The following is a 71,833-nucleotide window of genomic DNA, read 5'->3' on the forward strand; positions in this document are numbered from 1 at the left end:
TTTTTCTTATTTTGATAATTAATTAATTCGGGTTATCGGTATTAGGCGGGAGCAGGTGATATATCCGATCCGGTATGACGAGCAAAACACTTGGGTTCTCTGCATAAACAAAATTGTAGAGTCCAAATTAATTAGAGCCTTAGAATAATAATAATAATAATAATAATAATAATAATAATAATAATTTGAAGAAGCATAAAGAAAATTAAAGCATTTCACAATTTAATACTATAATTGAAGCAACCCTTATATATATATATATAATCATAACTTAATTGTCAAAAAATAATTTTATCCTTTTTCTTTTTCTGTTTGTTGTTCGTTTATAGAGTTATTAGGTTCGAATCCTCGCTCTATCGAGGAATANATATATATATTTCATAAGTTAATTGTCAAAAAATAATTTTATCCTTTAAACTTTTTTGCAGATAAATGTCCATGTTTTGCATCTTCTAGCAAGATGTAGAATTGTAGCATTTCGTTATCAATATATTTCTGTGTGTAAGAAAATTAAAGTTTCAAGTTTAAGAATTTTTATGAAAAGTAAAAGGTACAAAAAAATGAAAATAAACTATCAAAGAAAATTCTTAATCATTTTTTTTTTGCTTTTTTTAGTATAGAAAGGTAACAAATTATATGATTCATTCATTAAGTGTAATAAACTTAGTTACGTAAGTGAGGCATCGATTATAACCTCAAGAAAATTCAGAATATTTAAATGAAACAGAAGTTGATTTAAAAAAATAAAGAAGAAAAAAAAAGGTACAAAAATAAAAATTGGAGGGACTAGCACTTACTTTTTAATTCATTGATTTGCTTCTTTGTGAGACTTACACCAATACCACCCAATTCTAAGTAATGGTAGGTAATAGCCTTTTCTGCTGCCTCTTTACTGCACAAAATAAATAAATAAATTATAAATAAATAAAATAAAGGCCAAATTAAAAAGTTAAAATTTCAAAAGAAAAAAAAAAGCAAATTTTACATACAAGAAAAAGGAAAAAAATTAAGAAAGGGCCATTTTATAATAATCAAAAGATAAATATACCTGGAATTTACTTACAAACCTATTTTTAAAGGACCATCTTATCGCTAAAAGTTTTAATTTTATCAGCTACGATAGTTTATTTGATTTGAGTCATTTAATAACTCTCTTTTTTTTACAAAATTCAAGTCGAGCCGACTATTTTAACAAATTTGTTATTTAATGACTCTTTTTTTTTACAAAATTTAAATGGAACCGACTATTTTAACCAATTTGTAATCTACGTGACTACATTTCTTTTAAAAGAACTAAGTCTCTTATGAAGGTAGGAGATAGTCGTATCAAATAAACCGTAATTTAGGTAAGTTTTATATATTTTTATCTCATTATGTAGCAATGGAACCGACCTATGAACGACAGAATAGACGAGGTCGATGTCGAACTTCACGGGGTTGACATTTTGGGGTCGCGAGATGAACACGAAGTACTTGGAGGGCTTATCGTCGTCTGTGCTCGCATCGATGAGAGAGAGGGAGAAGAGAGAGAGGAAAAGGATGATGAGAGAGGTGATGGGGAAAGAGGAAGACCCCTCCATGGTTAGAGAGAGTAGTAGTAGTAGTAGTAGTAGTAAGAATAATAGTGTGAAGGGTGCAAAAGGAGGTAGCTAGGGTTTTATAAGGGAGTGTTAAGGCATGCATTTACAGCTTGATTTTAATAAGTTAAGTTACATTTCAAATATGTTAATATTATTTCATGAGTGAAACTGAAGAGTTAAATGAAACATGTTACAAGTATTTCTTGATTTAATAAATCAAATTAATTAGGCATAAATGTAACTTATTGTCTGTTTAAATTTCTATTCAAATTACAACTTAGGTTATGCATCTCTCTCTCTCTCTCTCTCTCTCTCTCTCTCTAACTCTCTTAAGTAATCTTCTCTTTAATTAATATATACACCAATAAGTAACCTCATCAATTAAGGCTTAACTCCATTAATAATAGAAGAGTAGCAAATTTATGCCTGGTTTTAGGATGGAAAATTCAAATTATTTAGAACAGTTGTTAAGATTGGTTATGCTTGGTTAAATTTTGTGCTGCTAATTTTTTATGGGATAATTTTTTTTTTAACTTAAATTTTCTGTGATTAGATGTTGAAGTACATGGAAATACTCTTCAAGTTATTAAATAGCTTCTCTTATTAGGGAAGTGCTTTGGATTCCAAAAACAAAAGAAGTTTATTACAGATTAATAATATTTTGATACATACCATGAACGACAAGCACGAACGAATCAAAATCAATCTTTCACATTATGTATGCTAACACACATCAACAACAGTGTTTTAGTGGAGCACGTATAGTAAATTTGCGGTTCTCCTAATATAAATAATCAGACTTATTATTATGTTATTAACTAATGATACATCTTAGTTATATGTTTCAGATTGTATAATGAATACTTTCCGAAATTTGATGATTAATATGTGATAAGGTAAGTTATTTTACTAAAGGTTGGTACTTGGACTAGTACCCATTTAAACTTAGTTACCAGGGCCTTGGGCTTTATAATGATAATGTAGTCACTAATTAAGCCCAAACTAATTCAAAATTTACCAAATGGTCCAGCTAAAAAACAAAAGGGCTATCATTATAGTTCTATTTGGGATAGCGGGGAGATTGCGGTATGTACGGTGGAAAAGTACAAAGAAAAAAAAAATCATCATTGTTTCTGTATGTAATATCATGTTTCACGTATCGCAATGAATTGAATGCGTTGTATTTTCTACAGTTATATATTTTCATCTTAATTCTATTTTACTTCTTAGTGTCAGATGAGTCTCAATACCAGAAAAACTCTTTTAAGTTAAGAAATTCTCATTTTGGAAATTTCAAAAGTTGAGATGTATAAAAAATCATGTATGTCGAATTTTGTCCATAACTTAGCATGTACTCAAGTGAAGGAGTTTTGCCTTTTCTAACAGTAAACTAATTTTACCAATCACCGCTAGCTCAGTTGGATAGGTATGCTCTATATGAGCTCACAGCTGCAGAATTAATAAATTAAAAAAGAAGAAATTATGCTGGTAATTAACAAGCAAAATTCCATTTCTCTTCTGCAACATCCAATGGTCCAAAGACAAGTTTCCCAATCACTTCCCACAAAAAAAAAAAAAAAAAAAAAAAAAAAAAAATGATGGTGACACATAATAGAAAAGGACAACAAATAAGACACATCCNTTTTTTTTTTTTTTTTTTGTCTTTATTTTTTTTTTTTTGGAGGCGCAAAAATATAGATAAACCATCTCAATCGGGTACTTATATGACGATTTGTTCATTAATCACGCATTTTAATAATATAAAAATCTACAAATTACCCTGTAATGATTTGAGGGGTTATTTGCATGTTTTTGAATGAACTACGGAGTGATAAAGTGAAAATCGTTATAATAAATATCCAACCGTGGACGGTTTTGTGTTCTCTTTTAGCAAATTAGTCCGTGTATCACGCGTTTAAACGTTGAGTGTGACGCCGCTGGGCACGGCATTGGCGGTCGCATTGTTGTTGTTGTTGTTGTTGTTGTTGCGGTGGTGGTGCGTCGTGTCGTCGTAGTACCACCCGTGCCTGGTCGAGTCGTACTTCTCGCCGTCGCCCCAGAGGGCGTAGGCCTCCTCGCCGTGCACGGCGTCGTCGCCGATGGTGAGCTCGTCCTCGGGCATGCGGAGCGGGAGGAGCAGGCGGACGACGAGGCAGATGACGGTCGTCACGACGACGTTCCAGCCGACGATGAACAGCGCGCCCGCGACCTGCTTGAGGAACTGCACGCCGCCGACGCCGCCGTAGAAGGCGCCGCGGGAGTTGGTCACGGGGAGGAAGAGGTTGCAGAGGACGGGCTCGGCGAAGAGGCCCGTGGTGGCGCCGCCGAGGAAGCCGGCCACGGCGTGGGTGTGGAAGACGCCGAGCGTGTCGTCCACCTGCTGCAGCAGACGGCTGCGCTTGTGGACGACCATCATCGTGAACCACGGGATGCTGCCCGACAGCACGCCCATCACGATCGCCGCCCACCCTTGCACCAGACCTGATATATATTTAACACGCATTTACTAGTTATGAATGCACGTGCGATGCACGCATGAAAATAAAGAGGTGCAAAATGCTTGATTATTTTTGCACCCGACTTTTGGTATAAAATTTGTTTGAGTTGTTGACCATTTTGATTCCGCTATTCCATCTTTCAAAATTTTGACTTTTCATATCTAATTTTTCAATTTATTTGATTTAAATAAGGTAAGAAAAAAAAAAGCAGAAGTTATCTGAACAATCGATTATTTTGAAACGGCCAAGCAAATTTCAAAAATTTGATTTTACTCTACTACCTTTTGATTTGTTTGATTGAGGCAGCTAACGACACTTTGACTTCAAAATTTAAACTACTTGCTTATTTTAATAAATTTATAGTTACGAAAAATGCATGAAATATACTAAATTAACTAAACTTGCAAAGATAAAAAATATATTCAAATTTTAAAGTTAAAATATTGTAAACTAACTAAAATCAAGTAAATTGAAAGGTTGGGTGGCAAAATAAAATTTTGAAGGATTGCATAGTCAAATTAAAATAGTTCATATTTCCAGCAATTTCTGCACGTTTTTATCTTTAAATAATTTGATGACTCTTCGAATATAAAATTTAAACTAATCGCTTACTTTAATAAATATATTTTTTAGAATTGACTCTCAAATCAAAAACATCTTAACAGGTGTTTGGTTCCTCAGAAAAGGATAGAAAACTATTTTCTGGAAGAAAATTTTTTTATAGAAAACATCCTTATTTATAAATTTAGTTATTTGGATAAAAATTTGAAAAACATTTCCTTTCCATAAAATTTGGAAAAATAGAAATTCTAAGAAAATTACATTTCGTAGGAACAAAACAGACAGAAAATATTTTTCTAACCAGAAAATTATTTTTTAGAATATTTTTTCAAAAACCAAACACACCCAAGTTAAAATAATGCTTAAAAAAATAATAATAAAGTGTGGACTCTCTTAGTCAATTGCCTACTACAAATATGGACAATATTATTTTCTTTATTTCCTTTTCAAAAGTTGGTGGTTTCTAATTTTTTACCTTATCTTATTAAAGTGGTAAAGTTAAAAATTAACTATGCTTGTAAAAGATATATATTTTCACAATTTTATATTTGGGTTTCTAAAATTAATTTTATGTTTTCAAAGTTTAAATCGAAAAGAAATAGCTTGTTTAAGCATATTTTCTGTTTAGGCATCAATCAGGTTTTTTACTCAGTTTAATTTGAATTTTTTTTAAAACAAAACTCATAACTCAAAATTCTTAAAAAAAAAAAAACCATATCTCTCCCACCCAATAAACTTACAAATAAAAAAAAAATCGAATCTATTGAAATCCTGTTCTATTTGATTTTAAGAAACTTTTTCAATATTTTTTTAAAAAAAGTCAAAAGAAACTGCTTCAATATTGGTGACAAAAGTACACAGCACTTCATATAAAATTTAATTTAAGAAAAGATTCATATAGTTAATTGTTGCTTCTAGTGAAAGTGACTAGTTAATGTAACCCATACAATTAATGTAACAATAAATTATTGTAAAATAATATCGAAACATATATATCTAGTAAACAAAAAAAAAAAAAAACTATGTCCGCTNCCACGTATCAAGTTCATTTAAAACATATAAAAATAAAATAAATATTAATACCATTGTATCTCCTAAAATTAACCTTAAATTAAATATTTATTTTACTATTATTAATATCCTATTATCTATCATTCTTGATTATTTTGTTTTTTTTTACGATGTATTTTGAATCAACTATATACCCAATTTTTTAAAATTTTGAATTTTCTATTCAATCTTTTACATTATTTGATTTTAGTCTGTCAACGATACTTTCACTTCAAAATTTAAACTAATTACTTATTTTAATAAATTACAGTTGCAGTAATTACGTAAATATATATTAACTAAACATATAAAAATAAACGACGCATCCAAATTTAAAGTCAAAGTACCGGCTGACTAACTCAAATCAAACAAACTGAAAAGTTAGATAATTTTTACCTATAAATAATTATAATAAAATATATAAGTGAGTATACATTATTCCTACATGGCTATACTATTTTAGTGGGTAGGAAAACCCTAATACTATGATTTTGGCATGAATATGAAATATGAAAGAGCTAGGAAGCATCTTTTTTTCTTTTTCTTTTTCTTTTTCTTTTTTCTATAATCATGTATTTAATAGTCAAAAGTTTGCTCCATTGAGTAACCAATAATGTATGAACACAAGATAGAGGAATCACATGAAAAGATTCCTAAAATTGATTGTGCCAAGATTTTTGGACCAGGTGCATCTTCTAGAAACAAGTCACATTCTTCTTATGATTCTTTTTTTTTCTTTTTACAGCTTATGCATGACTCATAAATCTTTTATGAGCATCCATTTATTTTGAATATAATATAATTGTATACCTTGTTTTATTTTATTTTGTTAAGTTTTATTTATCACATATATTATATAGCCAGTATTTAGTCCAGTGATTGTTATTCTTGATGGCTATCTAAAAGTTAATAAGGGTTTAATTCTGAATTGTGCATTTAAAAAATAGTGGGTGAATCCTCAGCTTCTTAGATAATAAAATAAAATAGCAATGTTACATGTAGGGTTTAGAAATCTTATTTGCAAAATAATAATAATAATAATAATAAAATAAAAGTGAAAATATAATAAAATATTAATCTATTTGCATAATAAAGTATAATGATTCAATGAAAAAAAAGGGCAATGACAAAAAAGAAAAAATAAACTAAACTCAATACTACTTAAATATCATTTTTTTTCTTTTTGAAAAGACAATAGCTATAAGAAATGGAGTATAGTGAGGAAAAAAAAAATCTTATACATGTGAGTTTCATTAAATTAGAATCGAAAGTTACTAAATTGTCTAATTTGATTTTTCTCTATTTTATATTTTACTTTTACTTATTATTATTATTTTTTTATTGAATAAGATGGTAAACTCCACTTTAAGAATCCTTACAAATTTATTATGTATTTTTATCTTAAAAAGCGAAGGACTAATTCATGATCCCCTGGCGCACGACAATTGAATACAATTCAATTGCATTAAGCAGTGGTGGTATTTTTATTCTATATAAACACGGCACTTTTATTTCTATTATTGGACACATCTTTTTTTGGCCACTAAATAATTAAAAATACTAAAAAAAATGCCAGTTGTCACAAAGTCACCAAAAGTCAACAAGTCAAAATCATTTAAGATGGTCGGCTCCACACTAAATTACCCTCCTCCTCGGTCTCATGTTTGAATTAATCAAACATTTCCTTGTGGAAGAGGGCAATTTACCATTTTACCCTCACATTTCGTGGTCAAAAATAACGGGCGTAATAGTACGACTATTGCAACCATATATATATATATATAGAGAGAGAGAGAGAGAGAGAGTAAGGCTACTATGCTTCTGGAAGCACGGAGCCTTTCGTGCTTTCAGGTCATTTTCGATGTTGCGACTCTTGAATCGTCGATCGGCTCCGTAAAATTTGATCTAGAGTATTTGAAATACTTAGAAAATAAATTTTATCGATATCATTTGTCTAGTGATCAAAGGGGCTCAAAATCAATAATTTTAAATAAATACCCTCACATTTTGTGGTCAAAAATAACGGGCGTAATAGTACGACTATTGCAACCATAGCGGTGTGTGTGTATATATATATATATATATAAAATAAAAAAATATACTGCTAGGATGATGTAAATCTTTTAGGATTGAGTAAGTTATTAATTTAATAGTATAATCTAACGGATTAAAATAATTAAAAAATTAAATCTGATGGCGAAAAATTGGATAGCACCGAACGCTTGGTGCTATCTATAATATCCTAGTTGGACTATATATATATATATATATATATAGTAGGGCTACTATACTCTTATGAGTAGTAGGCCCTTCGTACTCATAAGTTGTTTTCGATGATGGGGCTTCCGAATCGACGATCCACTCCGTTAAATATGATCTAGAGTATTTGAAACTTCTAAAAAATAAATTTCGTAATTTTTCGAAATCATAATAAAGTCCATCAAGCGGGCATAAAATGAACGGTCGAAATCGAACGACATCCTAAAAATGGATGATCAGATCTTTTAATTTAAGATCGGAGTTATTGATCTTTATCTATGTAGTGAATAGAATTTTCTATCAAAAATTCAACCGATTTTGATTCTTTTACACCGTTAAACTAACAAGTACCCTATACCAGCCGTTAAAAATTGTCAATTTTGTGAGCTTTTGATCGTAAGGTAAATGATGTCAAAAAATTATGAAATTTGATTTCTAGAAGTTTTAAATACTTTAGATAATGTTTAACGGTATGGATCGTCGATTCGGAAGCTCTATCATCGAAAACAATTTATGAGTATGAGGGCGATCGTACTCATAAGAGTATAGTAGCCAAACTATATATATATATATCTATACTATATATAAAAGCGTATAGGAATTCCGACAATGACAGACGGAATCCAAAATATGTATATATATATACACCTTTAAAATGTGAAGGATTAATGATGGCCACGTGTAACCCTCCAGGATAGGGCTTTTATTTCTGCTTTTGCTCTAAGGTGCAGGGTAAGTACTAGATGCACTTGAGCTTACTTCGAGCTCCAAAAACAAAAGCCCACAATAGATTTCGAAACCTGTTGTTTCACTGTGTTACCGAGCTCATGTCCCCACTCAGAAATAATTATCCAAAAATCACTACAATCCTATTTAGCTCTCGCTCATACTGTTATTTAATGCAGTGTCATACGAAAAGTATTTTCAGGATAAACACTAGTTTTTTAAAAAATTTCTTCTATGCAGCCGAAACAAAAATGTCAAGTTATGAGACTAGAAAATCTTTATTTTAACTTTCTGCCACGAAAGTAATACTAGATTTTATAATTTGTTATAGGTATGAGAGATATTCAACTGAAAAATCGTAGGAAGAAGCAGAAATGGGATCAAACAGAAGCAGTGAATTTACTTTCGTACCCTCGTGGTAGAGGAACTAGAAAAAGAGAAAGGGGGGGCTAACCGGCGCCGGGGGTGATGCAGACGAGGCCGGTGATCATGCCCTGGACGGCGCCGATGACGGAGGGCTTGTGGAAGAAGGCGACGTCGAGGCAGGTCCAGACGAGGAGCGACGTGGCTGCACAGATGTTCGTGTTGAGCACCGCCATCGTCAGCATCAGCAGCACGTTGTTCGGCGGGAACCGCTCCCGGTCCTTCGTCGACCGCGGCCCCACCTGTAAACAATTCAATTCACACCATATCATATTATATATATATATACACTTTTTCGAAATAGTTATCTAAACTTTCAAAATTTTAATTATTATATTTTTATTATTATTATATAATCGCGCATCATTATATAATAATTTCATGGCGACACGCTTATCGAAATAGATATATGAGCTTTAAAATTTTTATAACCGTGTAATTTTTTTTTAAAAAAAAAAAGAAGATAAGAAGATACGGACCCAGTACGCGGCGGTGAATCCGGCGACGCCGGAGGAGAGGTGGATGACGTAGCCGCCGGAGTAGTCGATGACCCCCCACTGGAAGAGGAACCCTCCGCCCCACAAGGAGAAGGCGCCGACGGTGTAGGAGAAGGTGAGCCAGAGCGGCACGAAGACCATCCAGGCCCGGAAGTTCATCCGGCCCAGCAACGATCCCGCGAGTAGTATCAGAGTGATCGCCGCGAACACGCACTGGAAGTACACCATCGACGCCATCGGGTAGTACGGCTGCACCATCGCTGTCTCCACTGTGCCTGTACAGGCATATTAATTTGTCAATAGTTCACCATACAAACAAACAACCGCTCGGCCAAACCGTCAGATCGTTGGCGCTAGCCATTAATCTCAAAAATTCGAGCTGTTATTCACTTAAAGCGTGCAGACACGGCGCCTACGGATCTCGACTGTGACTCTGCCCAATTCAGTCTCTCACCATTTCGAACATGACTTGGCTCAATCTAATCTTCCGTCACAGGGCATGATGCTGGTCTATTTAAGCGAATATGTATGAACAGCTAGCTAGGAAGGAGAGAAGAGGTTGCGGTGTGGTGCGTACCGTCCTTGTGGTAGTGGGTGGAGGCGGGGAGGGCGGCCTGCTGGGTGAGGAACTTCTGGCCGAGGGCGGGCTTGGCCTTGCCCCAGAAGGGGAGGAGCTTGTCGCCGAAGGACATGTTGTAGGCCCAGATGACCCAGCAGAGCCAGACGGCGGCGAAGGCGTAGAGGGCCATGAAGGCGGAGTTGACGGCCCACTTCTTCTTGACGATGCTGCCGTACAGGATCACCAGCCCCGGCACCGACTGCAGCCCCACCAGCGTCGCCGACACCATCTGCCATGCGTTGTCCCCCTTGTTCAGCCAGTCGGACACCGCCAACGACGTGTTCCCCATGTACGCCGTCGGGACCGACATTTTTTTTTCCGGGAAATCTCTTGCACTTCTTCTTCTCACAAAAGAGGAGGAGAGGGAGAGGGAGATCCAGGGGGTGCACAAGAGAGGAGGAGAGGGGAGAGGGGAGAGGGGAGGTTTTATATACAGAGAGAATTGTCGGGGCTTTCGAAAATATGAATGGTTCGAACGTTGTCATCACAAAAAGTTTGGAGGGAGAAGATTCCGAGCTGGGGCTTTGGAATTTGGGACGGTTTTAATTTGTTTTATTATCGTTATTATTATTTTATTTTAGGAAGAATGATTTATTATTTTCTCACTTTAGAACTTTATATACTTAATAATTGTATCATTTAAATATTCGTATGGTGAATCATTACTTTTTTTTCACCATTAAGAACTCACCAATAATGATAAGGATTACGCCCTACTAAGGAGTCGCATGTCTTAATTTATCGATCTTTATTGATTTTTTTTTTAGATTAAAAAAAAAAAAAAAACAGTTAGCGGATGATGTAAGGAAAAATAAAAATAGAAATTATGATACTTAAAAAATATAATTAAAACTAGATATCACAAAATTAGAAAGAAAATAAACCATATGAGGTGTATGCGAAGTTTTCCTCTTTTTTAATGTGTATGCTGATCTTTCTCAAAAAAAAAAAATGTGTATGCTGATGTATGATGCGTTACTGCTCTTCTATTTGAGTCCATTTCATTTTTAACGTATTACTTTATTTTCTTAGTGGGTACTACTTTGGTAACATATAATATTGTGTGACTGGAACAGAATAGAAAAAGAATTGACCTGATTTTTCTAAGAAATAATGTAATATATATATATATATATTAAAAATAATTTTGATTGAAAATATATAACAAAAATAACAAAACCTTAAAAACTTACCAATACATAAAAATTATTAAGTTGAAGAACCTTTTTCACCAAAAACAATTTCGAAAGTATAATATTTTTCGAAAATATTAATAAAAAAATTTATGCGTATACTCCTGTATTAGCCGCATAAAAAAGATGATATTCCACGAGATTCACCATATTCGGTATCTCCATCTATATGTAATTACGAAATTGCCCTTCAAAGTGTTGAATCGTAGCCTCAGGAGTGTATTGTGAAAACTTTAATGCCCAACATATCGACGGCTCCTCTAGCGGTTGTTGACGTTTCAAAAGTCAATTACACGAACAACGGTGTGAAAAGTACTTAGAGAGTTTGGAACAGCTCATCAAAGGCCAATTGATTGGTACTGCATCAATAAATGCTCAAGAGTCGATCTCAAAAAATAAATAAATAAATAAAAATTAAGTGCATTTTTTTGTTTTTTTTCTCCTTATTTCTCTGTTTAAGAATTCTTTTTTGTGATTGAATCAACAGAAGAACTCAAAGTATTGTCACTAGCTATTAATTTGTTTGATATATATATATATCAAACAAATTAAACTTTTATTTAGAGATTGTGCTTTTGCATCTTTTAGAAAGTCCAAGCAAATTTTGAGTTTAAAATAAAACTTCTAGTGTACGTTTGGTGAGACACTGCTTCTGCAAAGTTTTGAATTAAATTTCACGCCAAAAAATGAGAAGAAATGCACAATAAAAATACATGAAAGCTTATAATTAGCCACCTCCATAAAATTATTTTAACATAATAGACAAAAGCTAGGGTTTTGATTAACTAAACACATGATCCAAAATGAGTGGGGGAAATACTAATATGCTAATGAGGTATGAAACCAGAAAATTATAATCATGGCACAAGTCAAAGGCAATTAGAAGTGTCATTATCACTAGTGACTGCAAAAGCTGCCATATTTGACTACAGTCAGAAGGTAACAAAGTTGAAATAATGGAGGACTATGAAAAACTTATATTCAAAACCATTAATTTGTTGGATTCATAAAATATAGAACAAACTAAATTCTCCCAAATTTATTGAACAAAACTAAATTCTCCTGGTTTTCTCCTAAACTTGACATGAAATTTTTAATTCAACAAGGGACTACTCTTAACCATTAACTTATTTGATTCATAAACATAGAGTAAGCTCTTAAATTCTCCTAGTTTAGAATCAACTTTACCTACATGAACTTGTCGATAATGTCACCTTAATCAAACAACTCTTCATAAAGAGTGTGATGCTGATTGAAGCTTTGACTTGAAAAAGAGAATACTAATAAAGAGAAAGATAGTCAAACACAATTTCCTAAACATTTAAAGAGATCTGTGTACTGTTGGGTGATCATTCTTATTAATGTTTTGGAAACAGCATGCTACATACCACAAGTTCTCTATTGTATGCAGATCATGGAATATTCTTTGAATATCAAACATAGTTTATGCATTAATAACAGAAAACTCTCCTCTCTGCCTACCTCATTAGTACTACCATCACTATCATCATCAGTATCTCCTATTCTTTCTCTTAAGTAGGAGTGTCAACGCGATGAACTTACGGTGACCGTTTCCAATTGAAACCTCTAATTCCCATCCTCAATGTTTCTGGAATGTCCCTAACCCAGCTTCTTCCTATCATAGCTAATAGATCTATGTTCAACTATTACTATTGTAGTTTCTTAAATCACCTAAATGCTCATAGATATTTAGAATTTTGATATATACAGTAATGCAGGATGTTAGACTATTTGGAAACACAAAGAATCTCGTTCAGCATCTCTCTTTTGATTACTCACCAGACATAAAACAATCGGTTGATACAAAGAATGAAAGATGCCCACAACCTAGTGATATACAATGTCTTATGAAATCATCTAATAGGCATAATACATTAATCCTTTAAAAAATCATGATTATGAGGATCTTGCATTGAACTAAAACTCTAAGGTAGCAATCACGAAAAAGATATTTCTATACCGCATAAGTTATAACCGAACAATACTTCCCCAAAATGAAGTTCTAAAGAGTCTAAATTGTCACAGAACTTCAATTTAACTTTGTCTCGCATCCCTCCCACTGCCAAATCAAGAAACTGCAACCATTGACAGCACGAACTATCACTACTACTTTGACTTTTGACTTAGGAAACTTGTAAATTTCAAAAAATAATTGATTGGCAGTGGATTTTATTTGCTAGTAAATTAACAGATAATGAAAACGATGGGCATAGTTACCTTGAAACCACAACTCAACTGCATTTATTTATTTCTTAAGGCCTCTAAATTCCCCCAGGTAAAGGTATAGGACTATCAAATCATTTATTGAATAAATATATAAAGAAACGCAATGCATAACTATGAGGAATATTTTTGCAGAGTTGCATGTGCATGAAACACATGATCATATATACTTTCCCTAGGGAGGAGGTCCTAGTAGTATGTCAAATGACAGGTGTTGAGCTGTTGAAAAGGCACATCATAGTTAGAACTAGCGAAGGTCTCTAGTATGCAGCAGCCATAAACTTTTAAGTTGTGAATAAAAACAGATGACACCAAAAAATAAAAAATAACCATAAAAGGTGTTACCTAAATTATTTATCTAATAAAAAAATAAACTAAGAATAGACTTAACATCCCATGCACCGACTGAACTCATCGCACAAACAAAGAGGTAAAAGCGAGTAAATAAAGGCTTCATACATTACGATTTAGGATTTTATGTTTTATAAATTATGCAGCAGATGTAAGGAATTATTAAAGCATGAACCTTCTACAAGATTCCACAATATCCTTGTTTGGTGGCTACTTGGATTTGTTTTTGTGACTTCAGAGAAAGGGACAACATAGTGATTCTACCAACAAAACCAGCATCTCCCATGGTCTCATCTCCATATAGATTTAGGCTAGGACCACCACATCAGGATCTAAATACTTAAACATTCAAACAAATGCACAAAATTTTCAAGCAAGGATCAGAAATTTTGTGTATTGTGATCTTGACTTTTTCACTTAAAATGATTACTAGAAATACAAAATGCTATAGACCAGTAACATGCCAATAATCTTTTTCTAGTTGGATTGGACAGAAAATGGTAATCTCCACAAAAAAAAAAAAAAAGGGTACAAAAAAACTTTAAAAAAATTTGTGATTAAAGCTCTAGATGGTTGGGTTACGATACAAATGGACACGCATCTTTAATTGTAGGATCATCAAATTTCTTTTCACAAACTCAAACCCAAAGCTTATTAAAGAATCTCATAGTTGAATTATGATATATTTAAGTCCTAACCAAGATGCACCGTAAATATCACATTTAGACAGAATTGTTAACAATTTTATATTTGTTTGATGTCTCCAAGATTGCCATAAAAAAGAAAAGGAAATCTCTAAGAGGCTTACAAATGCTTCCAATTGTTGGCTCACAGGTTTCTCTACAAAATCCAGTGACACAAACAAGAGAAGCTCTTTGAGTTTTCCAACCAATAAGACAACAAGGAAGCAATAAATTACTACATAAATTCATGTTTTATATTTGTTATACATAAATGAACAAAATACAACAAATGCTTACTCTACAAATCCATTATCATCACAAACTAGGAACGCCTTGATTCCCTATGGCCAGTTATTAATTCAACCTATCCCAAATCAATTTCTGCACTAGATAAAAGACAAGGTAACAAATGCGCTTACACGGTCATGCTCATCACAGCCATAAACAAGGAAAAACTAGAGATATCTTCGGGTTTATCAACCAATATGATAGTAGCAGTTACTATGTCAAAAATCGATAGTGTGTTGGGTATAAGACAACAAACAAGTGATTACTCTATATTATCATAATCAACAAGAAAATCTGGAATTTTCCAACTACAAAAAACAATTAAAAGTTACAAAGAGAACAACACATAAAGTCAAGAAACATGCATGTAAATAGGACAAAAGGCAACATGTTCAAACAGCCAAGATGATAATACTTCAAATGGCCCCAGTGATGTAACAAAGCAAACGATTAGCTAGCTTATATCAGTTGCATAATCGAGTCCAAAGGGAGTATAAAAATTGCAATTCTATCAAGATTCAGATCTGGAGACATCTGAGTTTCAGGGATCTTAATACAAATCCAAGCTGCATTTATTGAGTGGAATCCAAATGATCTAGAAACTTAATGTTCAAATTAATAGCTCTGCAGATATGCACAGTGTCTTTTACTTCTTCTTGGTCCCACATTCTATTTTAGTATTAAGTTGCAAACAAAGGATGCCATTTATAGACAGCAACAGCCAACTTGTAGTTCATAAACTAATATAAACTACCATGACATCACTGTGAAGCTGTTGCATTTTTACACATACGTGCTTGTATTCAAGTGGTGAACTTGGTCTGTTAAGTGTTTTCAACAGCTAGATGGCTATGTAGAGTGGCTTGAAGTAAATGGTGTCAAATAGGAGAGACGCAAGTGTCACGTTCTTTGTTTATGTTTTCTGGAAACATAAATTTAGAGCTACATATTTGAAGTTTGATGTGACAAAAATGTTATGAAGCTAGGACAGAAATTAATATACATTACGTTCCAGAAACGGAGCAAAATTTTCTTTCTGAATCAAAAATACATAAACGGTTAGAATCACTACTACTTTAATATCTCCTTTGATTGGATGAATATCTTATTCTTGGGCTATTCAAATGCCAAGATTCTTTTTCAGGCAAGTTTTTGTACCCATAGAAAAGTTCAATGACCACCAAAACATCGCCTTTCAGAAGAGTCCACTTCCTCTATGAGTTGAGTGAAATGATCTTTAGCTTTATTTATGTGTAAAATGGTGTCTACATCTAGGGTGAGCATTATTCAGTTCAAACCAAACTACCGAGCCGACCGACCAAAATCAATCGATTCGGTTCAATTTTACATATAATTCGGTTCAGTTCGGTTCTGTTCTAAAAGTTAAAAACCAGAAAAATTGAATAAACTGAAATTTTAGTAATTCAATATATATTAGGCTTAATTAAAAATAAATTATATACTAATTTTAAATAATAAACAAATAGTTAGATATATTAATTATCATTATCTTAGATTAATGATTTTTAACATAAAATTAATCATGATTATATCTCACTTGTAATAGTTTAAAAAGATTTAAACTAAATAAAAATATTTCACTAAAACTAAATAAACCAAACTGAACCAACCAAATTATTTTGGTCCGATTCGGTTTGTTTCAGTTCATAGCTCTAATTCGGTTTGGTTAGGATTTTTTTAAAAAACTGCAAAAAATGAACCGAACCGACTATTTCTTACGGTATCAACTCCTTATATCTCTGATTTTGCCTGCTCTACATTGATGAGTCAGTTTTAGTTCAAACAAAGGTAAAAGTTGCTGCCACTTTTCTCTGTTTAGTTGTTTTCTCTTCTAACTTGGCTAACATTTCAGATAGGCAAGGCCTATGAGCTGAGGTCCGAAGTTCTAGAGCCAAGCCAATCTGAGCCCTGAGCCTTACACACAAAATATTAGAAGAACCTTACCCTACTTAAAAATTTTGTTAACCTCACGAGGTCCACTTGAAGGCCCAAACAGAATTTAGCATTGTCAAGGCCCAGCTAACTGAAAAGATCCAGATAGATGAAGTGGAGATCTCCAATTGCCGATCCAAAATATAGTTACTTTTTTTTTTTGAGAGAGAGAGAGAGAGAGGGACAAAATATAGTGAATTTTATAATCTAAAAATAGTAAGCGTACAATAAGCAAAATATTTATCAGCCTTAGCCAAAAAAAAGGATGGAAAATTTAAATAAGATCATCATAGTAATAAAAATATTTGCATAACTACTGATTATCGTTATTTTAAAGAGTTTTATAGCTAGTGTTCAATGCCCTTTTCAGTCAAAAAAATATGAATACAATTTTTGATTCTATGGATATAGTTTATGATTGTATGAGTAGTCAGTCATGATATGCCTTAGGCAAGGAGGAAGATAATTATATTCAGATAAAAAAGACCTAGAGAAAGGGATATCAACCTTCAATTTATGCTGTTGCTAAGTTTCCTATGTTATCTGAACAAGCCCACCTAGACAATTGTTGTCTCAGGCACTTTGAACTTCTATAAACATACGCCTTAAAAGCGCATCAATGTGAGTAAAACTCACTCTGGATCCATCAGCAAAAACATCATACAAATAAGGCAACAAGGCACATATATATACAATCAAACAAACAATGGATGTACATTTAATACTCTGTTAAAACTAATAATAATTATATGATATGCTAACCTGGCCAATTGAAAAATCTGGAAGCAAATCATTGCATTTAATCACAGCTTCTAGAATAGATTCATGGTATCACAACAATACCATCCTGAAAATTGAGAAATATATGAGATTAGGAAGATAATAATGATATATACACTAGAGAAAAATAAATGGCTGTGTCCCAGAGTGAATGATTAGAGGGAACAAGAACCTACATCCCTCACAGTAAATTTGTCCTTTATATTTAGTGGAGGCTGCACCCATTCAGATATATATACTGAAAGTTGTTTATTTTCCACCTCAGAAGTAAATCCCTCTGTATGCACAGTAATAAAGCAATAGCTTTGTTACTCTATACAAGAAATAATACCAGGATCTAACTGTCAAGGTAAGGATTAAATTTAGATTTGCGAACCTGAAACTTGCAATTGTACCCTGTGTGTAACAAATGACTGCAAAACAAGATGAAACATCAGAAAATTGTTGTTTCTTTTAGAAAGCATTAAGGAGGCCAAAGTTTCCAACCTAGGACAGTTCTTGCAAGATAAAAAGGCGGCTAGAGGCATAAAAAATAAAACAGTTAAGCATCATAATCCTTGCCTGCCACACCAAAGGCATGTATTCATGAAATGGGAGGTTTCTTCTGCCGTCCCAATTTGAAGTTCTGAAATCTGTGGCTTCTACCGAATGCCACTTTCCAGAAGTCCTATAACATCAATTAATAAGATCGTATCAAGATACCTACTAATTAATACTGATCACAGATAAATACTGGAGAGGTTCTTTTCGGGGGAGAAAACATGGGCTTTTTGAAAATGAGCGGAAAAGATGCACCAGGTTTTCATTCAATAATTTTTTAGCTCCTGAACACGTTTGAGGGATACCAAACTTGTTAAATTTAACAAATTAACATTATATTTCATACACCACAGAGAATAATTGAGAAAATACTCTCTGATCTAAGTGGTATATTGGACTAGGAAGGACACTGACAGAATGTGTAAAGTGGCATTCTTTTAACCACTAATTATGCAATAATTTTTTCCTGATTTACTTATTAGATGCAGACTTATATAGAAATATGTACTCATCATTAAAGTTGCTAAAGATATTCTGCATTTTTAAAAATTACTTTTCTACATAAGAAAAAGTTTGAGCTGAGTCTCCTAACTGCCAATGCCATTTGGTCTATAATTTGTTCCATTCTAGTAAAATAAAACTGTCAAATTAATGTTCATGTTGAATGACTCTAATCCATAAAACTTGACCAAATGTGCGTATAATCTGCAATATTCTCAAAAAACAAACAGCTGTAACTCAACAACTGAAATATTTACACAGTTTGGCGCCATGGATAACCTTTGTGTGGCATTTGTTAAGCTTCCAGCTCCAAAAAGTGTTGTTTTTGACGCTAGTACCAACATAGGTTGCAGCTCTAAGAGCTTACGGATCTCTTGGACAATGGATTCTGCCAAAGTTTGAGGCGATAAGTTCTTCCTGCTTACAGTAGGGCAACTTGTTAGTGCAAGAAGTTGAAAAAATAGAAATGTTGCTAAAGGAACTGAAGAACATGTATGAAGAAAAAAAGGATGGCATCATCTCCTCGTAATTTATCGAAAAAGCATCCAGCGATAAGTGAAACTCTATAAAGAAAACCACCTTTTATTGTCTCCGAGTGGTAGGGGTTGACAAGTTCGATCTATCCAATAGAATGCACCAATGCTGGAGTGAGAGAAAAGAAGCAATAAACAATCTAACAGACCCCAATCAGCTACTTCAATAGGCTACAGTGCTTCCGAATTGGAGGAAAAAAAAAATGCTGGCATATAGTATAACAAATTCAAAAAACATAAACCTAAACCCCATAAGATCATAAGTTTTGGTAACCCTGAACACTTAACTGATGTAATTAAACTCTAAGGATTGCTAAATACTGCAAAGATATGGACAAAGACCTGTCTATCATAAGGAAATAGATACCACTACCAAGAGCATCACTCTTCCTCTCAGACTGGCCATGCAATGTCTGTAAAATCAACAAGTAATTACAGGAAGAAACTGAGTCAATAGCATTTCGTATTTGATAAAAGAACCGGTGTTAAAATAATCTAGGACAAAAAAACAAGAACATAGACTAGTAGTGCATCCAAAATGTAGGACTTAAAAGCAGTTGGAGGCACCTTGAGAGCAGCCAAAAAATCAGAGCTGCTATAACAACGAATATACAGGAAACGCCTCATGCAAGAAAGAAGTAGTTCTTCATCAAATTCACAAGTCCATGCAACCTTGGTGTCATTCTTCTGACAACCTTCATTCATTTGCCAATCAGTATGATGAGTTGAACCTGCAACAAGATATATCAGATTTGATTTACTAGCAAGATTTAAAGTTTAACAGTTATAAATCCAAAACCAAGAGTATAAAAACTTATTTAGTATATAGTGATCATCATAACGTAACTTGTATGAGATTATAATTACACTAGCACTCAATTGTAGCTTTGGAAGGAGAGGTAGGCGGAAGAAATGGCCTAAAAATGTAATTTTTTAGCATCTAATATGTGTTTCTACTGTAATTCCAGCATTACTTCCACTTGGTTAGTACAATGAAGCTTGGTTTTTAGCACCTAAGTTAAAATTTCAACAATTGAAGCAGAAGTAGATAGAGATCAAAATACAACAATTTACCAAAATGTTCCATAATCCTATGCCTCAAAATCTGCGATAGCCGAAGCACATCGAAGCGGCAATCGAGATCAAAGTAGGCCACAACCCGCTCCAACCCCCCGAAATGGATTCCCCTCCACTCTTTGGGCAAAATGCAGTGAACAGCAGCCTAAGAAAGAACAAGAGAGATCAATATCGAAGTTCGATCACAACGATGAAGATTGGATGATGAGGAAATCTAGGGTTGGTTTCTAGGGTTTACCTGGAGGAGGACTTGGGACTTGGCGGAGTTGGAGGCGCCGGCGATCTCGACGACATTGCCGACGCGGAGGGGGACGCGGTGGAGGGGAGGGAGGAGGAGGAAGGGGCGAGCGGAGAGAACCCTAGCCAGCGCCTCTCTCGCGGCCTCGTCGCCATGGATCCAAGCTCGGGGGTCCTCCGCCATTGTTAGGGTTTTCAAAAACCCCTTCTTTACAAAACCGTCGCGTTAGCGTGCGCGCGCGCGCCCCGACCCATTTTTAACATGCTGACGTATGCTGACGCGGCCTCGGGATTCGTGTCCACGTGGGCCGCGCCAAAGGAATTTAGGGGCCGGCCCATTTTACAATCAAAAGTATAGATATTATGGAAAATAATTTTCTTTCTGATTAAATATTTTTCGTTCAAATTGAATAGTTGTAAAGAGTGTTAACGAAAAAATAAAACTATTATAGATTTCTAGGTGATAAGAATACTAAATTATCATAGAATGGTTTGTGTGTATTTGCATACACATGCACGCGAACAAGTCATGTTCTATTGATTTCTAGTATAGATTGAGTTAATTATACGAACCAATAAATTGATCATAACCAGCACATTTGATTAAGAATTTAACAGTTAGTATGTCGTGTTCTAAGTTTGAATCTTAATTGCTTCACATACAACTAAATTTATTACTGCAGCTGGACAAAACAATTAGCTTGCTATCATTTTCTCTCATTATACAAATCAACAAATTTATGTGATTATCTATCCCAAATTTAACGATATTTTGAAGTTAAAAGACTGTTAACTATCTCAAATCAAACAAATTGAAAGATTAAAAATAAAATTAAAATTTTAAAAAATTGAATAACTGAATCAAAAATAGTCCATAATTCAAGTAAGTAAGTAACATGCATTTTTACCTTAAAAAAATCTCATCCACAGAAGATATGAAATGCACGATTTATAACAACTCTAGGATGTATGATTCACCATGCACATGTCTGTTCAAGAATAAAACTTCATAGCTCTGTTGTGACGTTTTATTGGGAAACTACTGATCCACTGCTACATATCAATTTGCCTCTATTCAATAATTTATTTTATATTTTTTAATGGGTTAATTGCATACAAGTCTATACAAATATAGTAAATTGTAAATATATTCCTATAAAGTCTAACTTTCATGAGTTATTCCTGTAAAAATCATAATATTTTCAGATATGTCTCTCTAGTTTGTTATCGTTAGAAAACTGTTTATATTTTCAATTTTGCTATCACAAATATGTCCCTCCAAAAGCTGTAACAGTATAATATAAGAGGGGTAAAAATGTCAAAATTAACCTGGATAAAGTATTTAACCTATGGTTAACTAAACTTTTCTGGCGGATTCCAACGGCAGGGACATATATGAAAATATTAAAATTTTTGTGGGAATAACTTATAAAAGTTGAACTTTATAGGGATATATCTGCAATTCACTATGTTTGCAGAAAACTATATGCAATTGACCCTTTTTTCATACTATTTTTTTTTAAAAAAAATTAACTATTAAAAAATTATAATTTTGAATTGAGATAAAAATAAAAAATAAGGAAAATTTCAAATACCATCCCTGTGGTTTCATTTTATTTTTTCGTTAAATTAGTAGCAAAGTTAAAACTAAAAGGCGCTAAAGTGAATATTCGATAAATATAGATAGAGTATCTGAAGTTTTTGCATATAATTTAACGAAATATTAACGGAGAAGCTGATGAAAAGATAAAAATAAAATCACAAGGCACTAACTGATACATTTTAAACTACAAAGTACTAAAGTGAGAAAGTGTAAAATCAGAGTGGTAGTATTCGAAGTTTACCCTAAAAAAATAGCATATAACAAGAAGTTGAGGTACCTATTCCCACTGGAGCTTTTTTTCTTTTTTTGTTTTTTTTTCCGTGCGAATATACGATTTCTGAGCCCTCCATTCACAATCACATGGCCGAAAACACGCAGCAATATCCGATTCTGAGATTTCCGTATCTTCTTCCGAACAGCAAACACCGTTTTGAACCAAACACGGATCGAATTACACGCTTGTGTGGGTCCCAGTTTGGCACCCGGGTTAGACTGCACAGCTGTTTCCTGTTCGGACAAAGATCGCCTCTGCAGGATAGACTTAGCGTTTTCGCTCGTAAACCCGTGCGGCGCCATTGTACGCTGCCCACTATTGGCCGTACGCCGCCCTTTGAGAAATTATTGGCTGCACCGCGTGTATTAATGCATTTCATGCACCGTCTCTCATGTTTACTTATGATCTACAAACCCTATATATGTACCCTAGTTACTTAATTCGCGAATTATTCGCAAATTATTGAAAATCCGAATTAAACGGTTCGTTTACAAATTTTTTTCAAAAAGAGAGAATTATTCGCCAATTTTTGGGCCAGCCGAATTATTTGCGAATAATTCGGGAATTATTCCCGAATTTATTGAAAATATGAATAAAAAACTTATAATTTTATTTTTAAATATAAATTATCTTATATTTTATATCTTATATTTTATATTTTATACCGAATCCGTTTTTAAATCAGAATTTATATTTGAAACCAAAATTTACAAAAAATTTAAGAAAATTATTATATATTTTAAGGATTTTTTACCTATTTACTAAATTGTTTTGAAAATGAATGAGAGAGAGAAAATTATTTTTTGATTTGTAAAATTCCATTCGCGAGACCATTCTATCACGTTCTAACGTAAAACAAAATATATGGAGAGACATTTCCTATCTATTTAACATGCGATATATTTGTTTGTAATTTAGAAATTATAATTATGTTTAAAATGGGGCTTAACAAGTTTGTCCAAAATTTATGACTTTTTTAATAAATTTTTTAAGGGGCAATTTCATGGATACCCCTCCCAAAGTTTAAAATATCATAGATGCCCCTATAAAGTTTAAAATATCACCAATACCCCTGTAAACACAAAAAATTATCATTAATACCCCTACTGTTAGTTATGTTAGTTTTACTATAGTTATTACATGGTTAAAGACGGGTTAACTTTTAAAATGACTTATTTACCCTCAAATATCTTTTAACTAATGTATGGAAACACCCTCAACTATATGTCATTATGAAACAGCTCCCTCAACTAGTTGATATCCTATTAACTTTTTATTTTTTTAAAAAAACCTAATTTCAGTGTATAAAAAAAAAAGAATTTTTTAGTTTTTTTTGATGATTAACAAAACTCTCTTTTTATTTCAATCGACAAAACAATTATGTGATTTATTTTTAAAAAATAGGAAAAAAATAAAATCTATAAACTATTACTAATTAGGAACGTGAATTGATATAGATATGGAATTTTATCTCAACTCGATTTAAAATGGGTTAAGTTTAATCAATGCTGAATAGGGATAATTTTAGTTATAGGTACCAAAAAATAAAATCCCGTCGTATGTAAATTCAGTTATAGTTTTGGTCTATATTTAAACCGAATCTGAACCAAAACCCAAAACCAAAAACAAAACCAAAATTAGATAAAAACATACTATATTTAAAATACAATTTTTATATATTTTTTATTAATTAATATATATTAATAATTTAATTTACTATTTATATATTAAATACTCAAATTTAGATTTACAAAAATTATTTTGAAATACCTATTAGTATTTCTACTATTAAAAAGAGATAAAGGGTAAAAATGGTATTTTAAAAATTTAACTCCGATTCAAATGGGCTTTAACGGATCTTAACTAGAGGAGGGTATTTATGATAATTTTTCACATTTTGGAGGGCATTTGTGAATATTATTATTTTGGAAGGTTGATGAAATAATATTTCCTCAAAGGGCATCTATGAATATCCCATTTTTAAATACTACATAATATATATATTAGTTATATACTATAAGTAAAATTTTGATTTTGATGTGCTATTTTATAGCGTTCTGAAACAATCACCATTTTGGCACTGCATTTGGTTTGAACTCATGAAAGCTTATAATAAACAGGCTTAAATCCTCTACATATTCCTTAAGAAGAAAAATAAAAAATATATATCCTAATTTTCAGGGTTAAATATATATGAGAATTTTCTCAAAATAGAAAAAAAAGCTTTTGCTTATTTATTCTCCATATTATTCAAAATTTTAAAATATACTCTTTATATCCAAAATATCATTTAAAATTGAAAGAAAAAATTTTTCAGAAATTTTCAAAAATTTCAAAGAAAAATTTTGATCAGCAAGGGTATATTAGTATTTCGAAAGTATAGAGGGCAAGCAGGTATTAGGGCAATTGCTTATATACCCTTAAGGTTCGTTGTTTGCATTATGAAGATTACTAGGAATAAAAGATATTCGGAATCTTATTCCTATTCATACCTATTACTAATAATGTGAAATTTCTATGTTTGGTTCGCACGTAAATATTAATTAGCCATGTTATTTAATATTGCAAAAAATATAACAATTAATTAATATTAATTAATTAATTAATTAGATAATGTTACCAAAAGTTTCAACATCTTTTTAGAAAAAGGAAGAGAGAGTAAAGTTAGAGAGAGACATAATTAAAAAATAGAAGAAAAATATAGTCGAAATTAGAGGGGGTGAAGATTGAAATTTAGAAAGAGAGAGAGAGAGAGAAAGCTTAGTTTAGAGAGAGAAAAAAAAAGTTGAATTTTAGAGAGAAAAATAAGTTTAGAGAGAGATATAAGGTTAGAGTGTAAAGAAAAATAATATCAATTAGCTGACGGGTAGGAAGAAAGAAAAAGATTAGACATATTATGATTACCCCAATCCATTAATATGAGGATACCCACCCTCCCTCAAGGGAATGAGATTAGTACTTTGGGGTGAATCTTATTCCCAAGTGAATCCAATATTACCAACTAGATTACTTAGTGCGTTTAGCCAAACACCGTCATATTTTTTTATTCCCATTGGATTACTAGTAATCTTTAAAAGATAGCGCAAACCAAACGCACCCTAAAAAGTTTTCGACTTTCTGATTTACTCCTCTTAGAAGGCTAATATTGAAATTACCCTTTTTACGTTCCAACCTATTTCAAATATATCCCTAGAGTTAAAATCTGTAAATAAACTCTGTTATTTTTATAAAATTACTATTTTGCCCTTTCAAATATACTCTTCTATCAGCACCGATTTTTTTTTTATTTGTCCTTAAGTTAGGGGCACAAAAAGTATTTGACTTTTTGGTCTTTTCAAATATACTCTTCTACCATCACTAAAATTTCTTATTTGCCCTTAAGTTAAGGACAAAAATGGCATTTTAATTTTTTTTAACTATGGTAGATATTTAACTCACGTTTAATCCAAGTTAATTTAACGGGTGATAACTGTAAGGATATTTTAGAATAACGGAGGAACATACGAGGGTATATTAGAAAGAAAAAAAATAGGGAGAAATAAGATATTTCCGAAGTTTTGAGGGGTATATAGGTAATTATCCCTAGGCATTATACCAAAAAATTATTGGTGTATAAATTATGCTCGTACACCGGTCGCAGCCAATAATATCTCCTCCGTATGGTCCCCTCACCTGCGTGCTTCGTCTTACTCCTTCGCCTCCTTCCTCCTCTCTCTTCCTCTTCCTCTTCCTCTTCTCAAACAAATTTAATAATTGAATAATAATAATATATCATTAAATTGTTAATTTTATTTTATTATTTTTGTCATTTTCCTTTTCATTTTAGCTCAATCTAAACTCTCTACTACTCTACTCGTAGATGCGTTGCTCAATGGCTTATAAACATCTCAGGCGAAAATAAAAATTATTTAATAAGAAGAAAAGGTAGGAGACGATGCCGAAGAGCGAGGACGACTCGATCCCGAGCACGAACCCTAACCCTAACCCTATCAATGGGGAGAGGCCGCCGCCGCCGCCGCAGCTGAAGAGGTCGAGCACCGTCTCCGGCGGCGGCGGAGGCCCCTCTTACGCCGCCGCGCCCGCTGTTAATGGCGGGGTCCTCGACCGCGACTGGTGCTACCCCTCCTTCCTCGGGCCCTACCCCTCGCGGCCGCGGTCGCGGCACGCGTCCCCGCGGAGCCGCCTGGAGATGCCGCCGCTGCCCGATCGCCGGAACCCTAAGCTGCCGGAGCGGCCCCCGCCGGAGAAGGAGGGGACGAAGGAGGACTCGGTGAAGCGGCCCCTGGTGTTGGATGAGAGGAGGCAGGTCTCGATCCCTTCGACTTCAACTTCTCCGTCGCGGCCGTTTCTAGGGTTCCACCATTCTTTGTTTCTTTTACTTGTAAGTTGCTCCCTCTCACTAGCTACTCCCAGTTCTTCGTCTAAAGGTCCAATTCGTTAGCTCCTAAAGCTCTAATCCCTCCACTGATGTTGTTGCAGCTGCTTCTAGTTTCTGTATCATGTGCTTCTTTAGCGATTTTGCAGCGTAAGCGAATTTTAGAGCTTCAGGTATCGCTCTTCGATGCTGCGATCTTAACATTTTTCTACTGCTGTGTGCATTAAGAAAACATTCCTAATTGTTTGTTTCTTATTCCAGGAAGAGGTAAATAGAATCCAAAGTTTCTGTGTTGAAAACAATAATGATCTCCAAGAGGGCACCACCGAGATTTTGCGGTCTGAGAATGTGGATTCCCATTCTTACCCTAGTAGCATTGAGAATAGAAGTGTTGCTTTGTACACTGTGGTTCTCTCACTCATGACACCATTCGTTCTTTTCAAATGCCTCGATCAATTCCCTCAGATAAAAGCACTCTCAAGGACTTCAAATAATAACGAGGAAGAAGTCCCTTTGAAGAAGAGGATTGCTTACAGGGTCGATGTCATCTTTTCCGTGTACCCTTACGCTAAGCTTCTAGCTCTTCTTTTGGCCACGATACTACTGATTGGATTTGGTGGTCTGGCATTGTATGCTGTTAGCGATGGTAGCTTTTTGGAAGCACTTTGGCTTTCATGGACGTTTGTAGCGGATTCTGGAAACCATGCTGACCAGGCTGGTTTGGGCCCTCGAATTGTTTCTGTGTCGATTAGTTCGGGAGGCATGTTGATTTTTGCTATGATGCTTGGTCTTGTATCTGATGCGATCTCTGAGAAAGTGGATTCTTGGCGCAAGGGAAAGAGTGAGGTGATCGAGAGCAATCACATACTGATCCTTGGATGGAGTGAGAAATTGGTAGGTTCTGGAGGAGTCCTGTTTACATCTTGCGTAAAATAGGAAGCTACTTTATTTGATACTTTGGTTTGTTCAAAACAACATACAAGTATACAACAACTTTGCTGTATAAAATGATACTAGTAACCCTTGTGACAGAAGAAGTTGCTTTTCTGTGGTGTTCTATTTTGCAATATTTGATTGACCGTCGATAGGAGAATTGTATATCACCTCATGGGAGGTTTCTGTTTTTCTGATAACTCTTCTACGCTGCGTATACCCAATTCCTTCATGGGAGTCTTGAGTTCCCAATGATCATATATACTATCTCGAGCAAGAAACATTGTTAAAGTTCATTTGAGGCACTTTAACATTTGGTCACTGACAACCATTAGCACGTATAAAAAATCAAACATTCACTTCTTTATTACTAAAGCATTTAGAGTTTCTTTTCCAGAATTAGAGCTATAATATTTTTGTAACTGGTTTGAAATCATACTGAATCATACTTGAACATGCAGATTTATGTAATTATGAAAAAAAGTAAGTTTGATGTTCTCCATATTGATCACAATAGTGAACAGAAAACCTATGCTATCACATTCTAAGATATTCACATGGTCATTAGGAGCTTGTTTGGCATGCGTTCATGTTCTTTGTCCAAGCTGAGTATGCGTCTTACTGCTCTTGTTATTTAATAATAGGGCTCCCTTCTTAAGCAACTAGCAATTGCAAATAAGAGTATTGGCGGCGGTGTAGTTGTAGTTCTGGCAGAAAGAGACAAGGAGGAAATGGAGTTAGACATAGCGAAGCTGGAATTTGACTTTATGGGAACATCTGTAATATGTAGAAGTGGAAGTCCCCTCATATTGGCTGACTTGAAAAAGGTATATATAACTAATTTAAGACCCCTTCTATTTTTCTTGGTTGATGATGTAGTCTTTTGTTAAATTTATCCTCAACTAGCACTCAAGACTAACCTATTAACTCCTTTATATATTCACAGGTTTCGGTTTCTAAGGCACGTGCTATCATTGTTTTAGCAGCCGATGAAAATGCTGATCAAGTAAGTATTTTTACCTATTCTAATGGAAAAATCATCTTGAGTTTCTTGCTGATTCTGATTACAGACTCGGTTTGTAGAGCGATGCACGTGCTTTAAGAGTGGTACTAAGTTTGACTGGTGTAAAAGAAGGTTTAAGGGGCCATGTTGTTGTAGAGTTGAGTGATCTTGACAATGAGCCTTTAGTGAAACTGGTTGGAGGGGAACTTATTGAAACTGTGGTTGCTCACGATGTGATTGGGCGTCTGATGATACAATGTGCTCTCCAACCTGGCCTAGCACAGGTAAAATTTCAATTCGAAGTTTGCTATGAATTTGAATCTTGTTTTGAATAATCATATCTCGGTTTCTACACGTGTACAAAAATGTAATTTCTTTCTCCGAAGTTAATTAATGCATAATATTTCACACGATTTTCTATCATGTCTGTAGGTGATTCTTTCTTTGATGAAATATTTTATGAAATAATTGGCCTTTCCGGTTTCCAAAAATCTTCAAGGTTTTCTGTTAGAACAACCTTTTGCAGAAGCAATCTTCTTCTTTTTCTTTTTTTTTTTTTGTTACTTTTTATTCAATCTGGACTTTAATCTTTTTGATATTTTTTTCCTACTTCACAATTTAGTATCTTCTTCTTTTGTCATTTAATTCAAAGAGCCTGGTCAATCTGCAGATATGGGAAGATATCTTGGGATTTGAAAATGCAGAATTTTATATCAAAAGATGGCCTCAATTGGATGGTATGCCATTCGAGGATGTACTAATTTCATTCCCTGATGCTGTACCTTGTGGAGTAAAGGTTGCTTCAAAAGGGGGAAAAATCATGATCAATCCCGATGACAAATATGTTCTAAAAGAAGGCGATGAGATCCTTGTTATTGCTGAAGATGACGATACTTATGCCCCAGGTCCTCTACCAGAGGTGAATATCCTAGTTTCTCCTGCAGGCACATTTACTTTCCCTTCCTCTTAAACATGTTGCAGTTATTGAGATTTGATATTGTAACTTTGGATTTGTTTAGTTGGATTATATAGTCAATATGCAAGAACCAGAATACGTAACTGAGATAAAAAAAATATTTCAGTCATTGGAAAAATTTATGTCTAAAAATATTTCACCCATTGAGCAAGTTATGTCTAAAAATATTTCACTCATTGCGACAAATTAGTGTCTTTTTTTTTTGTATGATTTATGTTGTTACTTAGTTCATAAAAAGAGGCTCATATGACATGCTTAAAACTTTAATTTGGATGTTTAGAAGCTGATTCTTTCTTTATCTAATGTAGGAAATCCGAATTGAGTATATTGACTTTGCTTCTGTATTGGCAATTGAACACATTGACATTATATAATGATCGAACTATTCTTGATACATGGCTTATGTGTACAACTTGTCCCCTTTCTTTTGTCCTTAATTTTTTTCCTCCCTTCTTCCAGGTACGTAAGGGTTTTCTACCTAATATCCCAAGCCCTTGTAAATATCCAGAAAGGATATTATTCTGTGGTTGGCGGCGGGACATTGACGATATGATAATGGTACGTTGGTGTTAAAATAGCCCAAACTGTCTTGTTCTTTGTGCCATTTTAGATACTTTTGAGACTGTCGCAGCTTCTCTTTTACTTACCTCTTCAAACTGTGTAAGTCTCCACCACTGTTACGTAATCAAGATTCCCTTTTTCTTTCCCCCTATTTTTAGGTGTTAGAAGCTTTTCTTGCTCCAGGTTCTGAGTTATGGATGTTTAACGAGGTTCCTGAAAAGGAAAGGGAGAAGAAGTTGATGGATGGCGGATTGGATCTATTAGGATTAACAAACATTAGGCTTGTTCACAAGGAAGGAAATGCCGTCATCCGGCGTCATTTAGAGAACCTGCCTTTGGAGACATTTGATTCTGTGAGTATTCTCACGTTCTTAAATATATTTCAGTTGTTGCCTTGGGCAATGTTACTAGTATGATGATATCCTTAGTCACTTATGTTTTCCTGAATGTGTGGGTGCCGAGTAACAAAAGCGATGAAGTTTGACACTTTTAGGAATTGAAATGGTACCTTTTCTGTTCTCATCAGCCATTACCATCTTCTGTGCTCTGCTATGATTCTAGCTTCGCTACTGAGGCCTAACTAAAGGCCATATCATCTCTAGAGGTCCTCTTGATGATTTCCCTAGTAGTTCACATTAAAATGTGCATAAGCTTAATGCTCTCAGATGCTAAGAATCATTATTAATTGCTCAGAGCGAGGTTCATTTTTTGGAGTCATATTTACTTGATTAATAAGCATATTGGGTCGCATGTTTTTTGGATTAAAAGTTTCATAGTTCTGACGCAAAAGTTTATTTCCAAAGTTGCCACTTCCTTCCATCAAATTTTCAATGCTAACTTTGAACCAACAGATTTTAATACTTGCAGATGAATCTGCGGAGGACTCCATTGTGCATTCAGATTCGCGGTCTCTGGCTACCCTTCTACTTATCCGTGATATTCAGGTGCATAGTCTGCGCAACTCTGTTCTTATTTCAACTACCCAATCTTAAAAATGATGCTATTTTGGTAAAAATGTATGGAACTTACCTGAACTTTCACCTGTTTTGATCCGACTACCGAATCTTTAAAAATTTTGATTTTGCTACCTAACCTTTTAGTTCATTTGTTTTGAGTCATTTAGTTACTCTTAAACTTCAAAATTTAAATGCATCGTTTAATTTTACATACCTGATTAGTATATTTCATCTAATTTATGCAATCATAATTCCATTGAAATAAGTAATGGGTCTCAAATTTGTATTGGAAGAGCCATTAAATAGCTTATATTTAAAAAATTGAAAGGTCGGTTGTCAAGACCTGCTTCTCGGTGGTCACCCATCACTTAGCCCGCGGCTCGATTAACTGCGTACTCTAGACCTAATAACTTATTGGGCCCAATAACTAGCAAAATACTATAGCCCAGTTATTATGTCTAGCCTATACAGATTTATATATCCCCACATCTGGCCATAGCTACCTAATGTGGGACTATTCTCAAGCCTTGAGATGTCACACGGGCAAGCACCAAAGTCAAACTCTTAAAAGATTGGGTGGTTGAATCAAAGCGGGTCAAAGTTTAGGTAAATTTTATACATTTTTACCTACTATTTTCTTGCATGCGACATAATGTGAAATAATGTTTTCCTTCATGCTGCATCATTTGACATTTTTGTGATGCATGCTTTTCATGAAAATAGTGTAGGGATGCTAATTCTTATGCTTGATCAACTCAGTTGAGCAGCATGTAACCAACTCTTTGTTCATTAAACAATGAAACAAATCGCACTTCCAAGTATGTTGTAGTTTTAATATGACCATCTCAGCGCTTTTATTTTTGCAGTCCAAGCGTCTTCCGTCAAAGGAAGTAAGATCTCCTATCCGATACGCCGGCCTCTCTCATAGCTCATGGATTCGGGAGATGCAGCAAGCTTCAGATAAATCAATAATAATCAGTGAAATCTTGGATTCGAGAACAAGGAACCTTGTATCAGTCTCCAAGATCAGCGATTATGTTCTTTCGAATGAGCTAGTTAGCATGGCTTTAGCTATGGTGGCCGAAGACAAGCAAATCAACCGGGTTCTCGAGGAACTCTTTGCTGAAGAGGTACCATTTCTTTCCCCCGTAGATTGAAGTATTCAAACTACAAAACATATATTATCATAACCATTATCATTCGTCGATAGGTAAGCCGCCTTTGAAAACTGTTATAAATGCTGTGATTATTACTCCGACTAAACCGGCCATAGCGCTTCGCAACTTCCAGGATCCTTCTGTTTTAGTTACTATATATCATATCTAGAAATTGCTACAAGAGGCGGTCGGTAATATTTTCTCGTTAAAGAAAAAGAAGGCTAAATGCAGGATAGCTCCCAATGGATATCGAGATTTCGCCGTGTCCTGATTAATATTGAGACCTGCACTTCCATCACTCTGCCTATGTAGGAGTTGTGTTAAGAAAAACCAAAAAGAAAATTAGAGCAGCGATGCCAAACGACGCCTAAAATTTTCTTTCTCGTGCATTTTACAGGGGAACGAGATGTGCATCCGTCCTGCGGAATACTACCTATACGAGCAAGAAGAATTGAGCTTCTACGATATCATGGTGAGGGCTCGCGAAAGAGGCGAGATCGTGATCGGGTATCGTCTCGCGAACACAGACCAGGCGATCATGAACCCGGCAAGTAAGTCCGAGGTTAGGAAGTGGTCGCTCGACGACGTCTTCGTCGTGATCTCCGACGGCGAATAAAATACCCAAGGCGCGATATCCCGAAGGTATATCCCCTCGAAACGACTTGTTGTTTGTACACTAGCAGTAGTTGATCATTAGAAGTAGAAGGTAATTCTAATGCTTAGATTGCTTCATATTGCTAATCCCAATTTCATGGTTAGATTTGTACATGATTAACTGCCACTTACTTTATTACCATGTAAATTGAATGTGAATGTTTCTTTCTTTTTGCTAGAGTTGAGGATAAGAATAATAATAGAAGCTAATAATAGGGGTAAAAAAAACGTAGCAATAAAAACTTTTGTTAATTGATGCTATTTATCTCTCTCTCTCTCTCTAAGTATATTATTATACATTAAACACTATAATTACTTTCAATTATTAGATAAATCAGGTATTATTTCAAATTCCGTTTTAAACATTAAACATTAAAGTGAACTGCAGAAATATAGTAAACAAATATTAAATTCTAAAAAAATAAAATTAATAAAAAATAATGAAATTACTTTTAAATAAAGTGAAAAAAATAAAAGTGGAAAATTAAATCCATTAGTGAGCACACCGTCCTGGTTAATAAGATGTGGCTGATCGCATTTATTTGCTTTAATTTTTTTTTTTTCTGGATTTTTAGGTTTTTTCCATCATGGGATGCACGCTACTAATACTCACATATCAAATTTGTACAGCTGAATTATTTTTTTGGTCATCAAACTATGAGGCAGTGCTCAAATTTTAATTTGCCGTAATTTTTAGCTTGAAAATTATAAATTATTATAACTAAGTTTCATGATCTAGTTCAATTGACTAAATATTGTCTATTGCTAAAATATACGAGTGATGTGATAATTGTATAATTGATAATGCAATAATAAAAAGAATATTATATCATTTTCAGAACAGTGACACATAATTATTTAGTTAACTAAATTAGATTGTGAAATTTTATTGCAATATTTTATAAAATTAAAAAAAAACTATAATAAAGTAAAATTTAAGCATTAAAATATCTAAACGCCTCGTAGTTTGAGGATCAAACGGGTTATATGATTAACGCACGAAACAAGTGCAAAATACCTTGTCAAAATGATACTCGTAAGTTGCTAATACTAATGGAAAAAAAAATCCATTTCTCAATTCTCAAACATCATCAATCACAGCAACTTCAGCTCCCTTTTGGGGGTTAATTACATGATCTCCCAGCTTAGATTTTTTTTTTTTTTCTTTTCTTTCAATTACAAGCATAGAGCTTCTGCAGTGCAAAAACACTCGCAATAATTAATTAACAACACAAAACAGAAACATGGTAGGCAACAAGTCCACAGAAAACACTTTCCTAGATAGATGCCAGTTCTGCTAGCTGCATTACTAAAATCCAAGAACAACAAAGAGAGAACAAAAAATACAAAAGAAAAACCCGAATTACATTTACATAAATCGCTACTCTAGCCAACAACAATCATATCTTCAGCGCGCCAATGTTGAACTCTCCGCTGGCATGAACTTCTTTAACCGTCTTATCGTACTCGTCTTCGTCTTCTTCTTCTCCCCTCTCCTCTCGGTTCTCTTCGCCTTCCTCCTCGTCCGACTCCTCGGCCCAGCCGTAGCCTGATATGGACCGCGATGCCTTCGGAATGGTCTTCGCCTCCTCGATTATCTTTGAAATTGCCTCGATGCTTTGTAGGGAGTACGTCGGGGCGGTGTTATCCCTCCTGTAGTAAGCGGCCTGCGCGGTCTCCGTGAGCTCCCTCGGCAAGTTCTTCAGGAACCATGGGTGACTCTTTATTTCCCTTATTGTGATCCTCTGGTTAGAACAAAGACAAGCCACCCCAGTTAGAAGTTTCGCCTTTTTGGTCGATTTTGCAACTGCGAACCATCGGTTGCGAAAGCAAAAGAACATACGATGGATTGTTTATTGCAAAAGTATCCTAGGATGTGATTATTACATACCCTGGCTGGGTTGGCAATGAAGATGCGAGCGATGAGCTGCCTGCAATCCTGGGATACATGAACATAGTCCGGTATGTTGTATTGAACCGACATTATTCTCTGCAGCGACAAAATGCAAATAAAAAGGCTCAGAAACAGTTCGGAGAAAGTTGGAAATGGAATCAGTAGATAAGAATTAGATATGGCGAGGAGGGAGGAGCGAAATGTTACGCTGATGGTTTTCCGGAAATTCTTCGGGTCATTTTGGTCCTCGAAAGGGTAGGCTCCCACCAGCATCACATAGAGAGTTACTCCGCACGACCAGACATCTGATTGCTACATCATCATTTGTACTTCAAATATTAAGTTAGTGAGGTAGATAATGTAAGGTTAAACACGAAACGGAGCCAATTAAATGGAATGAAAACCAAGTTTGATGAGATGAATAAGGAAAAATATTTTCTTTCCGAACATCAAGAACAATTATTTTCTCTCTTGAAATGGAGAATAATTTGAGAAAGCGAATCATAATCTCCTCAAGAATCACATCCTGCAGATTTAGTATACTTCGATTCCCACGTTTTAGTTTTCTCAATTGGATCCCCGACATCTATTACTCTCTCGTTTCGGTTGAATTCCTTAGGTTGAAAGGCCTGTAAACTTAGATGTTGCTGCATCAGCACAATAGATGCCAAAAAGCACAAACAGATGTCCACCGCATGGCTGAGTTAAATTTGAGTTGAGAGGCTTTGCACTCCCAACATAAGTTTCTAACAATCCCCCATTAGCAAGAATATATAAGTTTCTAATAATCTCCCAATCCAAGTGACATGGTAAGTTGGTAACAAACTCGCCACTCTAAATATAAAATGTACAGCATTCCTGTAATATTATAAATCATAAAACAAGTGCCCGTAAGTGTTTAACTATACGAAAAGACATGCTGCACTTACAGAGTATAACAGCTGCGGTTCTTTTGGCTACAATGACTAACATTTGGCTCCTAAGGCCCTGTCTGTATGCAATAATACCTTACGTGGTACATCCGTTCGATTTACTAAAAAATACATATAATATTCAACCTTCAAGTTACTTTTCTCGAATAAGATAAATTATCTCACAGACAAAATATATTATCCTATCAAATTATGAATATCAAAATTTTTCAAGGAGCTGAAACTCAAACTCCAATTTTTCAATCATATAAAAAACATCATTATACTGAATAAATTATTATTAGATATCTTATTCAAGTATACTATATCAGAAGCCTAAATTTCACCAACCAACCAAATGAGCCAAATTGGTAGAGTTTGCATGAACAGTAGTTGTATTTTTTGTTTCTTTTCCCGTTGAAGATTCCACACAACAGCGACTGATGACATTTTATCTACCGCACCAGATATCTACCAGTTTCCATTAATGTGAGGGGTGGCCCATTAGGATTTGACACATTATTTCACTTTCAATACTACCATCAATAGATATACCACTTAATAAACATATAAATTATTATTTTTCAATAAAAGGGGAACAAAAAGAAAACTACCTGTCAACAAAGTACAAAAACAATCAAATTAAAAAACATCATAACAAAAAAAAACTGTGCCTGAGATAAGTACCAAAAAGTTTGATGGTTAACAAATTACTTCACATTTCCTGCTGTTTTTTTTTCCCTCTCAAAAAGAAGAAAGAAAAACAACATCATGACTGAGGATAAATCTCCAAACCAATCCACACATTAACTTTTGAGAGACGATACCTGTGATAAGTTTGTAGCTTCCAACAAAGAAAAGTGACACTAAAAAAATTACTTCTAAAATCAGGTTTATTAATTCTAGACAAATTCAGGAAAGGATTATGACCATATTTAATAACTTTTTTTGTCGATATCAAAATTGGCTTTGTTAATAACATCACAGCCCAGCTAAACCTAATCAATTTATTTGAAGAAAATTATAATTTACGACTAACAATATCAGGATGACAGTGTGAAAAGCAATTAACTTATGTGATTTTTCCCTTGTGAATCCATTAGTGTCAACCCACCAAGCTCAACAAAATTGGCCTTTGCAATTCTCAAATGGTAATCTAACACCTCAATCCCAGTGACTTTGTTCTCATTCAACGATAGGTAAAACTCAGACCCATTGCCTGGCTTTAAATATGCCGACATAAGGAGAAGAAAAGTCAAGGCAACGCACTCTTTGACATTTAAGTACTAAAAACAAAACAAGTAACCATCAAAATAAGAACTTGACAACTCTTAAGTATAGGGCTCTAATATAGTGCCAAATCGACAAACCAATATGTAAATCAAATAGAACATCAACCAAACAAGAGGCTATCACCTTAATTGAGCCATCACTTTTTTTCATTAATTACTGTACCCTTAATTTGAGCCAAGCTCATTAATTATGCTAGAGATATCCAAGTTCAAAGAATAATGCTATCTTACACCTAAGAAGGCCAAACAAAATTTTACTATACTATTTACATGCTTAAAATTAAAAACTTTTAAAGTAAAATATAAAAATCGTAAAGTAATAGAATTGGGAGGAAGGGTTGTATCCCTTATCAGCCCCCTTCCCTCTGTTCCCGCTCATAATATCGATATAAATCTTATACTTTAAACTTTTTATAATCTAGATTTACTCATTTATCTTATTATTTTTATCTAACTAAAAATTAAAATGAAAATTTAAAATTCTTAAAAATAAAGGCAAAAGATTTGTATTTTATATATACATAAAATGTATTGATAGTATTTTTCAAATTGAAATCATTGAGACAGAGAGAATCTTGATATAGGAACCACTTAAAATGAATGGACGGTTCACAGTTTACCCAATCATACACAGGACTAGAACAGGACCAACATGTAAATATAAGAAATCCCACTACCCCTCTAGCCTCTACCAATCCCATCTAACGTGACAAGGAATCGCATTGGTAACCTCGCACGTTGTTCTGGGGAAAGGGGCATTAATATCTCCAACGGGTTCTGGCGCACAGATTCTCAAAGCAATTAATGTCCTAGTAATCAGAAACGGTACGAAAAAATCATACCCCACAGAGCTTTGTAGGAAAGAAAAAAAAAAGAACAAAGAAAAAAAGAAAAGAGAAAAAAACTGGTGTTTAATTCCTAGGGTGCTTTTTATTAGGGGATACCGTTGCTTCGACGGTTCAACCTAAGTTATTCCCTTAATCAGAGGAAATGCTTTGTGTCTCCCCGAAACAGTTAGCATTGAATCACACCCAATAATTTGTTTTTTAGTTTACCAAAAAAAAAAAAGTTGGTAATATTCATTAATCAAGCTATGGTAACAGCATAAGAAATAGAATCATAAGAGACCATACTAATAGTATAAAAAAAAAGTCCGGCCAAACAAAATCCTATTTTTGAAGTCTTATTATTTTACATTTTCAGCTAAATTTATTTATATATATAAAAAAATCAGCTTTAATGATTTCTATGGATGGATATTTGTGATGACCATAAAAAATAGCCAATTATATAAATGTTGATAGAAATATAATAATCTGGCTCAATTAATGTTCTTTGTATTGTTCTTTCATCACGATATTCAACAGTTAAGGAAAAATAACAGAATAATTAGAGCCATACATATCAACATTTATATAATTGGCTATTTTTTATGGTCNACCATTACTACCACAGGTCCTTTTTTCAAAATTTCTTATTAAAGCTCTTTTCAGATAAGAACTTGATATGTATGGCTCAATTAATGTTCTTTGTATTGTTCTTTCATCACGATATTCAACAGTTAAGGAAAAATAACAGAATAATTAGAGCCATACATATCAAGTTCTTATCTGAAAAGAGCTTTAATAAGAAATTTTGAAAAAAGGACCTGTGGTAGTAATGGTACTGCACAATGAAAGCTCTGAATTTATACTGGAAATCAAATATTGAGCAGTGCTGTATCAAAATTCAAATTTGGAAACTGTATGGAAGAAAACAGAATACATAGAAAAGAGCACTTGGATTTTGCAATCAATACATTTAGATTTTGAAATCACTACCATAGTCATTACACACGGATTGATGCTAAAGGAGCCTTGATTCTCCGTATGCATTGGTTTTGCTTTTATCTTTACGCCTGATGGAGAAACTCCAATTTGCTGTTATTACCAGTTTTGTCTCTATCCACAAATTATAATTCTCATCCAAAAAAATACTTAGATGAAGACAAAACTAGCACATTGCAGTAGACCGGAGATTCCTCAATGAGGCGTCGTCGCGGAGCTCCCCAATGAAATTTTACTTATATTTGGTCCAAAATATTTTATCTCCTAAACAGTGAAAAATATCTCAACTAAGAACTTTGGTCAAGTCTCAATTACTGTACTTGTGTTCCGAAAGAATAACATGTATTAATCAATTCCTCCAGAAATTGTTATCGATCTCCTGAGTAAAAGAGACAGCTAACTACTCCAATGTCAACTGGTGGGAATGTTACCACCCAACCATTATACCCAATCAAATACAGCTTAATTTGGGGTCACGGGGAGTATACCTAAATTGTCCTGATGTACGTTAAAATATAATTTCTCCACTTCCATTAAAACAAACAAACAAACAAACAAATAAATAAATATATAGGCTCTCGCCTTAACTCTTTTTTAGCTCAATAAGATTAATCACGAGCAGTGTTAATGACTGTAACCAAAAACTTTCTTTTACACTAATTTTATCACACTTCTATCTTTTTCTTTCTTAATATTAAAAGTCTGAAGCTTTTGTCTAAATCTTACGATGTTTTGATGCCTCACTTCTATTAAAAAATAAAAAAAAATATACATATACATGCTCTCGCCTTAACTTTTTTTTTTGCTCAATAAAATCAATCACAAATGATACCATCTACACGCTGAAAAATGAGTATAACCAAAAACTTTCTTTTACCCTAATTTTATAAAAAAGTTCTAAGTATTTGTCTAATTTTTGATATATATGATTTATATCTGACTTTTCAGCCCCTTTTAGCCTTTTGGGTAGTTATGTGGGAACAATATTATATTCAGTAGTAAATAATTAAATCCCCATAGAATATTCCACCCTCGTCAGTAAAAAAGTGACCTTGGTGTTTGTAGTAAACGGTAATGATAGATAAATAATCACCATATAATGGTAAACAGATATAAAAAGTTCAAGGGACTAAAAAGTAAAAAAAACAAAAATAAAATTATAAATAAAAAGCTCACCTTGCCGTCGTATTCTCGGCGAGAAAGCACTTCCGGCGCGATGTACGCCGGGGTTCCGACCGTCGATTTGGGCCGCGAGTGCAACAGCGAGGACTATTTTGCAAGAAATAAACACCGGTTTTAGCAATTTCGAATTATTAATGGGACTTTTGTGCATATTTTCAGGAGGTGAAATGGCTGGGAGAATTAGCGGAAAAGGACCTTAGAATATCCAAAATCGCAAATCTTGAGCCTCGGCGCTGGGCTCCCGTCCAGCAGCGTGTTCTCCAGCTTCAAATCTCGATGGCATATTTGCTTATATCACCCACAAATTTAACAAAATTTTCAAAAACAAATCACCCTTTTTTTCAAAAAAAAAAATTCAACAAAATTTTTTAAAAAAATTTAAATTTAAAATACCATGAAGTGGCAGTAGCTCACACCGGAAATCAGCTGCTGGAAAAAATATCTCGCCTACAAAAAAAAAACCAACAAAAAAAAGTTATAAATTATAAATATATACAAAAAGTTTAAATTTAATTTTTTTTGAGTTTAAATTTTAAATTTAAACCTCGTCTTCGCTGAATCGACCTGCGTTGCAGATGCGCTCGAAGAGCTCTCCCCCCGCGGCGTACTCCATAACGATCGCCAAATGCGTCGGCGTCAAAACCACCTACAATTTCCCCCCCAAAAACATCCTCAAAATCCGATAAATAATCATCAAAATAGCTAAAAAATCCGCGATTAATGCAACAAGTTTCTCGGATCTGAGACCTCTTTGAATCGGATGATGTTCGGATGCCGCAGCGATCGGTGGTTCACGATCTCCCGGAACACGTTGCCGTCGATCTGCGGAAAACAAACAAAAAATCCGAGCGCGAGATTAAGCAGAGACGATCGGGATCGCAAACCCTAAGCCAACATAGCTCGATCGAGAAACCGATCTCGAACCCGGTGGCCGCGCTCGATGAACTTCATGGCGACGAGCTCGCGCGTCTCCTTGTTCCGCATCAGCTTCGCGACGCCGAAGTTGCCCGATCCGATGTCCCGCACCGCCTCGTACCTGTCCATGGTGGGCGATCCGGGTACCGATCGGGAGCTCGAGGGATCCGGGAGCTGGATTTGCTAGATTTGGGCGCTCATGGTTAGGGTTTTGAGGGGAATTGTGGGGGGGAGGGGATTTGGGGGAGAGAGATAGAGAGAGAGAGAGAGATGAGGGGGGCGGTGAATACGAAAATATGGAGAAAAAGAAAGCTGCGGGAAATTCTTACAGGTGGCGAAGGCGGTTTCTCTCTCTCTTTCTCTCTCTCTCTCTCTCTCTCTCTGTAGAGTGAGAAGGACAGGGGAATTTTTATTTTTATTTTTTTTTGGATAAAAATGTATGGACGGTCCCTGTACTCTCCCCATTTAAGATAAACTTCATATACCACTCTCGTGACTTCGCACTTTCTTATTTTAGTATTTTATAATTTAAAATATATCAATTTAGTATCATGTGGTTTCATTTTTATCTTTTCGTCAGCTTCTCTGTTAATATTTCGTTAAATTATATACAAAAACATCAGATAACCCAACTAGGCTTATCGAATATTCACTTTAGTACTCTTTAGTTTTAACTTTGTCACCGATTTAACAAAAAAAATTAGTAAAATCGATAAAAAAAAATGAAACCATAGGATACTAAATTGATACACTTTAAATCATATGATACTAAAGTGAGAAAGTGTGAAACCACATGGATGATATTTGAGATTTTTTGGATAAAAATATATGGATTGTCCTTGTATTCTTTATATTTAGCAACTTAGTATCGTAATTTATTTTATTTTTTTTTAACGAAAGGAGTAATGTGTGCAGTCAATTGCCGTCCGTGTACATCTTACACCTTATGTTCTTATAATTCGAAAATTATTTTAATATTGTTAGTGTTTTAAAAAAAATCGTTAAAACAAGTTAGTAAATCTAGGTCTCTTAATGGGGCGTGTTTGTTCCGCCAAAAATGAAGAGGGATGCAGTAATTTTTAAATCATAAATATCTATTTTCATTGTTTAGTTTACTATAACTTTACCTTCGATAGTAGCTCAAATTTCTTAAAATAGTGTAATTAACTTTGACCCACCCTAAGTTAAAATCTATTACGGAAAGAAAAAGTGAAAGAAATAATAAAAGTATCAACTCATCTCTGGTATCTACAGCTTGTGCGCTATTTATTTTCTGCTAAACAAACAGTAAAATTAAGAAAACTTTACTTTCACAGTTACATAAATAAACAACAAAAAAAAAATAATTTTTATCTGAATTCTAATTTGTCCAAAAGTCTACTTCAACCCGAATTTTATCTTGAGTGAAACAAACAAACCTTTACTCTTTCTCTGTATCTGAGTGAAAAGGACAAAATTTTTTTGTTAAGATAAATGCTACTTGTATGTGAGAAGTAAAACATTCCTATCCGTTGGATGGAGAAGGGGTACTTTATACACCACAAGCTCATTTTCCAAATTTTTGAAAAATAAATGTATGGATAGTCCCTATAATTTGTTGATTTAACTACTCAGTCCGTGTACTATTGCATGAAAAATGGTGCCTGTGCTGTCTTGTTATAGGGTGTACATTTTATACCTTTTGATTCTAATTTTTTTAAAAAAAAGGAATTTCAACATAAATTAAAAAAAAAATAGTAAGATAAGTGAGTAAATCTAAGCCTCTATAGGGAGGGTTTTTGTTTTGGGTAAACTTCAAAAATCATCCATATAGTTTCGTATTTTTTCACTTTAGTACTCTTTAGTTTAAAGTGTATCAAATTTGTGTCCTGTGATTTTATTTTTATCTTTCGTCAGCTTCTCTGTTAATATTTTGTTAAATTATATACAAAAAACATTAAATACCCCACATAGAGTTATCGAATATTCACTTTAATACCCCTTAATTTTAACTTTATTACTAATTTAATAAAAAAAATTAGTGGAATTGATAATAAAAAAATAAAAATAAAACCATAAGACACTAAATTGATACACTTTAAATTATAGTGTATCTAATTAGTGCCCTATGATTTCATTTTTATCTTTTCGTCGGCTTCGTTAATATTTTCTTAAATTATATACAAAAAAATTTTAGATACCAGAAATAGGTTTATCGAATATTCATTTTAGTACCCTTTAGTTTTAACTTTATAATTAATTTAACGAAAAAAATTAGTGGGATTGATAATAAAAAAATAAAAATAAAACCATAGAGTACTAAATTGATACACGTTAAACTATAGAGTATTAAAATGAAAAAGTATGAAACTTGATATTTTAATTATTTATTTATTTATTATACTCTTCTATTAAATTATTGTTTGCTTAATCATTTATAATTTGTACTTTAAAATCCTTTTCATTTGCTATTTTATATTATTTTCTCTCTTCAAATATATCATTGCACTATCATTTTCGTATCAATCTCTATTCTATTATAAATAAATCAACTTTTTAAATAATTATAACTTCTTTAAAAGCTACTAATTGAATAGTATTAAAAGTAAAACAAAATGAACTCTATTACAAACTCATATCATATTATTTTTAATTAGCTTTTATCCATTTCTAAGTTTTTTTTGTTTTAATCAAAATGAGCCAAATATATTTACCAAACTAGCTTCCGCCTAAAATTTGTATCTGTATTCGTTTCCGTATCCATGATGTAAAAATATGGATATTAATATGAATTCAACATTATTCAATTTATATTCAATCTCATTTTGCAGAGGAAGATTCAATTTCGATAAGTTTAAGGGCTACTTTGCAAAATGCTATTATTATTATTAAAATAAAATTTTGTTAAATCCGGCGCGGTAGCTTTTTCCTTAGCAGTGAAGGCAACATCAAAACCGTTCAAATTTCCAAATCCTATCATTCACCGTCAAATTTTTAAAGATTTAAAAAGCTAACAAATCTGAAATTGCCCCCTCCAACTATAGGCTATTTCGAAAAAGCCCCTCCTTAATTAACTCTCAGTTTTTATTTTTTTTTTATTTCAGATTTTTCTTTTATTAATTTAGTTAACTTTTCTATCAAATTTTACAAATAATTAATGAACAGCAGCTAAATCAAACCAAAATAGAGGAATATTTTTTATTGCATCAAATCAGAAAATTCCAGTAAACAATTAAGTTTAAATGCAAACTATTTTTAATAATTTTGATAAATTGTTTAATATACTATAAATTTTGACACATGGCGATATATGTCTATTTTCAGAGGATATAAGTGCAAAAAAATTCAAAATTTTTAGTTTATTTATCTAAAGTTGTCCCACTTAATGTCCTACATATAAGGGTAGTTCAACACCGATCAATTCAATTCAATTTTTGTAAGTTTTTTAAAAATTCAAGCCGAACTGAATTAAAGGCATTAACCAAACCGAACCGAAATGATAATAATTAATATCTCTGATTGTTTGATTATTATTTATAAATTCATACAAAATTTTTTAGTTTAAGACAAATATTTATTGAATTGCTAAAATTCTAGTTTGTTCAATTATATTTGTTTTTCCTAATTTTTTAAACTTTCAGAATCGAACCGAACCGAATTATATATAAAACTAAATCAAACAACTGATTTCTATCGAATCAGACCGTATAATGCTCATCCCGACATTAGGCTTTGATTCGGAAACAGATAACACTGCGATGATAGGATATTAGATTCAGATTCGGATTCAGATATACATATTCGACTTGATAACGCAACAACAAGTTAAGAATTTAGAAGATCATGTTGGGGACCATTTGTAAAAGCTCCACCAAATTTTGAATATAACCTGAAATGAAGAGAATCTAATTTAGAGGTCAAAGAAAGAGGTTGGATGAGATAGAACACCAAGATATGGTGGATTTGTTGGGACCCAAAAATTAAAAAATATATATTTATATATTTTCCCCTTTGCATTAGGTTAGAGTAATGCCACGTGGAGGAATCTGATTGGATGAGGGGTAAAGCCATATAGGGATCCGAATGATGTGTACACATGATAGTGTGGAATGCATATATCTGAGGAAGGTTGTATTTTGGGAACATTCAATTTCCACTTTGGAGATTCCAAATTATTTAACAATTTTTAAAAATTTTTCTGCATATTTATTTAATAAAAATGTACCGAATTTGTCTGAATTATAAACTATTTTAAATTAACTATTCAATCGGTCATAATAATTTTAAGGGAAACTTCAAATACCCCCATGTGGTTTCGCACTTTCTCACTCTAGTACCCTGTGGTTTAAAATGTATCAAGTTAGTATCTTGTGGTTTCGCACTTTCTCACTTTAGTACCTTGTGGTTTCAAGTGTATCAAGTTAGTATCCTGTAGTTTCGCACTTTCTCACTTTGGTACCCTGTGGTTTAATATTTCGTTAAATTATATATCCCGAAATGGATAATAAAAAGAGAAAATTGAAACCACAGGGTATTAACTTGATACAAAATGAAACCACATGGTACTAACTTGATATACTTTAAATCACAGGGTACTAAAGTAAGAAAGTGCGAAACCACATGGTGCTAACTTGATACACTTTAAACCACAGGGTACTGAAGTGAGAACGTGCGAAACCACAGGGGGGGTATTTGAAGTTTCCCCTTAATTTTACTATCCAACTTTTCAATATGTTAAATTTGATTCAGTCAACCACACTTTAATTTTAAAATTTAAGTTAATTGCATGAAATTTACTAATTAAATATGTAAAAATAAACAACGCAACTATAAATTCTCGCACTATTAAATTATCAAAGTAAAAAAATTAGCTTAAATTTTGAAACAAAATGTTATTGACTGACTCAAATCAGATATATTGAAACATTAGATAATAAAATTAAATTTCGAAAATGTCGGATAGAAAACTCAAAATGATCCACAGTTCAATAAGTTCTATACAGTTTTACCTATTTATTATTAAGGAAAAACTATTGCCTACGTCCCATACATTTGTATATAATTATATTATGAATTTCTCAGCTCTTTATTTCATCACATAATTCCATCTACTACCCCCTTCAGTAATAATCTTTTTATTATTTTAAAATTAGACCATTATATTAAAAAAATTATCAGTTGGAGTAATGATGAAATTTGTGATATATGAATATTAAAAAAAAAAAACTTCAAATACCATTTCTATGGTTTCGTACTCACTTACTTTAATATCCTGTGGTTTAAAATGTATCATTTTAATACTATATGGTTTCTTTTTTTTTTCCGTTATTTCCTCCATTAATTTTTTCGTTAAAATTAGTGAAAAAGTTAAAGTTATAGGATACTAAAAGTGAAAATTTGGTAAACCACGGAATACTAAAATGGATATTCGATAAGCTATAGGTGGTGTATCTGAAGTTTTACGTATATAATTTAATGGAGAGTTAATAGAGATGCTGACAGAAAGAAAAAAATAAAATCACAAAGGTACTAAAATGATACACTTTAAACCACAGTGTATTAAAGTGAGAAAGTGCGAAACTACAGGTATAGTATTTGAAGTTTACCAAATATAAAATAAACCAGGTGCAGGCAATAATTTAATTCCAAGATAAGCACAACAATGAAGCATTTTGGCAAGTTTAATTAGGGACTGAAATGAAAGATCATTGAAAGTTTAGGTTCTCAAATGTCAGAAATAAAAGTTTGAGAACTAAAATAAAATTCTAGTGTAAGTACAGGGACTACTAGGGCAATTTACCCATAAGTATACTATGGGCTTGGTATTGTGCATAAGAACATGGAGGAAAAGTTATAGGCTGTGCTGTGTCTGCACCAAATGTGACATGTTGGTCCTTATGAACATGAACAAGTGGGTAAATAATATTTTGGAACCACATTTATATATGTAGTTTATAAAATTATTTTTTAGAAAAATGACCCAAAAATATTATGCCCTCTAAGAATTTGATTTGAGTTTTATTATAACTAAAGATATGCTGATTCAGATTTGATTTGAATATTCTCATATCTGAATTTGTGAGACTTAGAGCTCAGTGAACTAAAATGAACCTAAACCAAATTGTAAAAGATACTTAATGATAATGCAGGATTCGAGCTCATAAGCTTAGAAGATGACGAGAGTTTAAAGATTTTGTTTTATTAAATAAACTCAGCAAAATATGTAAAGGAATTGGGCTTCGAACTTAGGAACTAATTAGATACCAACTATCAATCCTCTATAGACTTGTTTATGTGATTTTTATGTTGAAATGGCATTTTATTAAATTGAATTTTAGGCAAATCTTTTTTTTGTTTTCATCGCTATTTGTTTGATAGAAAGTTAATATCTTTAAAACCATGATTGTTCCATTTTTTTTTTCTTTGTTTTACTAAAAATATCTGCTTTGCACATAAGAAAGCAGAAAAAGTTACAGTAATTAATTTCTTATTATTTTTTCTCCTTTTTTTTTTTTCTGTTATCGATTTCGGCATTATCCAGGGTGAAGTCAGATACGATATTTTAAAAAAAAGTAAAATGATAAATGAATTAATTTAAGATAAACTAAATAACGAAGTGAATACTTATGACTAAAAATATTTTTTTTTTTCTCTGCTTTCGATGAAACAAATATTATCAAGATGATTCATGAATAATATATGTATATATTCCCTTGAATCTCTATTTATCTATTATTTTGCTTTTTGATGTGGGTGCTCATTGGTGGATCCTTCCAAACATATTCTGATTGGGAAACCCACCATTAGGTGTTGTGGCCATGTGATGCATGGGCCCCACCAACAAGCAATGGAGTAGATGATGGAGGAAGCTCATTTCACTCCAAAAGTCCTTCCATGGTGGGTCTCAATCTTTTCCATCTCTATTAAATATATTTCCTATTCTTTCAGAAGGATCGAGATTTTCCATCCTATCAGGTCGTTTTCGATAATAGAGTATTCGAATGGACAATCGATAGTGTCGAACAAGATCTAAATTAGATGGAGTCTTGTAAAGCCAAATTTGGTAAGTTTTACAAATTAGTATTTGATATACTAGTTGATAGTGTACTAGTTGTATTATGCTAATCATTCACTAGATCGCGTTACACATTACACAATTAATCCTCCTTTACCATAGCTTATGATGTGGTAATTGTAGTGATCTAATCAATTAATTCTGCACACAATGTGTATAAGATCTTTTAGGGTATATGTAGCGGTACTCTTTTATTCATATTTTAGTATATAGTAAATAGGTTGACAACAAAAATATAACATATCCTTCGGACATCCTGAAGTTATTATAATTAATAGAAAAAACTTCAAATATCAACTCTGTGGTTTCACACTTTCTCACTTTAGTACCATATAGTTTAAAGTGTATTAATTTAGTGTATTGTTCTTTTATCTTTATCTTTTTATTATCAATTCCACTAATTTTTTTCGTTAAATCAATAATAAAATTAAAACTAAAAGGTACTAAAGTAAATATTCGATAAATCTAGGTGGAGTATCTAAAGTTTTTTGTATATAATTTAACGAAATATTAACGGAGAAGTTGGCGAAAAAATAAAAATAAAACCACAGGATACTAACTTGATACACTTTAAACCACATGATACTAAAGTAAGAAAGTGCGAAACTACAGTAGTGGTGTTAGTGTAGATTGTAATAGTGGAAGTGAGATTGGTGAATAGTTGTGTCTGTTCATAAAGTAGTTAATCTTATGAAAAGATTCGTCTCTTTATTTAATAAAAAGATGTGTCTCTTCACGAAGAGATATGTTTTTTCACGAAAAGATATGAACTTTTTGCGAAAGAGTATGTCTTTTCATTATTCGTGAAAAAACGTGTTCTTTTGTGAAAGAATATAACTTTAGAGTTGTGTCCTTTTATCGTAATCATTCACTTTCTATAAATAAGAGATGTTTGAAGGCTTCAAGAGCAACATAATCAATACTTTCTCCTTCTTAATTTTCATATTGATGCTTAAGAGAGAAGTTCTTAAGGAAAAGTCTTCAAAAGTGCTGTTTGCAATCTTTCGGCGGTTTTGTTGTATCTTGAAGGTGATTTGCTGGTAACCCAACAACATACATTCGAGTGGGGGCAAATAACACCTTAAAGAAAGTGAACTTACACGTCTCAAAACCATAATTTACTTGATCTCCATTCATATTTCCCCAACAAATGGTATCTAAAGTTTACCCTAATTAATACATCTCCGCTTTCGAAAGGACAAGGTGCCAAAAGAAGTTCGTCAATAATAGAGCACCAAAAATGGACAACCAGTACCGTTAAATAAGATCTAAATATTAGACGGAGTCTCTTGAAAATAAGTTTTGTAATTGTTACAAATTATTATCTAATACTAGTTGATGATGTGCTAGTTACACCATGCTAATCAATTGCTTGATACACCATATACATTACACAGTCCTTAGCATAACTGATGATGTGACAATTATATTAAATAATCAATTAATTCTGAGCACAATGCACATATGTTAGCACACTAACATTTTTTACAGTGATATTTGAGGGAATCTATAGTAGTACTAGATCTTCTATTCATATTTTAGTTTGGTGGTATTCATAATAATATTCTTCTATTTATATTTTAGTATTCAGTAAATAGGGTGACAAACAATACTACGACATATCTTTCAAACATCCTAATGCTATGATAAATCCGTCTCCCCGCTCGAAAAGACAAAGAACCAAAGGAAGTTCGTCAATAATAGAGCACTTGAATGGACAACTGATAATGTGAAATAAGATCTAAATTAGATGGAGCCTTTTGAAACCAAATAAATTTTGTAATTTTTACAAATTATTATCTGATACTAGTTGATGATGATGTTGTGCTAGTTGTACCATGCTAATCAATCGCTTGAAACACCGTATACATTACACGTACACACCCTCGCATAGCTGATGATGTGACAATTATATTGATCTAATCAATTAATTCTGTGCACAATGCATATATGTTAGCACATTAACATTTTTGCAAAGAGCTTCGAGAGTTTCTATTCATGTTTTACTACACAATAAATAGGATGATTTCGAGAGGTCAAGGCACGAAAGATGCTTTGTCAATAATGGAGTATTCAAATAGACAATCCGTACATTCAAACACGATCTAAATTAGGAAGTCATTTGAATGAAAATAGTTGGTACCGAAAATATATATATATATATATATATATATATATATATATATATATATAGAGAGAGAGAGAGAGAGAGAGAGAGAGAGAGAGAGAGAGAGAGTAGGTCTGCTTTGCTTTCAGGAGCACGGAAGCTTCCGTGCTCTTGAGCCGTTTTCGATAATGGAGCTTCCGAATCGACGATCGGCTCCGTTAAACTTGATCTAACGTATTTGAAGTTTCTAGAAAATAATTTTTTGCGATTTTTCGATATCATTTACCTAGCAATCGAAATAATTCAAAATCAATAATTTTTAACGGCTGAAAATAAAAATTCTATAAAAAGTGGTGATATAGCACTAAAATTTTCGATCAGAAATATTGATCTTGTTGTAGATAGTATAAAGAATTTTGTATCAAAATTTCATCTGATTTGAATACTTCTACACCGTTAAATTTGAAAACGGCAGATATCAACCATTAAAGATTATGGATTTTGAATCCTTTCGATCACTAGGTAAATGATATCAAAAAATCACAAAAAATATTTTCTAGAAACTTCAAATGCGTTAGATCAAGTCTAACGGAGCCGATCGTCGATTCGAAAATTNCTTTGTACTCACTTTTCAAATCAAAGATAACTTATGGGTTTTAAAGTTAGAAATTTATTTCAGCCTCACTACGTAACGACTTACTTTTGGATATAATGCTTTTGAAAGGTATTGTATTATTTGACAAGCCACGCGAAATCTTTAGAGAGCAGCATTTTACATCAAGATCGATAATGGTTGGATAAATATATAAAAACTATTGCGCATATTATAAAGTATAAATAACAGATCAAAATTTATTGAATCTCATTAAACTAAGTCGACAAACAATTAATTATGGGATTCAATGAATCTTATATATCAATAATAAATTTTGATCTGTTTATATATAACACCACCTCTAAAAAGAATACACTACTAATTACAGCTAAGTGTGTGTATATTAGGGAACTAAATAAGTAAAGGTGTTGAATGTGTTACTTTTACTAATGGTAAATCAGATTAGTTGAATCTAATCAAAATTAATCAGCAAATAACCACTTAATTTAATAAAATTCACCAACTAATTACAACGAAGCATGTGTATTAGGAAACTTTTTTTTTTTAATCTCTAATTTCTTTATTCTTCCTTTTGTTGGTTTCTTTTTTAGTCTTTAATTAGAGTTGGAACAACTCAAAATGTGTAGCTTTTGAGCTCATCCTAAGCATGATATGAGCTTTGCCTCCTCATATGTGTGTGTCATTCACTTTGACACAAATCAAAATAAACATTATCCATTCATATCTTACAATAGCATGATGATGAAGTGATAAAATAATTTAGTTCTCATTACTTGTAACTCCTTATTTAAAAGGGGATTTAATTGACAACTATATGTTAGGTTGGGGGGACCTTGCTTTTTATGATGACACGCAATCCAATGTACCTTGAGGATAATTTTTATGTTCTAAATCATAGTCCAAGGAACATAAGCATTGTTATAATGTACCCTTTTCACTTTAGCATGTTGTTTTCTTTTTGAGAGATAGGTAGTATGCTATCCGCTTCGTTTATTTCATTTAGAAATAAATTTAGCTGGAAATGTGAATAAATTCAAACTGGGGACCTCGGGTACTAACCGCCAAGCCCTTTGCCATTTGCGCTAGGGACGGTCAGTGTTGTTTTCTAAACTTTTTTCCGGAGTCGAGCTAGTGCGCTTTTAAAAGCATGTGGGTCTTCGGACTTCTAAATTATTTTCACTTATGGGACTTTCGAGTCGAGTATCGATTCTATTACACTTGATCTAAAATATTAAAAATATTTTAAAAATTTTGTGCTTTTTTTATATTATTTATTTATTTATCAAAACAACTTAAAATCAGCAACTTTAATAATTGAAACGAGCCTTTGCAAATTTAATGGTGTAAAAGTATATGAATTGAATAAAATTTTAGTACAAAATTCTTTATACTATTTGGCTTCGTTTGGTTCGGGAATTAGTAGGAACTAGTTATACCGGGGATAGGTATAAGTATGGATTTTTGTAAGAATAAGAGTATTTTTTTTGTTTGGATGAAAATGTGAGTATAAGCTGGAATTAGAAAAATTGTGTTTGGATGATTATTGAAAATAAGAGAAATAGTTGATGGTTATAAATAGAAAATAATGATACTACCCCTCTCATTATATTTGAATTTAAATTTTTAATTTTTGAATTTAAATTTTTAAATTTAAAATTATAATTTTTAAAATTTAAAATTTAAAATTAAAATTTAAAATTTTAATTTTAAATATCAAATTTTAAATTTAAGACCAAATTTAAATTTGAAAAGATATAAAATTATCAAATTTAAAATTTAAAAAAATTAAAATATCAAATTAATTTAAAATTAAAAATGATCAATTTAATAATTTATAATTTATAATTTTAAATAAAATTTATTATTTGAAATTATTATAAATATTTTAATTTTAAAAATTTATATTTTTAATTTAAAACAAAAATCTCTCTCTCTCTCTCTCTAACCTTGGGGGGGGGGGGAGGGGGGGGACAACTTGTTCCCACCCACCCAAAATGGTGTTTGGGTATAAGAGGGGGAATAACCTCCTTATCCCCCTCTTGTACCCAATTCAAACACCACCTTTAAGACTGGATCAATGTCTCTAATATAAAATTTTAGTATTGTATTATCACTTTTTTATGAGATATTTTAAGTACCTTATATCAAATATGTCGGAATCAATCGTCGATTCGAAATTTTCATTATTTAAATTAACTTGAAAGAACAGAATCTTTCGTACACTTCTAAAAGCACGATAGCTAGACTCCGTTATTTGTACACTTCACTTTTATTTTTCACCATAAAAAAAAATCTGAAGTTTAATTGTTGCTTTTAGCTATAAAATAATTTTTTAACACTATTTCAAGTGAACTGAAACTAGAGATTTACTCTTATGAGAGAATGGCTAAAATGATTATTTTATTAAAATATTAGATTTTAGCTTATGCTCTGGAATGGAGCTACAACATTGTATTAGAAAGTTCAAGAGATCCAACATGTTCAAGTGAAAGTTTTTTTTTTTTCTTTCAGCGTCTGATCTGATTGCGTTGCAAGTAGGGCCGGCAATGCAACTCGTTGTTCGCGATCCAGCTCATATTCGGCTCAAAATGAGCTTAAGATCGGTCGTTCGTTTAGTAAACGAGCCGAAAACGAACAAGAGTTGTGTTAAGCTCGCTCGTATTTGGCTCGATATAGCTCAAATAGATATATTCCAAATTCTTCTAATTGGATTTTACGTCAATCTAAATGAAAAGATACATATATTTTGCGAATGTCAATTATTAGATTAAAATTCTAACTTTTTAATTTTCTTTCAACATTTTACTCAGTAGTAGGGCTGACAACCTAACTTACTGTTCACGAGCCAGCTCGTGCTCACTCGTCCAGTTTTCGCTCGTTTCGTTTAACAGAAGAGCAAATATGAGCCGGCACCGGCTTACTCGTGTTCAGCTCGATGACAGCCCTAATTGCAAGCGAGCCAACAAAGCGTGAAAGCATCACTAATGAAAGTAAGCGAATAAGAAAAGCCTAATTTGGGCCCATTTATGTTTCCACTCATCAGTGATGGTTTTGGGCCTCAACAAATTTCACAAGCATAACAATTGCGAAAAATATTTGCATTCAAAAAAGCAAAAAAAAAGAAAAGAAGAGGGTAAACAAAAAAACCACTATCCCATTTCCTACAAATCATTTACCAAAGAAAACCAATTTTATTGGGCTTTAATTATTACTGGAGAGATCAAGTTGTCAAAAGGCCGGGCCTTGTTGCATATGGGGCTTGGGCCGTTTCCCACAATCGTTGTACTTTTGTTAACATTAGGTTAAGGCTTTGTTTGGAATTGCGAAAAATATGTACTATGCACGGTAAAAAATTAGAACAAAATTATAATTTACTGTTTTCATAAGAAATAACAAGTCCTTTAGATTGCGCGGGTTTAGTTAATTTGTTAAAAAAAAAAAAAAAAAAAAAAAAACTGGCATTGTTAAGGATGAGGCTCCGGAAAATATTTGGTGAATGACACTTACCAAATTTGTTTGGATCATTAGATTAAAAGCTTTTTATTTTTCTTTTTTTAATTTTTTGTTAAGCGATTAAGTTAAAAGTTTAATTATGATGAGATGAAGAGCATCCAAAAAAATGCCGTGTGTACTAGGCATCCCCGATGAACATAAGGCATTTACAACAAACAATACTAGAAGGGCAAGAGAAAGAAAATATTCAAACATCCAGCACAAAGATTGGCCTAAACTGACTAATGATACTGAAGCTTGAAGCTCCCTCGGTTTAGCCGAATATTATAGATGGTTTGTGGAGGGATTTTTCAAGTTATCAACTTATCTTACTCAACTCACACATAAAGAAACTAAGTTCGTGTGGAATGTTGTGTGTGAGCAAAGTTTCTTAGAACTGAAGTTTAGTGTACTACAGTTGAGCTGGGACATCACTGCGTAAAAAATTTGCATTATTTTCACCTTCTTACCAAATACGAAGAAAGATAAATACCAAATAAATGAAAAATTTTAATATTTTCGGTTTGCGCTTTGCAGTTGGTTTGGTACGATAATTATGTAGGTTTGGTACAATAATTATGTAATAATACAAGAATATATTGATGATTAATGAATTTATGGTGTGTAATATAAACTATGCACTGCTAAGGGGTGTGTGAATGAATGATTAAAATATTAAAAATAAAAATATAAAGTATTTTATTTAACTATCATACAGGTAAATAACTATCATACAGGTAAAAAACAATTACCTTTCAGAGTTATAGGGAACATGCATCAAAAACTATACACAATAAATTTAAATAATTAAGCGTGAGAAATCATAAGCTCGCTAAGGTAACCAAAAACAAAAAAAAAAAAGAAAAAATGAGAAGAAAACATCAAAAGAAATTAACAAAAAACAAATTAGAAGAAAAGTCAAGAAGAGGTTTAGGGGGAGGAAAAAAGATAATTTGTAATTTTTTATAAATTACAGAATCAGTAACCTGTAATATTATATATGAAATAACCAAATATATTAAATCGAAAAAATTTGGGCACTATTTAAATAATATTTTACTATAGCACAAACCAAACGCACCATTAGAGTAATACTCCCGCACAATCTCTCAATATCATTAATAAGGTGACATCATTGTTCATGAATCTTATCAAATATTAAGTCTCATCAAACATCTCTCATGTCCCTTTCTTTTAATAGTATGGAATGAAAAAAAACAAAAAGAGTAATGCTACTCAAATTCCACAAAATCAAAACCAATCTCTCTCTCTCTCTCTCTCTCTCTCTCTCTAAAACACATTACCATATTCATATCTCCTTTCTCTCTCTCTATCTCTATCTCTATCTCTCTCAAAGCCCTTAAAAAGTAGTGGTGATATTTGGGGCTCCCCACAAATCATGTTCCATGACATAAGGTGGGGTGGGGACTAGGACATCAATAATTACTAATGCTCATGTGATCAAGTAGTAGTGAGCAGGAGAGAAAGTGACCTCACTTGATCACTTTCTCAGGTATCTTTTTCTGAGTCCTCACTCCTCACCACACCTGAGTGTCATTACTATGTATCCATTCTTGTAAGTAGACAAAGAGAAGCCCCTTTTCCCCCCTCATGTCATGTTATTTACCTCAATATTTATTCCCAAACAACAAAAAATAAAAAAGTCATTTAAAGAAATTATCCTTTGTATTTGATCTGTCATGTTATTACTAATCAAGCTAATTAAAATAAGCATTTAAAACCGAATAACTGGCACAATTTCTTTTAACTTTTCTCTCAATCAACAAACAACTTCTTTATATATTAATCAGTACAAATTATTTTTCTAAATCTTATACCTTGTTTTTACTTCGGAGAAAGATAATGCATAGGTTTTCACCTCTATCAATTGAACATCTATGGGTGATTTTACACTACAAAAGAAAAGTAACATCTAAAGGACGTATTTTTTCATATCTAACAATGTTTAAAGCCGTCCAATATAATCTCAGTCAAAGCATCAGCAAATGAAGAGTTATACCAATGATTATGCCAAGTATCAGTAAAATATATTCTGACGCTTTAAAAAGTCGGAATTTTTTTAAACATTGATGCTTTAAAGTGGTGAAAAATTAAAAATACTAGTAAAATTTATTATTTAATAAATTTATTATTTAATAAATTAGTTTGATATAATAGAGAGTTCATATGACAATATTTTTTGAAGCGTCGGTATTTGCTATATTATAGAAACACTAGGGACACTTTTTCTAAGTATCGTCTAAATCGTCTAAAAAGTATCATTATATTGAGATTTCCTTATAGTGAATTATATTAGACATTTTCTATTAAAAAAAGACATGGTAAACTTAACAAAACTAAGATATTTTAATGTTTTAAGAAGATTCAAGTGACAAATGCTATACAGGAGAACTTATCTATCCTTTAGCTATTATTAATTAACCATCCTAGGGGAAAACAAAAGACAAAGAATTTCTCATAACCCCTGAAAACAACCTTACTCTTATATATGTATTCTCTATCTCATCATTGCTACAAATTATGAAGGAGATGTTGAGTATAATGACAAAAACCTCGCTCTCCGATAGCTTAAACTTTTCAATACTTACAGTTGTCTCGCATAGTTTCAGAGCTCGAGATCTTAGTTGCGTATCTTAACTTATTTTGAGATCACATGCTGGGGTTGCCGTCGTAATTCGCTGCTGCATGAGAAAAAATAACGAAATTCGAATGATAAAAATACTTTTCTCTTGTACATTTCAAGCTTTAAAATAATGACCGTTTTACAAGTGAAAGAATCATTAAGAACTTGAAGTTTCATGTTGTAATACATGATAGCTACTACAAAATAAAAATCCAAAATTTGCCAACAGGGATAGGGATGTCAGTGAGTATAGATATCCAAAATTTTATCTAAACCCGAATCCAAACAAGACGAATTTATCTGAAGCTAAACAGATATAGTTTTAGATATATGTATAAAAAACGAAAACAAATGGATTTTATCTGCACCTGATCCGAACTTGAAGTGATTTTTATATTATATAATATATATAAATATTTGATGTTATATTTGAATTTGTATTTTAAAATTTTAAATATAATATAATATATTTTTAGATTTTTGGTCGGATTCGGATTTGTATACGGATTTTTAAAATCCATTGGACTTGGCTTCGTATTTGGGTTTGAGTATGAATTTCTAATTTGATAGTCGAATTTGGGGTCGGATTTTTTGAAAAGCCGCTCTGAATCCGACCTGTTGGCATTCCAAAACAGGGGCAACCTTGTCATATAGCCAGATATGATAGGAGAGTGTGCGGTTTCAATGTGTGAGGATGTGATTGAGAAAGGGATTTATGATCCCTATATGTTAGCTGGGGTTGTGCAGTTAAAGAAATTAAAGGAGGAGGTAGGGTTGGCAGGATCTAGTCTTAGGGGCACCCTTGTGGCTTAATGGCTATAAAACAAAAATCATTAGGCGGTGTTTGATTTGAGAACTTTAATCCTAGGGGCAATTACTTATATACTTCTGAAAAGTTTTCGACTTTTTAATTTATCTCTCTTAAAAGGTTAATATTAAAAATACCTTTTTTACGTTCCAACATATTTCAAATATATCTCTAAAGTTAAAATTTATTAATGAACTATGTTATCTGTATAAAGTTATTACTTTGTCCTTTCAAATATACTCTTCCATCATCACCGACTTTTCTTATTTGCCCTTAAGTCAAGGGCACAAAAAGTATTTTGACTTTTGATCTTTTCAAATATACTTCTCTACCATCACTAACATTTCTTATTTGCCCTTAAGTTAAGGGCAAACTTGGTATTTTAATTTTTTTTAATTATGATAGATATTAACTCACGTTTAATCCAAATTAACTTAACGAATGGTAACGGTAGGATATTTTGGAATAACGGAGGAACATATGAGGGGTATATTGAAAAGAAAAAAAAAAAATAGGAGTAAAAGAAATTTTTTCAAAGTTTTGAGAGATATATAGGCAATAATCCCTTAATCGTACGTAGCGGTAAAAACTATACATATTGGAAAAGAAATTGCTGCATGATTACGTGGTGTAATTTGATTCGTTCATCTTATGTTGTTTCTTGATGCGTGGGCTGAATCCGGGGAAGGAACAATCCGATCAAGTTCAACTCTCAAGGGATGGTATTGGGGTCTTTAGATATTAGCGGAAGTCTAAGGGCTTCGGCTTCTCAAGGTTCGGCTGTTGATTCAAGCCGCAGATGAGTCAAACAGAGCCATTGCACAGCATTGCATGCGGTCCTTGAAGATGGTTCTCTGCACAGGACATAGTCGACATGCAGTATGAAAGGGTATTCGCCCGTGAGGAAGAAGGTGGTCCAGTGATTATTGGAATGGCTATGTATCGTGGTCGTCGGCGAGATAGTGGCTCAAAAGGGGGAGCTTTTACGTTACAGCTACTCAGGGACGAAGCTAGGATTCCATCTTGAGAGGGTCAAAATATATTTAAAAAGAAATTTTAGTAATAAATAATAAACAAAATTTTATCTAATTAAAAATTTTTTATTAAAAAATTATTAATTAAATAAATAATGTAAAAGTATGAACTTTATGTTTTTTATTTTCATATCTTTAACTTCTAATTATTTTCTTATATTATTATATTAAAATAACTTAGAAATTTTACTAAATTTAACAGTAATTTTTTAGTTTTTTACTAAATAAAATTAACATAGCTATTAAATTTAGTGTAATTCTTGATTTAGTCAAATAAAAGAGCTCACCTAAGATAAATAAAAGTTTTAAAAAATTATTAAATAAAATTTTTAGAGTAAGAAATATATTACAAAATACTCTATAAGTAAGAAGCTTTTAATATTTTCACCAATAAAAAGAGTATACCGATTAGAGAAGAGAGAGAGAGAGTTATATTGGCATCATACTATTAAATAAATATTGAAAAACTAGGAGGGCTAAAGCTATTCTTGGTCCACAAAAAAAAAAAAAAACTTTGAAGGACCATTAAACAAATATTGAAAAGTTGAGGGGGGCCATGGCCATTTGGGCCTCCATATAGCTTCGTCCCTGCAGCTACTCCTGAATTAGATTATGACTGCTTATAGTTTGGTTTGGGAAAGAAAAAATAGTTATTCCAGAAATAAGTATAAATTGAGATATCTTAATTTTGCGTTTGGATGAAAATTGGGTTATTCTTGGAATAAAAAAAAATAGCGTTTGATTAGGTAAGATGGAATAAGAAAGATAATAGGTTTTATAAATAAAAAATATGATATTATCCACTTATTATATTTGAGATTTAAATTTTTAAATTTTTAAATTTATATTTCTAAATTTAAAATTTTAACTTTGAAATTTAAAATCTCAAATTTAAATTCAAAATTTAAATTTTAAATTTCAAAAATTTAAAATATCAAAATTTAAATTTAAAATTTAAAATTTATAATTTAAATTTTAAACTTTAATTTTGAGATTATAAATTATAAATTTTAAAAATTTAAATTTTTAATTTTTAGAATTTTAAAATAAGAATAGTGGTGGGAACAATTAATAAAAATAATTTTATTAAATAATATGTATTAATATAAATATAAATAATATGTATTAATATAGTACAATTAATAATTTTATAATAAAAATAATGTATTATAATATATAACATATTATATTTATATAATTTAGTTTAATTTAATTTATAATTTTAATTAAGTTTGAAATTAAGCATTGGAATAGTACTAATCTACCAAAATGGTGGAATAGCAAATTCCTTACTATTCCGGGATAACCGAAAATAGGAAGGTTTGACGGGGATAAAATATTCCGGCCAAATTTCATTCCGTTTGGCGGAATAGCGAGGATAACTTTCGTTATACCCGCTTATCTCGCGAACCAAACGGGGCTTTAAAATACGTTACGGCTACTCGTAGGAATAAAAAGTAAAGGCTTGTGATTTGATGTCGGGGTCTTCATCCCTACTGGCATCAACAACCTCTTTTATAATCTCCTGGTCGCGATGATCAGAGCAATTCTCGTGCTCATCACCGTCCGTTCGATAACTACTTCCATACTTCTTGCTCAGTACTCTTGATCTCTTCAGCACACCCTCATTCGAATTTCGAATTTCTAATTTCTAATTTCAAATGGGCTCTGGACCTGCTCATTCGCAACCAAAGTGGGAGCTCCTAAACTTTCTATTCTCGGTGATAGCGAAGGTCAGTCTTTCTGCCGAGGCCTCTTCATCCGAAGCGATTTTTGATATAGCTGTCTACCGAAGTTTGCCGAAGTTTTCTTTCGGCACCAATGTGTTTCTTTCGAATTCGTGATGGAGTCATCGATTTGATTTTAGGTTTCAAATTCGGTGAAAATGCACGGCGAACCGCACAACAATATGCCGTTTTGAAATGGACCCCTCAACTACTTTTATTTTGATTGAGATTTTTGCAGCTTTTTTTTTAAAAACTATTAATATGTATACTTAGTCAAATTAAAAATTTTATTATATTGAATTGCTCTATTTGCTATAAAAAATTAAAGTTTAAATTTGATAAGTTCACCTACAAATTTAATAATATTTCTAGTTTAATTGGCTAAAATCATACAATTCAGAAAGCTTAAAAGTCGAGAGGGTGTCAATAAGAAAAAATTTAAGTTGATAGTGCTATTTCAAAATTAGCCAATATATAGTTAGGGGATTTTCATACATTTGTAGCTTTAAATTATGCAACAATATATGCATATAAGTTTATTTTTTGGCAGGGAAATTTATTCAGGGTAAACTTCAAATATCATCCTTGTGATTTCACACCTTCTCGCTTTAGTATTCTATGGTTTAAAGTGTATCAAGTTAGTGTCATGTCGTTTCATTTTAATCTTTTCGTCAGTCTTTTCGTTAATATTTCGTTAAATTATATACAAAAAATTTCAAACACTCTATCTAGGTTTATCGAATATTCACTTTAATATCCTCAAGTTTTAACTTTGTCACTGATTTAACGAAAAAATTAGTGGAATCAATAAAAAAAAAGATAAAAACGAAACTACAGAATACTAAATTAATACACTTTAAATCACAGAATACTAAAATAAGAAAGTATGAAACTACAAGGATGATATTTAAAGTTTTTTTTTTTTTTAACATTTATTAGATATTGTACTTGTGGGTGTGTCCTTTTGTGCAACATTTCTTTAATTTGCAAGGAACTATAACTACGAGATTCGCGGCTAAAAATGCTCGCAAGTTATATTCTTTTTTAGGCCCCAATTGAAGCTCATATTTTTATTAAGAAATTATATATTCTTGTTGTTTATGTAATCCTTCTAAAGTAATAAAAGTGAAAAAAAAATAGCATTTATCTAAAAATCTAAAAATTTACTTTTAGTCCATACTAAGGCCCTGATCATTATAATTATTTGTAAATTATTTTAGGTATGTATCATATTTATCATTGGTAATTAGATACAAAAGTTCATTTGAGTTTCTCATATATCCAGAGTAAGAGTTAGATATATAATTGTCATCTATCAAGTATTTAATTATTGTTTCTCAGAATAAAATTAATATTTCACAAATCAAGATTAGAAGTTTATAATATTTTTCTTAAACTAGACATGTATAGCTGGCAAGCATTTGAGGAGAGAGATGATGAATATAATTATAATGAATATGATAATAATAATAATAATAATAATAATTATAGGATTTTTGACTCTTCAGAGGCCTAACATGGTAGGCATATCCTTGTCATGTAAGTTTAAGTATGATGATAATAATTACATATATAATAAAATATATGCAAGTTAGAGGCTTGTGTTTATGATAAACATTATTATTTGGTTTTATGATCATTAAGATTAGGCTTAATTAAGATTTGGACATGTGTTGTGTCGAGGAGGGTTGAGAGATGGTTGGCACCCTATGCATGTCAATGGATGTCATCATCGTTATGATCATCACAAACAGTTTCTTTGCCCATAATATGTGTGGTGTCTACAGTTTTGACATTTAAAAAATATATATATATATATATATATATGTAGAGTTGAGCTGAAATACTATCGGTAGCAAACGGGCTCCATTGCCACCTATTTGTTTTCGATGATGGAGCCTCCAAATCGACGATCGGCATCGTTGAACATGATCTATACCACTTGAAGTATCTAGAAATCAAATTTCATACTTTTTCGATATTATTTTCTTATCCATCGAGTGGACATTAAAATGAACGGCTGAAAATGAATATTCTTTAAAACATGATGATAGAAGTCTTGTAGTCAAGATCAAGAGTATAGATCTTGTTTTAAATAGTTTAAAAAAATTTTTAACAAAAATTCAATTGATTTGGATATCTTTACACCGTTAAACGAGAAAATGCCTCATATCGACCATTAAAATTACAAATTTTGAAACCCTTTGATCACTAGGCAAATGATGTCGCAAAAGATTTAAAATTTAATTTATAAACACTTCAAGTGATATAGATCATGTTCAACGGTGCCGATCGTCGATTCGGAGGCTCTATCATCGAAAACAAATGGGTGGCAATGGAGCTCATTTGCTATCGATAGTATTCTAGCTCAACTTTATATATATATGTGTATAGAATTAGGCTGGAATACTATCAATAGTAAAATGCTCTTTTTGTTATCAAATTTTTAATCCTTGGATGAAAAATTGTAAGGTCAGGATGATATTAGTCGGTTAGAGTTGAGTGGTTCCCCTAGGGTTGAGTGGTCCCCACTGGGTTATAGTATTTAATCCAATGGTTAGAAATAATGAAAAGAGTTGATTCCAAAGCTAAAAATTGGTAGCAATAATGGAATTTTGCTACTAATAGTTAGCCCAGTCCAACTCTATATGTATATATATTAAGTCTATATTTTGCATCCTTCGAATGCTTATTTTTATTTTTGTTCTTTTGAAAATCAGCATGTGGTTGCTACCTGCAGCTAGATAATTATAAGATTATAAAATTATATATATATATATATATAGAGAGAGAGGAGAGAATTTAGCTAGAATACTTCTAAAAGCATCAGGGGTTGGTGATTCTAGATTTGTAGCCCTTAGATGGAGGTATTGTAGGGTTTAGGATGATAGTAGCCCATTAAATTGAGTGGTGGTATATAGGTAGATAGTATGTGATCAAGAGGTACTAATAGTCTAGGGACAGATTTAAAGGCTAAAAATCTTAAAGTACAATGGGTGACGCTTTTAGATGTACTTCTAGCTCAACCTCTCTCTCTCTCTCTCTCTCTCTCGTTCTCCTTCTATATATATATATATATATTATATATATAATTAGGCTAGAATATTTCTAATAGCATCAAGTTATTAATGCTATTAGATTTTCAGTCCTTGGATGAAGGGATGTGCGATTAGGATTATAGTGGTCTTTTAGGGTTGAGCGGATGGTTGGTTGAATAGTATGATCTAACAGGTAGAAATGATCAAAAGTATAAATCTAACTGCAGAAAACTTCGTAGCACCAAGTGCTTGGTGCTATTAGAAGCACCCAAGCCGGACTACGTGTGTGTGTGTGTGTGAGAGATGAGAGAGAGAGAATTCAATAAAACTAGGAAAACTTCAAAAACCCCCCTGTGGTTTCACACTTTTTCATTTTAGTACCCTGTTGGTCTTGAAGTGTATCAAGTTAGTACCCTGTGGTTTCTCACTTTATCACTTTAGTACCCTGTGGTTTAAAATGTATCAAGCTAGTACCCTGTGGTTTTGCACTTTATCACTTTAGTACCCTGTGGTTTCACACTTTATCACTTTAGTACCTTGTGATTTAAAAAACTATAGGGTACTAACTTGATACAAAATTAAAACCACAGGGTACTAAAGTGATAAAGTGCAAAACCACAGGGTACTAACTTGATACACTTTAAATCACAGGGTACTTAAGTGATAAAGTGAGAAACCACGGGGTACTAACTTGATACATTTTAAACCACAGGGTATTAAAGTGAAAAAAATTGAAACCACAAGGGGAGTTTTTGAAGTTTTCCCATAAAACTAACATTACCAGTCCACCCTATCTAAAGAAATAGTCTAAAATACAGCAGTCACATTGCTGATATGGTGACTCCCAACTAATCAAATTATTTTTATGGGGTTCACCCATCCCATTTTAATTTTTAGAAAAATATCTTTATTGTATTTTTCACTCAAAAAGAGAAATGTTGCTGGCTGGATACAGATACTATGGTGTGATTGCTACATAGTATACTTCCTCCTCTCTAATAAGGTAGTTGATAGGTATCCTCATCATCACTCAACATCAAATTCCACGTGGAGCAAAAAGTGTTTATTTATATTGTATACGATTATCTTTAAAAGAAAATATAATAATATTAGCATCAGAAACACCTTACAAGACCGTAATGTTAAACTTGAAAACTCTAATGGTGCAATTTATAAAATTAAGCAATTATATGCATTGAAAGTTTTCATTTGCCAAATAGTCCTATGACTCATTGGCCAATAAAAGTACTGTATATCCGTCTTATCATATACTTTCAATCTGGTCGTCTAATAAAAAAAAATATTAAATTAATAAACAACCATCATTTCTATGATTTTTTAAAATAGTGTTTGGGTGATGTGCCACACCAAGTGCAAGCAATAATTTCCATTTTCTCTTACATTTCACATGATCCAAAAAAAAAAAGCCCATTTATATGCCTCAAACCCTCATTTTTATAAGATGCATGTAACCCACTAGGTTTTTTGGTATATAAATAGAAATATAAATACATTGACCAAATTGGAAACTCATTTACTAGATATTAAAATAAAATTAAAAAAACCCAACAGAAACCTCAAAAGTGTTTCTTGTTAGTGACTGTTTTAAGGTAAAAATGTAAGGATATCCCTCAGCTATAAACTATTCTGAAAAGCCCCCTCAAACATTTTTTTGATCAAGACTCTCTCAACTTCTTTTTCTAATTTACATTTTTATACTTAGTTAAGTTAAGAATTTTATCAAATTTAATGAATCTATTAGTTATTAAATATTAATCAATCTAATTTTTTTTGTTCTTAAAATTAATTAAATTTATTAAATATAGTAAAGCCACTAATAAATTTGATAAAATCTTCAAAATTTTCAACCAAAATTCCTTGACTCCAAAAATGAGTTAGAGGTCTCAATTGAGGAAAAAAAAGAAGCTGAGGGGCAATTTCACAAATGCCATATAGTTTGAATGGTTTACCATACTATTTACCAAAAAGTGGGACAATTGAAAATGTGTACTAATAAATTAGAATATTGCATTTTTAATGCTCCCAACTTTAAAAAAAAACATCATATATATATATATATATATATTCATGCAAAATTTAAAAATTTACAAATATACTTCTTGATAAGTCAAAAGGCATCATATTTTTACTTAAATTGACTATTTTGTTCTTATTCACTGTAACGCTCTCATAAAATTAACAAACAAAGATATTCTAGAAGGCGCCAAAATAGATCCAACAGTATTAATTTAGGCTTCGTTTGGAATTGCGGGGACATTGTATTACGTGCAGTGAGAAGTACGATGAAAAATACCATGTTTGTTTCTATACATAATATTACGTTCTGCATATCATGATGAGTCGGTTATAATATATTTTCTACAATCCCACCGGAGAACACAGAAACATATTCCTATATACTTCTACTTCAACTCCATTTTATCTAATGGGCGTCATCCTATATATTTTTACTTCAACTCCATTTTATCTAATGGACGTCAGATAAACTTCAATACCAAATTAAGCCTTACTAATAAAAAGTGATAAAGCTTTATCTCATCATTTCAATTGGTCACATTCATGATCATAAAGGCAAAATAGTATTTATACTAAACAATGAGTTTTGACTAGTTCAGAAAAAAATTTTGCGAGTATTTATAGTTTTTAGCAATAAAATAGAGTTAATAGAGTAAATTTCTTACCAGAGGTAAATATGCAATATGGTCAGTTTATGAGGATATATATGCAATTATTCTAAAAAAAATAAGAGAAATTCTTCCAAATATTTTTCCTTAATAATATAATTTAAGGGTATTTTCTTAAAATACCTTTTAGATTTTAAGATACTTTTTTGTTAAAATTCAACCAATCTTCTACTGCCACGTGGCAAATCCATTAAACATAACCAAGTAATGGACTGTTATGATCCAATTGAAATAAATTATGAAGATTAGGGACTTAATTGCCAAAAAAAATGGATTAGGGTTCTAATTAAAAAAAATGAAAAAAAAGATTGGGACCACTGGTGTAATTAACCCAAAAAATAAATACATTGACCAAACTGGGAACTCATTTACTGCATAGATTGATAAACAAATAAACATCAAGTATTCCACAAGAAACATTAATGATTGTTTCAATATACACCACATTTCATTTAATGATAAACAAAGCATTATTATCCTAATTAAAAACAAACACTACTTAATCACTACCTTAATCATACCTTCTTAAGGGCAAATAAGAATAGTCAGTGATGATAGAAAGGTATACTTGAAATGGCAAAATAGTAATTTCATAGAAATAACAGAGTTCATTAACAGATTTTAACTTTAAGGATATATTTGAAATAGGTTGGAACATAAAAATGATATTTTCAATATTAGCCTTCTAAGAGGAGTAAATCAGAAAGTCGAAAACTTTTCAGGAGTATATAAGCAATTGCCCCTTAATTTTTAACTTTGCCACTAATTTAACAAAAAAAAATTAGTAGAAGACGAGATAACAAAAGAAGAAAAATAAAACCATAGGGTACGCAAATAATACACTTTAAACTATAGGGTACTAAAATGAGAAAGTGCGAAACCACATGGGGTGGTATTTGAAATTTTTCCTTGTTTTAATTTACACCACATTAATAAATGATAAACAAATCATTATTATCCTATTTTTTTTTAAAAAACCACTACTTAATCACTAGCTTAATTAATTACACCCTTCTCTCTCTCTCTCTTTGTAGTACTAATACCAGAGGCCTAAGAATTAACAGAGAATGTAGGCGGGAATGAGGCCGACTCCGTTTTGAAAAACGGAGAAAAAGTCGCCTCCATTCATAAATTTAAGATTTTTTTAAGTATTATTCTTCATATAATCTTCAAAATAGGTAGGAATTGTATAAATCTTATGCCATAATTTTCTCTTCATTTGTAATTATATATTAGAGATAAGGGAGAAGCAGGTATTATTATTATATTTGACCAATTTTTGGCCTCTTTTTTTTGGTAATTTTTAAGGGGGTTTTTGATTTGTATCGAATTTTGTGTACTAAAACTTTGTTGGGGTGTTTCCAAGTTGGGATTTTTATGTTGTTTGTAACCCCGATTTTGTGTTTTTGGGGGGGGTTTATCTCGGATTTTCTCCCAAAAATTCCCTTTTTTTCCCCCCTTGTTTGGGGTTATTTTTTGGTGGATTTGATGATCAAGCATGAGTTTCCATTCAAAAAATTTTGCAATTTTGACCCTTTAATTCATAAATTGCTCCTTTTTTTCTTTTTTCTTTTTTTTCTTATGAAGGATGTTTGATTTTATCAGCAATTAATGGCAACAAGGAAAGGAACAAGGTGATGATCACAGAGAATTGGACGGCGGAGATCACAAGATGGACCGCCGGAGTTGGCTGTGGCGGCGGAAGCCGTCGGAGAAGAGAACCGGTGGCGAGACCGAGAGCTCGGGCTCACCATCTTCGCATTCCGCGAGGTTTTCAGATGATCAGGTGAGGCTCTCTTTGCTATTTTCATTGTCTCATTAATTTATGTTAACCATGGATTGGATTGGATTCAGAACATTTATTAGATCCTCTGAACATTTACGCAAATTTAGATCATTCGATTCATTTGACTTTTACATGATCGAACCTTGTTAAGAAAAATTAGTAAAATTTTGGGGCTATGTGGTTGATTTTGAAACAATTTTGATATTAATGAAGCTTACACTAACATTTTAAAGTTCGTTCGTGTTGTGATCTGTAATTGAGCGAATGTTCAGTGTGGTTTGTCATATGTTCAGATGATCAGATGAGGCTCTCTTTGCTATTTATATTGTCTCATTAATTTATGTTCATCATGGATTGGATTGGATTCAAAACATTTATTAGATCCTCTGAACATTTACGCAAATTTAGATCATTCGATTCATTTGACTTGTACATGATCGAACCTTGTTAAGAAAAATTAGTGAAATTTTGGGGCTATGTGGTTGATTTTGAAACAATTTTGATATTAATGAAGCTTACACTAACATTTTAAAGTTCGTTCGTGTTGTGATCTGTAATTGAGCGAATGTTCAGTGTGGTTTGTCATATGTTCAGATGATCAGATGAGGCTCTCTTTGCTATTTATATTGTCTCATTAATTTATGTTCATCATGGATTGGATTGGATTCAAAACATTTATTAGATCCTCTGAACATTTACGCAAATTTAGATCATTCGATTCATTTGACTTGTACATGATCGAACCTTGTTAAGAAAAATTAGTGAAATTTTGGGGCTGTGTGGTTGATTTTGAAACAATTTTGATATTAATGAAGCTTACACTAACATTTTAAAGTTCGTTCGGGTGGTGATTTGTTATTGAGTGAATGTACATTGGGGATTTCGCATATTTTTCCTGAATTCTGATTCATTTATCTTTGCACTCATACCAAAACAATGCTTCTGGTGCTTCGTTTTTTTTTTTTCTGCGCACTTGAAATATTAAAATTTCAGCATCTTATTGATTTGATTTGTTTTTTGTCCAATTATTTGATGTGTGCTAGCTTGTATGGTTCTCCGTTTTCTCTTTGCGCCTCTTTTTTCTTTGTTGTCATTGTGTACTTTTTCATTAGTGGGAGAAAATTTCAAAAAAAATGGTAATAAAGATGTTGATTGTAATTAGATCAGATTTAAATACATCATTTCCGAAACTTTGATTGTTTTATTTTACCAACATAATCATCACTAATTCACCGTTACTCTAGGGTATATGCTGATATGTTGAACTTCACCTCCATTGAACTTGAGTTTCTTGTGGAGGATATCTATTCCTGTTCTACGTAAACTTCGATTATATTAATGAAATCCTAAAACCGCAAGACATCATCAGAGCATGAGGAGCTCGCGAGTTTTGCGAACTCAACTTTGCGTCCTACTAGGCCGAAGTCAAAAGGTTGATCTCCATACAATTGTGAGTGGGAGATTAGGTGATCTCGCGAAATTGGTGCCGCAATAGATGCCGACGCCGTCGACTTTCTCAGAGTCACAAGTTCAGCCTCCGAGATCCACGCAAACAAACCAACCATATATGTTTCTACGAGTCCTAAGAATTACGACCTTTAGGATATTTCTTATACATTTCTCCACTTTAGTGAGAGGTATGGATGATTTGTTCACCAATTACTGATTACTTTGGTTGCTGAGCAGGAAGTGTTGAAGGTTTCTCCAAATCACACTCAATCCCCGGAGATCTCTTCGAAAAGTGCTTCTGACGAAGTAAATGAAACCGTAAAGGCTTTGACTGAGAAACTATCGGGTGCGCTTTTGAAGATAAGTGCTAAAGAGGATTTAGTGAACCAGCATGCAAAAGTCGCAGAAGAAGCTGTTCTAGGTAAGAAAATATCACCTAAATAATCATTTAGTGCGGTCGACACTAGTCATTATCAAATTACTCGAGTATGGACTAACTTTCAAGTTGTAAGTCTAAATCCTTCTCCAGTGCTAGTTTACTATGTGTAAATGAATTAGTAGGGTCCGACCTTTTCTGCTTAATGCCTACTTGGCTTAACTTCTGGAACAACTCCTCTATTGCGAGAATCAGGAGCCAAGCATTTGGCAAACACATTGTGTGGAGCTTTCGCTGGTGCAGAAAGCTGAAATGAGCTACTTGGTTCTGAAGCAGAAATTCTACATTCAAGCTTCTACTTCTACTGCAGCGAAAAGCTGTTGGGAGATCTTAAACAAAAGAAGTTGGTTATGCTTTTAGAGCCAGTTCTACTTGAACAACACTTTGTAGAAGCCCTAGCTGGGCCTAAGCTGGTCTTTGGAATGTCGATCTTACTTTTGCTGTCTCTTTGACAGAAGAATCTAGTTTTAAATTTAAATCAGATTCGATTGCCAATGTATTTGGCCATGTGTATCAGCGATATTGAATAGACTGCTGAGTTGCTTTTGTTATTTCCTGCCCTAGGCTGGGAAAAAGCGGAAAAAGAAGTTTCAGCTTTGAAACAACAGCTTCATGCTGCAGCTCAAAAGAACTCGAATCTTGAAGATAGGATTGGACACCTCGATGACGCCCTGAAGGAGTGCTTAAGGCATCTCCGACGGTTAAGACAGGATCAAGAACAGAAAATTCATGATGGTCTCATTCAGCAAAGTCAGAAGTGGGAGTCAGAAAGGCAGGAGCTTGAGAGAAAAGCAGTTGATCTCCGAGCCCAGCTGGAATCAAAAGCCGGAACTTCCATCTCCTTCGACCATGAGCTTTTCCTAAAACTCGATTCTCTCGGGAAAGAGAATTCGGCTCTTAAAGTTGAACTAATGTCATATCGCGAGGATCTCCAAATCAGGACAGTAGAGAAAGAGCTTCTCACGAAAGCAGCAGAAGCGGCGAGTAAGCAGCACTTGGAGAGCGTAAAGAAGGCCGCCAAGATCGAAGCCGAATGCCGCCGGCTCCGCGCTTCCGCACGGAAATCGATGCTAACGAATGAGTTTAGGCCTGTGCCGAGCTCGGTTTGCATGGAATCTATCGCGGACAGTCTATCAGACTGTGGCTCGGATTCGTGGGCGTCAGCTCTAATTAGCGAGCTTGATCAGTTCAAAAGTGAGAAGAGAAGTACGAGAAGTATCACTCCTTCGGTAGAAATTGACTTAATGGATGATTTTCTTGAAATGGAAAGGCTCGCGGCATTGCCCGAGGCTTCCCTCGGAAGCTCTGCTCATGAGCTAGAAGCTGATTCTGAATGCACTGTTAGAAGAAGCTGCTTATCGCAACATGAATTAGAAGATGTAAATGGACAAATGGTTGAGTTAGAGGAGAAGGTTGCGAAGTTAGAGACCGGGAAAGGCGAACTTGAAAAGGCTTTGGAGAAAGCTCGGTATCTGCTTTTGGCTTCGTCAGAGAAGTCGGACGAGTTGCAACGGCGGCTGAATGTATTAAATGGGGAAAAGCATGCTCTTGAGGTAGAAGCAGAAGCTATGGAGGCAAAGAGAGGTGAATTGGAACTTCAACTCGATGCAGCACGGATGGAAATCGGGGACTTAAAGAAGAGGGTGGGATTACTAGAAGAAAAGGTCGAAGACGAGAAGTGCTATTCGGAGAAGCTCAAAGCTAGGTGTAAGAAAATGGATGCATTGGAAGCTAAAAAAAATGAGACGGAACTTCTTCTTGAATCCGCACTTTCGGATGCCAGAATGTTGAGGGACAAGTCTAGTTTCTTAGAAAAGAAAGTTGAGGAGAAT

At 32.8% G+C, this 71,833-nt stretch overlaps 6 protein-coding genes across 16 annotated transcripts in view; 3 read left to right on the forward strand and 3 right to left on the reverse strand.

Moving 5' to 3' along the window:
- Positions 3,225–10,657, reverse strand: LOC109715060 (ammonium transporter 3 member 1-like). The gene is made up of 4 exons (XM_020239851.1): positions 10,172–10,657; positions 9,577–9,869; positions 9,129–9,339; positions 3,225–4,061 (listed from the first exon to the last, which is right to left on the reverse strand). The coding sequence occupies exons 1-4, from the start codon at positions 10,521–10,523 to the stop codon at positions 3,496–3,498; spliced, it is 1,422 nt and encodes a 473-aa protein (XP_020095440.1). The 5' UTR covers positions 10,524–10,657; the 3' UTR covers positions 3,225–3,495.
- On the reverse strand, positions 11,028–20,808 carry LOC109715069 (DNA repair protein XRCC2 homolog). Of its 7 annotated transcripts, none has more exons than XR_002217497.1 (11): positions 20,595–20,808; positions 20,354–20,501; positions 19,847–20,010; positions 19,622–19,692; positions 19,326–19,388; positions 19,026–19,163; positions 18,267–18,372; positions 18,082–18,118; positions 17,882–17,982; positions 17,688–17,772; positions 11,028–11,765 (listed from the first exon to the last, which is right to left on the reverse strand). XR_002217497.1 is itself a non-coding variant. In XM_020239868.1 (10 exons), the coding sequence occupies exons 1-10, from the start codon at positions 20,775–20,777 to the stop codon at positions 17,749–17,751; spliced, it is 1,035 nt and encodes a 344-aa protein (XP_020095457.1). In that variant the 5' UTR covers positions 20,778–20,808; the 3' UTR covers positions 17,397–17,748. The 7 variants fall into 7 exon arrangements, 1 of the variants encoding a protein (XP_020095457.1); XR_002217499.1 differs by lacking the exon at positions 11,028–11,765 and adding an exon at positions 11,772–13,502; XR_002217498.1 differs by lacking the exon at positions 11,028–11,765 and adding an exon at positions 13,519–14,340.
- On the forward strand, positions 26,538–32,317 carry LOC109715850 (probable ion channel POLLUX). 3 transcript variants are annotated; one of them, XM_020241060.1, is made up of 11 exons: positions 26,538–26,851; positions 26,950–27,018; positions 27,107–27,739; positions 28,423–28,605; positions 28,725–28,784; positions 28,862–29,065; positions 29,452–29,700; positions 30,217–30,315; positions 30,477–30,671; positions 31,186–31,262; positions 32,141–32,317. In XM_020241060.1, exons 1-11 carry the CDS (start codon positions 26,660–26,662, stop codon positions 32,166–32,168), a joined length of 1,989 nt encoding a protein of 662 aa, XP_020096649.1. In that variant the 5' UTR covers positions 26,538–26,659; the 3' UTR covers positions 32,169–32,317. The 3 variants fall into 3 exon arrangements, 1 of the variants encoding a protein (XP_020096649.1); XR_002217768.1 differs by lacking the exon at positions 32,141–32,317 and having other exon boundaries at positions 30,502–30,671; positions 31,170–31,262; XR_002217769.1 differs by lacking the exon at positions 32,141–32,317 and having other exon boundaries at positions 30,502–30,671.
- Positions 32,219–33,047, forward strand: LOC109715254 (probable ion channel POLLUX). The gene is made up of 2 exons (XM_020240216.1): positions 32,219–32,404; positions 32,829–33,047. The coding sequence occupies exons 1-2, from the start codon at positions 32,219–32,221 to the stop codon at positions 33,045–33,047; spliced, it is 405 nt and encodes a 134-aa protein (XP_020095805.1).
- LOC109715860 (serine/threonine-protein kinase SAPK7-like) lies at positions 34,273–41,445 on the reverse strand. Its single transcript, XM_020241078.1, has 9 exons — positions 41,115–41,445; positions 40,938–41,012; positions 40,735–40,836; positions 40,584–40,637; positions 40,386–40,478; positions 40,185–40,277; positions 35,187–35,291; positions 34,977–35,075; positions 34,273–34,830 (listed from the first exon to the last, which is right to left on the reverse strand). Exons 1-9 carry the CDS (start codon positions 41,232–41,234, stop codon positions 34,486–34,488), a joined length of 1,086 nt encoding a protein of 361 aa, XP_020096667.1. The 5' UTR covers positions 41,235–41,445; the 3' UTR covers positions 34,273–34,485.
- The window catches only part of LOC109722299 (filament-like plant protein 3), a 12,852-nt gene continuing 1,350 nt past the window's right edge, over positions 60,332–71,833 (forward strand). The window contains exons 1-4 of one of the 3 annotated variants that reach the window (XM_020250324.1): positions 60,332–60,593; positions 67,918–68,116; positions 69,803–69,986; positions 70,566–71,833. The exon at positions 70,566–71,833 is cut by the window's right edge and continues 603 nt beyond it. In XM_020250324.1, the coding sequence (XP_020105913.1) occupies positions 68,003–68,116; positions 69,803–69,986; positions 70,566–71,833 (1,566 nt within the window). In that variant the 5' untranslated portion in view covers positions 60,332–60,593; positions 67,918–68,002. Of the gene's footprint in view, positions 60,594–67,333; positions 67,509–67,917; positions 68,117–69,802; positions 69,987–70,565 lie in introns of those variants that run through there. The other 2 variants (XM_020250305.1, XM_020250315.1) reach the window with 2 other exon arrangements.

Source organism: Ananas comosus, linkage group 1 (assembly GCF_001540865.1).
Source record: "Ananas comosus cultivar F153 linkage group 1, ASM154086v1, whole genome shotgun sequence".
Classification (NCBI taxonomy): Eukaryota; Viridiplantae; Streptophyta; class Magnoliopsida; order Poales; family Bromeliaceae; genus Ananas; species Ananas comosus.

Excerpts from the sequence above, each read along its gene's own strand:
- LOC109715060 (XM_020239851.1), bottom strand. The coding sequence starts at position 10,523 with ATGTCGGTCCCGACGGCGTACATGGGGAACACGTCGTTGGCGGTGTCC. Across the intron at positions 9,870-10,171 it reads CACCCACTACCACAAGGACG|GCACAGTGGAGACAGCGATG; the intron begins GTACGCACCACA and ends ATGCCTGTACAG. Across the intron at positions 9,340-9,576 it reads GATTCACCGCCGCGTACTGG|GTGGGGCCGCGGTCGACGAA; the intron begins GTCCGTATCTTC and ends AATTGTTTACAG.
- LOC109715069 (XM_020239868.1), bottom strand. The coding sequence starts at position 20,777 with ATGGCGGAGGACCCCCGAGCTTGGATCCATGGCGACGAGGCCGCGAGA. Across the intron at positions 19,693-19,846 it reads ATTTTTTGGCTGCTCTCAAG|ACATTGCATGGCCAGTCTGA; the intron begins GTGCCTCCAACT and ends TTGATTTTACAG. Across the intron at positions 19,389-19,621 it reads TATTTCCTTATGATAGACAG|CATTGGTGCATTCTATTGGA; the intron begins GTCTTTGTCCAT and ends CTCTCACTCCAG.
- LOC109715850 (XM_020241060.1), top strand. The coding sequence starts at position 26,660 with ATGCCGCCGCTGCCCGATCGCCGGAACCCTAAGCTGCCGGAGCGGCCC. Across the intron at positions 27,740-28,422 it reads TTGGATGGAGTGAGAAATTG|GGCTCCCTTCTTAAGCAACT; the intron begins GTAGGTTCTGGA and ends ATTTAATAATAG. Across the intron at positions 29,701-30,216 it reads CCCCAGGTCCTCTACCAGAG|GTACGTAAGGGTTTTCTACC; the intron begins GTGAATATCCTA and ends CCCTTCTTCCAG.
- LOC109715254 (XM_020240216.1), top strand. The coding sequence starts at position 32,219 with ATGCAGCAAGCTTCAGATAAATCAATAATAATCAGTGAAATCTTGGAT. Across the intron at positions 32,405-32,828 it reads AGGAACTCTTTGCTGAAGAG|GGGAACGAGATGTGCATCCG; the intron begins GTACCATTTCTT and ends TGCATTTTACAG.
- LOC109715860 (XM_020241078.1), bottom strand. The coding sequence starts at position 41,234 with ATGGACAGGTACGAGGCGGTGCGGGACATCGGATCGGGCAACTTCGGC. Across the intron at positions 35,292-40,184 it reads GCCGAGAATACGACGGCAAG|CAATCAGATGTCTGGTCGTG; the intron begins GTGAGCTTTTTA and ends ATGATGATGTAG. Across the intron at positions 35,076-35,186 it reads ATTTCCGGAAAACCATCAGC|AGAATAATGTCGGTTCAATA; the intron begins GTAACATTTCGC and ends TTGTCGCTGCAG.